We start from the raw sequence: 60,948 nt of genomic DNA, 5'->3' as shown, positions 1-60,948 counted from the left end.
ATGCCTACCCCGTTGATACCTTTTGGTTGCAACATTTATGTCAAAATCATAATTGTCCAAGAAATATTTAAGTAATTCAGTACTGTTTTTTTCAACTACTATTCTTGGGATTTGGCTCACATAATCAATCCAGAGGGCCGATCCACGAGGGTAATATGGCCAGATAATCTTCACAATTTCATCAGTTCCATTCTTAATTGCTTGATAAATATATGAAGTCAAAAACTCATTTTCTTCTTTGGACTCAATCTCGACTTCATTTTTTAACAACAACTTGACCATTCGTTCATTTTGACGAAATATGGCAACACTTAATGCCGTGCATGTAGACTCTGTTTTAGGCACCATATAAAATTTTGCTCCGGAATCAACCAATAGTTCAGCTGTACGAAAATCATCGTTTTCAACAGCGATAGTTAATGGAGTCATTCTGGGAAGGTTGTAACGATTTATTGCTGGCATCCACAAAGCATTTACGTCGGCACCACCATTTATTAATTTTTTAACTATATCGAATTTTTTTTCACGGACTGCTACCATAAGAGCTGTACCCTTAAGAAAATTTATCTGAGCATCGATATCCACTTTGTTCACTAGAAGATAATCGATGAATTCTTCGTCAGACATCAATACCGCCCAATGCAACATCATTATACACATGTCATCACTTTTTAGAGGTATTTGTTCGTTAATGTCAATAATTCCGCGTTTCACTTTATCACGATAATCTTCATAGATCAATTGATCTTCTAAACATTTACTGGATAATTTGTTCTTCTGTAAGTTCTCCATTCTTGACTTCAAAAGGAATTAACGAAATAAAAATTTTTTTGAACTCACTGTAACTTTGTGTAATTTAAATTTTCAACTTTTGAACTGCTAGTGATGGTCTAGCTTCGATCAGGGACTGAAGTCGACTGTGCTAATGATCGGAGCCTTGTAAAATTTTTCGGCATCATACTCCTCCTTTTCATATTCATAAAGTAGATTGCTATCTGTCTGTCATTAGGTACTGTCTACATATTATATTACCTAGACTAACATTCATCTTATGTTCGACGTATAGTTATCGTAAAAATACACAGAAAGAAAGAATTTCTTGGCGCAAAAAAATTTTACTTGCCCTTAGAAACTTTTATTTTTTCAAAGAAATTTTTCGCACTATTGAAATTGAAAATTTTCATAGGGGGAGAAAAAATTTTCTTAAAGCAAAAAATTTTACTTGGCCTAAGAAAATTTTCACTTGTCCAAAAAATTTTTTAAAATTTGTAATGCAAAATGTCTTGCGCGAGAAATTCTTGTTTTCTGAGTTCTGATTAATATTTTTGTTTGTTTGATTTAGGAATCCAAGAAAAAGAAATTATTTAAATCAAAAACCATCTGCAGCACCGCCATTATTATCACCCGGGTGCCATAAGGGCATATAATACGCCCTTATGGCATTTGTAACGCGATATTAAAGTTTGCTGACGTCTAATAATTTTGATATTTTTTCAAAAATAATGAATTTCAAGTCGATAATAGCCGCCACCGACACCTATCACCTATTTTTGTAACTTATCTACAGTTTTATTCATTGACGGTAAGCATCTGATCGAAACAATTCGGACGCAGGATCATAAACCGGACCCATTTCCACCACCAGCTGTTTTGACACTCGTAAGTTTATTTTTTAAATTAAACAAATTATTTAATTTATCCAAAATAAAAACAATTAAAAAAATTATAATAATAAAATATTTGAAATTTATTTTATTTTAAAAAATAATTTTACTCATACATTTCCCCCAAGTATTTGAGCACGAGTGCACGTGGTTTATTGTATATCTATATATATATATATAAATCATTTATAAATAAATTTTCAGTCATTAGATGATGACTCAGTTAACGGCGGAAGAAAAGTTCCAGTTGATAACCCGAAACCTCGCAGAGTGGCTGGGTGAGGACAAACTTAAAAGCATCCTCAAGGAGAGAGACTTGAAAGTGTACTGGGGCACAGCGACAACAGGGAAACCCCATATTGGATATTTTACTCCCCTGTCTAAAATCGCTGACTTCCTTAAAGCCGGAGTCGAAGTCACGATCCTGTTTGCGGACCTTCACGCTTATTTGGACAACATGAAGGCACCATGGGATCAACTCGCCCTGAGGGTTCAATACTACGAGGCGGTCATCAAAGCGACACTCAGATCCATCGGAGTTCCATTGGATAAACTTAAATTTGTCAAAGGAACAGACTATCAACTGTCCAAGTAAATATTTTTTGTCATCACTGTACCCAGCTAATTTACTTTTTTTTTATAAGAAAAAAAAAATTACTTGGCTCCAAATCGGCTGTGAATTGAGACTTTAATCAATTGGACTGTAAAAAATTTATAATGGTTTTCCTCCATTTAATTAGAGACATTTTAAAACAAAGCTACAATTTAACGCCGAATTTAAATTTTTGAAACTCCCGCTTTTTATTTTGAATATTAAATTATGAGCTAATAGATTTTTGATGATTTATCAGGGAGTACACTTTAGATGTATACAAACTGACAGCATCAGTAACCGAACACGATGCCAAGAAAGCTGGTGCTGAAGTAGTGAAGCAGTCAGCAGATCCTTTGCTGTCAGGACTCCTTTACCCCGGGCTGCAAGCTCTAGACGAACACTATCTAGGAGTTGATGCTCAGTTCGGTGGCGTTGATCAGCGGAAGATATTTACATTTGCCGAAAAATATCTGCCTAAACTTGGATATGAGAAGCGGATTCATTTAATGAATCCTATGAGTACGTATTGCGTCTGTTACTTTTTCTTTAAATAAATCCCTATTAATTTGAATTTTGTGTTGTTAGTTCCTGGACTCGCTGGCTCTAAAATGTCATCATCAGAAGAAGATTCAAAAATCGATTTACTCGACAACGCAGCGGCGATAAAGAAAAAACTTAAAAAAGCATTTTGCGAGCCCGGAAATATCATCGACAATGGAATCCTCGCATTTTCTAAACACGTAATATTTCCGATGATGAAAACCGGGGAGAAATTCCTCGTTCCAAGAGCTAAAGACTTCGGTAATTCCTTTCATTCTTAATTATTTATTTAATATAAGGTTTGAATCACAAATTAACTGAATAATTATTTAAATAGGGGGCGAAATTGAATTCGATAAATATGAAGACCTGGAAGCAGCGTTTGCCAAAGAGATAATTCATCCTGGTGATCTGAAAGCTGCTGCCGAAGTTCTTATCAACAAATTATTGGATCCTATTCGCAAAGAGTTTGAATCAGATCCGAATTTAAAGACTTTGTGTAACAAAGCGTATCCGCCACCTGGCAAAGAAAAGAAACAAGGTTTGTTTAAATTAAAAATCTTCGTATCAATTAATCAATTATTTGTTTGATATAAATGATAATTTAATTTCAGATAAAAAAAATCCACCAGCAAATACTGAAGTTGAGCCATCGCGACTTGACATCCGTGTGGGAAAAATCGTCCAGGTCTCAAAACACCCGGACGCAGATTCACTGTACGTTGAAAAAATAGATCTGGGTGAAGATTCCGGTCCCAGGACAATCGTCAGTGGCCTCGTTAATTTTATTCCCATCGAGCAAATGCAAGACCGCATGGTAGTGGTCCTCGCAAACTTGAAACCGGCAAATTTACGTGGTGTCGCTTCACATGGAATGGTCTTGTGCGCTTCTGTGTAAGTGTTTGTTGTTCAAAATAAATAATTGCCAGTGATGATCTAATGAGTTTGATTTTTTATGTGGAATTTAGAGACGGGGAAGAGAGAAAAGTTGAGCCGCTGAGACCACCAGCAGACGCAGCGCCCGGTGACAGGGTAATTGTTGATGGGTATGAGACTGGTGCGCCCGATGATGTTTTGAATCCCAAGAAAAAAGTATGGGAAAAATTAGCCGTTGACCTGGTGGTCAATGCCGAGGGTGAAGCTTCTTGGAGCGGCAAATTGCTGCTGACATCAACCAAAGGAAAACTCACTGCCGACTCTCTTAAAAATGTTCCAATTAAATAGAAAAAAAATAAATAATCAATTCTTAGTAATTTAAATTTAAATAAACTTTTTTTACTTGATAACAGTGATGGGCATACTTAAGTACATTTGTATTTTAAGTACTAATTAAATAATAAATACTTTGATATATAATAATTTTTTTTTTGTAGAGTAAAAATATACAAGTAATTAGTATTTTGAACAAGTACTAAATACGACATACCGAAGTACTTAGTATTTTATTTATTATCTAATTACAAATACTTTTAATTTTTCCTAGTACTAAATACAATAGTATTTAGTATTTTATTTTTAAACTAAATAAGAATACTTTTGTACTCATAGAACGGTTCAAGTACTAAGTACATTTGTACTGAGATTAAAAGTTGCATTTAAATACTAGATCATTGGAATTTCTAACAAAAAATAATTAAAAACTCCCAGAGTATTTTTTAGATTGACTATAGAAGTTGAGCCAATAATAAATTAAAACGATTAAACCTTTTAACTCTACAAGAACTTTTTATTTTAAATTTTATGTCAATAGAAAAAAGTTTTTTTTTTTTTTTAAGAACCCGTAAAGAAATGATGTTATAAAATTTAATATAATAATTTTTGCTCGGGTATATAAAAATGATTGATTAGATTACTGGTTGAAGCTGAAACATAAACTGTACGCGTGCACTTATTTGAACTAAACAGTATAAATTTGACAATAATATATTAATATCATCTAATGAATAAATTTGACTATTAAAATCTTAGGAGTGCAATAGTATATTCAAAAATGATAATTTTAAGTCTCAATCGTCGTATGTAAAGTTCTGGTAGTGAAAGAATAAGTATTAAAAATTTTTTTTTAATAGATACTGTGACTATTATAAGTTCTAATTACAATTGTGCTTAGTACTTATATCAAATTTAAGTAAAAAGTACTACAACAAGTACAATGTATTCAGTATAGATAAATCGTAAAAAATACTAAGTTACAAACTATTTAGTACTTTGTCTGTTTCTGAGGATAAGTATTTTTTAGACACGTACCAATAATTCATTTGGGTTTCAAGTCAAATTTTACTTAAATATTCAATATTTATTAAATGCTATTTTGCCCATCCCTGCTTGATAATTAAATTTTTTTTTTCAAATACAAGTCAAATAACATGAAACTTTTATTCTCTTTTTGCAATTTCTCTCTTACACTTAAATTTTTTATTTCAATTCAATTTATAAAATATTTCTAATGCCGGTATTTTCTTAGTCGAAGAATTTTTTATAATTATCATTCAATTGCATAAATTAATAATAAATTTTTGCAGAAAAATTTGATGGATTATTTTATTTGCTGAAGAATTTGTTTAAATTTTTTACTCCAAAATGAAAGAGAGTTAAATAAAAAATTTTATTAAATTATATACATGAAAAGAAAAAGTATATTTTTAAATTAATTAAATGAAAATTAGTGATCAATAATAATTAATTCATCAATGCCCCAGTCTTCGTAGCTGTTGTCAGGCAGATATCTTCTGATGACGATTGGAATTTTCCTTTGCTTCAATTCCTTCATGGCAATTTGCAAGGGATCAGTTTCTCCTTCCAGCTCCACCATAACCGGAGCGCACATCGCAATTTGCAAAGCTCTTGTGCCTAACACTCGTGCTCTTTCATACCTTTAAAAATTTTAAATGTAAAACAATAAATAATTGTGATACTAAAAGTATCAGGCATTCAAAAATTAAATTGTTTTATAAAAAAGTCACTCGTTGTCTTAAAATTTAAAAAAATACTTTTAGAAATAGGATCCTGAAGTTAGCAGACAATAAACAATTTTTGAATTTTTTTTTTCAACAAATGAATTCAAAAAAAATAAAATAAAAATATGCACATGTAGAAAATTTAAAAAAGCTACAGGTGGAATTTTTTAAATATTTTGTTTTTTTTTTTTTAAATTCAAAAATAATTAGACGTCGGCTGACGAGGATCATTAATAAATTTAAATAAATTACTTGGTCATATAACGTGTCGTAATACGTTTCGACTTTTGCACACTCGCAGAAGCTTCTCCAGAAGGTAAAACTTGGAAATTTTCATTCTCTTCTTCTGGAGCTTCGAGATCTAAGTGGTCGTCCTCTTCTGCTTCTTCAAAGTCATCTGCGTTACTGTTTTAATTACAAATTAATATATTAATTTATTTGAAATATAAATAATTCGCAGTACTAAAAGTACCAGACGGCATTCAATTTTGAAATATTTATAAAAACAATTTTTTATATCTCTGCTACTATGAGTATCACAATAATTTTATGAGTATCAACGTAGCAGATAATCGGGCATTTTTTAAATTTTTAAATAAATAAATAAAATCATGATCCTGAAGTTAACAGACAACAATTTTATAATTATTTCTTTTAGCAAATAAATTACAAAAAACTTAAAAATCCACGTCTAGAAAATTAAAAAAACGGCGGAATTTTTTGAAATATTTTTTGTTTTAAATTCGTCGTTTTTAAAAAAACTAAAAAAATTATTAGACGTCAGGAAACTTCAGTGTCATGATAAAATCAAGTAGAATTAAAATTAAAAAATATGTAATTAGATAATTTAAAAATAAGCGCGCGCATTTCTTAAAATTTAATTGATCAATTTTATTATTAAAAATTAATGATACTGAAGTTAGCCGACGTCTAATAATTTTTGGACTTTTTTTAAACGATAAATTTAAAAAAAAAAAATATTTAAAAAAATTGCACTTATAGTTTTTAAAATTTTCTACATGCGCATATTTTTAGTTTTTGTTTTTTTTGTATTTTATTTGTTGGAAAAAAAATCCGAAAATTACTAATTGTCTGCTAACTTCAGGATCATTAAAAATTATAATAATAAAGTTAGCAGACATCTAATGATTTTTTGATTTTATTTTATGCGGTAAATTTGAAAATTAAAAAAATTTGAAAAAATTGCACCTGTAGTTTTTTAAATTTTCTACATGTGCATATTTTTAGTTTTTTTGTAATTTATTTGTTGAAAAAAAAAATCCGAAAATTTTGAATTGTTTGCTAACTTCAGGATCATAAGTTAGCTTTGAAATAATAAATAAAAATGTTTATAAAATAAAAAAATTCAAATGTAGACAATTCGAAAATCAGCGCATGCATTTTTTAAATTTTATAACTTTAATTACTTAATTACTTGGTAATTAAAAAATTCTCATATGTCCGCTATATTTAATGATCCTGAAGTTAGCAGACAATTAAAAATTTTTGGAGTTTTTTTTTGGCAAATTAATCACAAAAAAAAAAAATCTAAAAATATGCACTTGTAGAAAATTTAAAAAACTGCAAGTGCAATTTTTTCAAATTTTTTTTTTTTCCAAATTTACCGTCTAAAAAAAAATCCAAAAATTATTAGACGTCTGCTAACTTCAGGATCATCTATATTTACACTCATTTAAAAATTTATATACAAATTCCGATATTCACTTATCACATTTTTAAGGTTAACTTACTCGTCTCCATCAAATTCATCGTCAGCCATTTTGATTATTTATTTAAATTCAAATTCAAATAATTCTGTCACACAATAAACTTTAAATTTTTAAATCAATTTAATTTTTCTTTTAATTAATTAATTATTTTTATTAATATTTATTACTATAGTACATGTGCTACTGCGTGTTTGTATCTCAAGTCACTGAACTGATTGAACACTGAGCTACACTACACCGTTTTTTTATTGAAGGTCACCAACACCAACCCTGGCATCCGGTTTCTGATCATAAAGTTAGTGCGCATGAGTTGTGATCTGTCTGCAAGTTTTTAAAAAAGTGGCGGTAAAGTAAAAAAATTTAAAAATATTTAAATTTATGATACCGAAGTTAGCCGACGTCTAATAATTTTTGGATGTTTTTTAGACAATAAATCATTAAAAAAAAAATATTTTAAAAAATTGCACCTCTTGTTTTTTGAATTCTCTACATGTGCATATTTTTATTTTTTATTTTTTTTGTAATTTATTTGTTGAAAAAAAAATCAAAAAATTATTAGACGTCGGCTAACTTCAGATGATTCTAAAGTTAGCCGACGTCTAATAATTTTTTGATTTTTTTTTAGGCGGTAAATTATAAAAAAATGAAAATTTGAAAAAATTGCACTTGTAGTTTTTTAATTTTTTTACATGTGCATATTTCTAGTTTTTTTTTTTTTCGTAATTGATTTATTGGAAAAACAATCCGAAAATTTTTGATTGCTAACTTTGGGATCGTTAACTTCAGTATCATTTAAATTTGAAATAAGTGATAATTAAAAAAAAAAATTCTTTGGTAATTTGTTTTTATTTTAACAAAAATAAAGTATTTTAAAATAGTTTATTTAAATTCAAAAATTTAAATTCTCAATAAACTTTTACATTTTTTTTTATAAAAATTTAATTTATTTAACTATCAATTTATCTATCATTCAATTAATATTTAATCATAAATATTTTAATTAAAATTAATAACCAACTGAATTAATTTATTTAAAAATAATATAAGGAAACATTAATTAGTTTTTTTTTAATTAATAAATATTAAGTATCACAATAAACTTAATAATTATTTAAAGTAGTAATCGAACCCAACGCAACTGATTAAAAAAAAATTAATTTTAATTATTATAATTGTTTATATTAATTAATTAATTAATTAATTAATTAATTAATTAAGTATCTAACATTTCCTCGAGCATTTCCTCTTCGTTGATAAGAAAATCTTCGTGGACTTCTTCCTCGCGAGCTGGTTCCGGTGGCAGGATCGGGTCTGCCTCAGATGAGTGAACCTTCAGGTGATCCTTCAATGCAAAGGCACGTCCGTAAGAAGCTCCGCAGATGTGGCAGGTGAATTTCAAATTATTGTCCTTCTTGTGAGTTTGAATGTGAGCGCGGGCCGCGTAGAGAGACGCAAATGGTCGGGAGCATTCGGTGCAGCGGAAGGGTTTCGTGTGACTGTTTTTGTGCCCGGCAAGTTGGACCCGGGTTTTGAATGTTTTCGGACAGTAGGGACACGTGTACGCGCGCTCCTCGCCGTGGGTCAGCAAGTGATGATTGTAGACCGATGATGCTTTAAATCTTTTATTGCAGTGCTGGCAATGATAAGGACGGACTCCTGTGTGTGTTCGCATGTGCAGAGTTAGGCAGTACGACACGCGGAACTTTTTGCCGCAAACCTGAAAAATTTAATATTTATAAAATTAGGAAATGTTATTTTACCGACACTAATTAATCTCACTAAATTATAAATATCTCGTTATCTATTGACTTTAAGAAAAAATTGTATGAGACATTTTTTGTAGGAAATTTAAAGAGCTAGAAAAAAGTTCTTGTGAGTTTTTACGTAAACCCAATAATTAACGAGTTATTGATAAGTTAATAAATCATTAATATAGATTGGGTTAAAAACCGCGAATCTTTTCTTTTAAATCAAAAATATTTTATTAAATATTGATCTTAGGATGAAAGTCCAAAGGACTTTTTTGTAGGAAATTTAAAGAGCTAAAAAAAAGTCCTTATAAATTTTTAGGTAAACCCAATAATTAACGAGTTATCGATAAGTTAATAAATCATTAATATAGATTGGGTTCAGAACCGCGAATCTTTTCTTTTAAATCAAAAATATCTTATTAAATATTGATCTCAGGATAAAAGTCCAAAGGACTTTTTTGTAGCAAATTTAAAGAGCTAAAAAAAAGTCCTTATAAATTTTTAGGTAAACCCAATAATTAACGAGTTATTGATAAGTTAATAAATCATTAATATAGATTGGGTTATAAACCGCGAATCTTTTCTTTTTAATCAAAAATATCTTATTAAATATTGATCTCAGGACAAAAGTCCAACGAACTTTTTTGTAGGAAATTTAAAGAGCTAAAAAAAAGTCCTTATAAATTTTTAGGTAAACCCAATAATTAACGAGTTATTGATAAGTTAATAAATCATTAATATAGATTGGGTTATAAACCGCGAATCTTTTCTTTTTAATCAAAAATATCTTATTAAATATTGATCTCAGGACAAAAGTCCAACGAACTTTTTTGTAGGAAATTTAAACAGCTACAAAAAAGTCTTTATAAATTTTTACGTAAACCCAATAATTAACGAGTTATTGATAAGTTAATAAATCATTAATATAGATTGGGTTAAAAACCGCGAATCTTTTCTTTTAAATCAAAAATATCTTATTAAATATTGATCTCAGAATAAAAGTCTAAAGGACTTTTTTGTAGGAAATTTAAAGAGCTAAAAAAAAGTCCTTATAAATTTTTACGTAAACCCAATAATTAACGAGTTATTAATAAATTAAGAAATCATCTAATGAGCGGAGTTGAAAATCGCGAATCTTTTCTTTTTAATCAAAAATATCTTATTAAATATTGATCTCAGAATAAAAGTCTAAAGGACTTTTTTGTAGGAAATTTAAAGAGCTAAAAAAAAGTTCTTGTGAGTTTTTACGTAAACTTAATAATTAACGAGTTATTAATAAATTAAGAAATCATCTAATGAGGGGAGTTAAAAATCGCGAATCTTTTCTTTTTAATAAAAAATATCTTATTAAATATTGATCTCAGGATAAAAGTCCAAAGGACTTTTTTGTAGGAAATTTAAAGAGCTAAAAAAAAAGTCTTTATAAATTTTTACGTAAACCCAATAATTAACGAGTTATTGATAATTTAATAAATTATTAATATAGATTGGGTTAAAAACCACGAATCTTTTCTTTTAAATCAAAAATATCTTATTAAATATTGATCTCAGGATAAAAGTCCAAAGGACTTTTTTGTAGGAAATTTAAAGAGCTAAAAAATAAGTCCTTATAAATTTTTACGTAAACCCAATAATTAACGAGTTATTGATAGTATTAGTAATTTTTTAAAAATACTCCGTTATGAAATACCGAGAAAATTTATTTAAAATATATATGAGTAATAAATTGTGACATACTTCACAAACATGTGGTTTTTCACCAGTGTGTATTCGCTCGTGTTTAACTTTTTCATGAGGACGCGTGAATCTTCTACCGCAATGTTGACACTGGTACGGTTTAGATAAGTCGAAGTCATTATCAACCCCAGCGGTTGCTGTCGTCGACGCTGATGTGTTCGAAGTCGGCGATGAAGGCTCAGTTGTTTGCTGGCCACTAGACACCTGGGCAACACCCAGTTCCGGGTGTACGGCAGCGTGCATCGCTAAGCTTTCCGCGGAGTCGAATTTCCTATTGCAGATACCGCAAGTCGCCGTGTCCCCAGCATGGAGTGACATGTGAGCCTCGCGATACGATACTGAGAGTGTTTTACCTGAAAATAAATTTTTACAATCAGTTATTCGGTCTCTCGACACCGCGTTAATTAAATAATCAAAGTTACCGCATTCGAGGCAGGTAAAGCTGGCAGTGGGTTTACCCTCCGGAGCATCGACATGTCTCGTTCTGACGGGCGCGTGCATCCGTGAGTGCAACCTCAGACTCTTGTGCGAGGCGAACTGGGTCCCGCAAATCCTGCAGACGAAACTCTTCTTCGTCGGCGAGGCATCAGGCCCGTGGACTTTCATATGGAGCTGCAAGGCTTTGACTGTCGCGAATGCCTGGTCGCAGTTGTCGCACTGATTCGAGCCATTGCAGCAGGGGTGGTTACGAAACTCCCCTAGCTTCGAAAACTGCTCGAGGCATTGATTACACCGGTACATTCTCTGGGGCACCTCGTTCTTCCTGGTCTTGCTGGTGGACAGAGTGAGAGGTTTCGGTTCATTTTCAGGGTTGGCGAAAAATTTCTCAATCATCTTTGCAGAAGTCATTGACTTGTCTTTTTTGTCCCAGAATCTTTCGATCTGGACGACTTTTCTCGTGTACCTGCGGCCCTCGCTGTCTACGCACTCCTCAGTTCTGAGGGTGTTCATTTTCTGACGCTGACCGCGAGTACCTAGACCCTGTTTTGTATTCTCGGTCGTTTCTTCTGCTGGAAAATCTTCTGTCTGAGTCATGTCTCCGTTTACTTCGACAATAACATCCTGGCCCTCGTGGTATTCTTTTATGTGGTCTATCACTGAGTTGAAACTCACGCCACAGCTGCTGCAATTATAGACAGTCGTCGAGTCGATCTAAAATTATTTACAAAATAATTAAAATTTTTTTTTTTAAACGTCGATTTTTTTAAGGGTCACCCTAGAGTGCGCGTTCCAAAAACGACAGTGTAAAATATTAAAAAAAAAAATTATTTGCGATTTTTATCCATACCCATATAGGTGATTAATCATTTTATTAATTACTCGTTAATTATTAAGTTTACGTAAAAATTTATAGAAACCTTTTTTGTAGCCCATTAAATTTCCTGTAAAAAAGATTTCTTTAACTTTTGTCCTTGGACCCATAGTTAATGAGATATTTTAATTTTAAAAAAGAAATAATAATAAAAATTTTAATTTTTTTTTTTTAGAATGCAGGTAAAAAAAAAATATCATTACAGTTGAATTTGAGATGAAATTCCCTCTTATTTGAGTACCCACATCGATATATTTGAATAAAATTTTTTTTAACGATCAACTCGCGAATGATTCGCGACCGATTCGCGGGTGAGTAACAAATGAAAAACAGAATTTAAATATATGGTTGTTGGTATTCATTTTATCGGTAATTTTGTGCACTTTACGAAAATACAGTTTTTCATATATATATATATATATATATATATATATGAATATATATAAAGAAACAAAAAAATTAAAATTTTTTTTTTTTAGAATGCAGGTAAAAAAAAAATATCATTACAGTTGAATTTGAGATGAAATTCCCTCTTATTTGAGTACCTACATCGATATGTTTGAATAAAATTTTTTTTAACGATCAACTCGCGAATGATTCGCGATCAATTCGCGGGCGCGTAACAAATGAAAAACAGAATTTAAATATATGGTTGTTGGTACTCATTTTATCGGTAATTTTGTGCACTTTACGAAAATACAGTTTTTCATATATATTTCATATATATATATATATATATATATATAAATATATATAAAGAAACAAAAAAATTTTATTTCTCAGCCACTTCGTAGGCTTTTGTTTTTTTAAAAAAAAATGACTTTAATTTTAACAAAATATATAAATATATATACTCGTTTTCAAAGCGCGCATATTAGAGTGACCCTTTAAGCAGAAAGTGGACCAAGGAATTAGAGGACGGGATAGGAGTAAATAAATAATTTAAATCTTAATCCCGTTTACCTCTTCTTCTTCTTTTACCTCGCAGATTTCTTGTTTAACTTTCATCAACTCTTGCTCATTTAATTCACCATCTTGGTGCTGTATCTCCATCAAGTTCTGATCGGTGTCCAAAAACTCTGCTGAGTCTTCTGGTAAAACAGCGAGAACATTTTCATCATTCTCATTATCATTTCGATTGAGTCCTTCAGGGATTCGAATTACTGGTGAGTCTTCTGACTCTGCTGGATCTTTATCCGGATCATCGTGTTCTATGTCTGATGTACTTATGGCTTTTGGCGAGTCGATGTCACGTTTCAGTGGCTTGTCTAGAGACTCTATTATTTTAACATCACCTTCAATTATTTATTTTATTTTTTATTTTTTTATTTTTATTAACTTTAGAAAATTTATTTTATTTTTACCGTTTTCGTCGACTTCCAAAGTCCGGGGGTCGCTTATTACCATTTCTTGATTGTTAACTTGGTTTAAAAAAGTTATTTCTTCAACATTTGGGTCCTGTAAATTTTTGAAATTTTTATATTATCATTTTTTTCCAGATTTTTAATTTTTATAGTTTAAAATTCAAAATTTCGAGTAAACTGTTATAGTTACGATAAAAAGTATGAGGACCATTTTTGTAGGAAATTAAATTTCCTACAAAAAAGGTCCTTATCAACCATCACTTAAATCCAGTACTTTAAGAGCTAAGAATTTTTAAACTCAATATTTAAATTTCCCTCCATAAAAATTAACAATCAAAATTTTTTTTTCAAACTTTAAATTAAAATTCCCGCTTAAATAACAAAAATACATTAAAAATACCCAAGAACTTTTTTGAAGATAATTTAATTCTCTAAAAAAAAGTCCTTACAAATATTTATATAAATTAAATATTTAACACATAATTTAAAAATTTAAACAATTGATCAAATAAAAATTTTACAAAATTAAAACTTTTCTAATTTAAAATTCAAAATTACGAGTAAACTATTACATTTACGATAAAAAGTATAAGGACCATTTTTGTAGAAAATCAAATTTCCTACAAAAAAGGTCCTTATCAACAATCACTTAAATTCAGAACTTTAAGAGTTAAAAATTTTTAAACTCAATATTTAAATTTCGCTCCATAAAAATTATCAATCAAAAATTTTTTTTTAAAACTTTAAATTAAAATTCCCGCTTAAATAACAAAAATATATTAAAAATACCCCAGCACTTTTTTGTAGATAATTAAATTCTCTAAAAAAAAGGTCCTTACAAATATTTACCTAAATTAGATATTTAACACATAATCAAAAATTTTTATAAAATTTCATGAGTATGAATATAGCAGACAAATTAAAATTATAAATAATTATAAGAAAAATTTAAAAAAAAATGCACTTCATTTTAAAATTTTTTAAATGTGCATTTAAAAAAATTTTTTTCTCCAATTATTTACTCCATTTATTTAAAATTTTAAATTTATCCATCTGCTACTGAGTGTGAATGTGACAGACATCAGAAAAATTTAAAATTATAAATGAATAGAGTAAATAAAAAAAAAAAAAATATTAAAAAAAAAAAGCACTTGTAAAGTTTCAAATTTTTTAAATGCGCATTTTTTAAAATTTTATTTTTTAAATTATTTACTCTATTTATTAATAATTTTAAATTTGTCATGTCTGCTGCATTCACACTCATATCTGCTACATTGACACTAATTTAAATATGATACTAAAGTCAGCCGACGTCTAACAATTTTTGGATTTTATTTTAGACAGTAAATTAAAAAAAAAAAATATTTGAAAAAATTATGATACTGAATTTAGCAGACGTCTAATAGTTTTTGAATTTTTTAAAAAATGATAAATTATAAAAATAAAAATATTTCAAAAAATTGCACCTGTAGTTTTTTAAATTTTCTACATGTGCATTTTTTTAGTTTTTCTTTTTTTTTCCTCTGATTGGTTGAAAAAAAATTCAAAACTTTTAAATTGTCTGCTGACTTCAAGATCACGAAAAAATTGCACCTGTAGTTTTTATAATTTTCTATGATCCTGAAGGTAGCAGACATCTAATTATTTTTGGATTTTATTTGAGGCGGTAAATTTGAAAATAAAAAAATTTGAAAAAATTGCACCTGTAGTTTTTTAAATTTTCTACATGTGCATTTTTTTATTTTTTTTTTTCTTCATATTTAATTGATAAAAAAAAAATCCAAAAATTTTGAATTGTCTGCTAACTTCAGGATCATAATTTTCTACATGTGCATTTTTTCAATTTTTACTTTTTTGTAATTAATTTGTTGAAAACAAAATTATAAAATCGACGATTGTCCGCTGACTTCAGGACCATATTTAAATGTATGACAAAAATATGATACTGAAGTTAACCGATGTCTAATAATTTTTGGACTTTTTTTAAACGATAAATTTAAAAAAAAAAAAATATTTAAAAAAATTGCACTTATAGTTTTTAAAATTTTCTACATGCGCATATTTTTAGTTTTTGTTTTTTTTGTATTTTATTTGTTGGAAAAAAAATCCGAAAATTACTAATTGTCTGCTAACTTCAGGATCATGACAAAAATTACAAATAATTTTTTAAAAAATAAAATTCAAATTTAAATATAAATAATTAATAATTACCATTAAAATTTCAGTGTCTTTATAATTATTAGACTCCGTTGGAGATTCAACCTCATCACCATCATCATTATTGTCATTACTCGGTCTATTACTATGATCGTGATCATGGTCATGATCATCATCATCATCATCGTTACCGCATTTATCTAGATGTCTGATAAGATCATCAACAGAATCCGACCTCAAGGAACATCCGGGACAGTACAAATTATCAGTCATACTCAACAAATGATATTTCAATGACCGCAAATTATTGAAACTCTCATTGCAGCACATCGGGCACATGATTACTGATGATCCCATTATTCAAATATATAAATATATATTTTCTTATTTTTTTATCACTAATCTAAAAAACAAAAAAAAACTGAAATTAAAAAAAAAAACAAAACAAAATAAAATAAAACTAAAAGTAAATAAAATATGAGTAAAAAAAACCTGGATAGATAAATATATAAAAAATAATATATTTAATTAATGAGTATATATTTATGATGATCACATCTTGTGTTGTCTGACTTTTTGACAGCGGATATTTTGGTGAATAAAAAGGAGGAAGAAAAATTTAAAATAATCGACCAAAGACGAACTTCAGTTCAAACAAATGCTAGACACAACAATCATGAAGTTAGGGAGAAATAATAAGTGAAAGACGAATACTTGAAGTCGGCCATTACTCCTCACACGACAACCTTCAGTTATTTCAACCGGAAGTACGTCATTTGTTTTTTTTATCAGTCAAACAGATGACTATTTTTATTTTATTTAGTTGCTGAGTTGACTTAAGTTCCGTTTATTGTTTTTATTCAAAATTACTAGACTTTATTTATTTATTTTTTAGATTTTATTCATTCAAATTTTACGCGGGATATTTTCCAACTTTTTTATCAGAAATAATATTTCCTGCTGTTTTAATTTAAAAATATACTCTCTAAACATGAATTAGTGGAAATTTATGATACTGAAGTTACCAGACGTCTAATAATTTTTGAATTTTTTTTTAGGCGATAAACTATAAAAAAAAATATTTGAAAAAATTGCACTTGTAGTTTTCTAAATTTTCTACATGTGCATATTTTTAGTTTTTGTTTTTTTGAAATTGATTTGGTGAAAAAAAAAATCCGAAAATTATTAATTGTTTGCTAACTTCAAGATCATTGGAAATTTCATTAATTATGTTAGTGAAGCAGTACTCACTTCATAATCAGTGTATTTAAATAACAAATTAGTGAATTCTCACTAATAAATTTAGTACTATAATTTTCACTAGCAAATTAGTGATTTTCACTACTGAACTAGCGATATTTTTTTTGAATTAAATTTTCAATTCTTTTTAATTCAGATAAATTCTGTTAATTCGGTACCTAACTTAGAAATGAATTCTGTCTAATTCGGCAGGAAAACCAGAATTTGTCCGAATTTAAATAATTTTATTCGGTTTAATTCTGATTAATTCGAAAATAATTCTCCAATTTCTGGTTCTGAATCCGAATTAAACTGAATTAAAACGAATTTAAAATTTTTAAATCGGTTTTATTCTGTTTAGTTCAAATTCAAATTTTCAATTCAGTTGAATTCTGTTTTGCAGAATTCGACAGAATATAACAGAATTAAAATTTTTAATTCGGTCGAATTCAGTTGTTTAATCAGGGTATTGGATTATATATAGTTTAATGTATAATATGCAATAGGAAATTTTAATTCAGTTTCAAGTCATACGCGATAGAAGACACATTAGATCTTATATTTGAAAATTTTCGTACAAACCCTGATTAAAAAAGTGAATTGAAAAGTATTGAAAATTATTTCAATTCTTTTCAATCCCTCGGCGGTTTTGGAAAGTATTGAATGGAATTGAAATTTCGATCGTTTGAATACTTTCCAATTCCGAAGTGGAATCCGAAAGTATTGAAAAGAATTGAGAATTGATAGGGATTCAGAAAGATTCAAAAATTTCAATTCATTTCAATCTTTTTCAATCCCACACTTGATCCGAAGTGTCGGATTATTTAGGTATTGAGAAGGATTCAGAAAGATTAAAAATATCAATTCATTTGAATCTTTTTCAATTCCTTGGAAGTTCAGAAATTCTTTTATTATTTTGGGATTGAAAAGTATTCATTTTATGTCAAAATGAAAACCTTGGGGTATAGAAAGTATTCGAAAGGATTCATTTCTCATCTTTTTCAATACTTTTCAATTCACTTTTTTAATCAGGGAAGTTTTCCATGTTCAACTTTAATACATTTTTATGCCTTTTTGGTATTAGGGACGCGATTTAAAACGTCTCGGAGTCCGACCGATGAGTCATCTTCAAATTTTAAAAGTGTTCAGACAATTACATTGTTTCTTATAAGTACTTAAGCTTGCAGCCCTTTCTCCAATAATGTCTCTATAGTAAGGCAACTATACCTTGAACATGAGATAAATTTTAGTCTAGGTAATATAATATGTAGACAGTACCTAATGACAGACAGATAGCAATCTACTTTATGAATCTGAAAAGGAGGAGTATGATGCCGAAAAATTTTACAAGGCTCCGATCATTAGCACAGTCGACTTCAGTCCCTGATCGAAGCTAGACCATCACTAGCAGTTCGAAAGTTTAAATTTAAATTACACAAAGTTACAGTGAGTTCAAAAAAATTTTTATTTCGTTAATTCCTTTTGAAGTCAAGAATGGAGAACTTACAGAAGAACAAATTATCCAGTGAATGTTTAGACGATCAATTGATCTATGAAGATTATCGTGATAAAGTGAAACGCGGAATTATTGACATTAACGAACAAATACCTCTAAAAAGTGATGACATGTGTATAATGATGTTGCATTGGGCGGTATTGATGTCTGACGAAGAATTCATCGATTATCTTCTAGTGAACAAAGTGGATATCAACGCTCAGATAAATTTTCTTAAGGGTACAGCTCTTATGGTAGCAGTCCGTGAAAAAAAATTCGATATAGTTAAAAAATTAATAAATGGTGGTGCCGACGTAAATGCTTTGGGGATGCCACCAATAAATCGTTGCAACCTTCCCAGACTGACTCCATTAACTATCGCTGTTGAAAACGATGATTTTCGTACAGCTGAACTATTGATTGATTCCGGAGCAAAATTTTATCAAGTGCCTAAAACAGAGTCTATATGGACGGCATTAAGTGTTGCCATATTTCGTCAAAATGAACGAATGGTTAAGTTGTTGCTAAAAAATGAAGTCGAGATTGAGTCCAAAGAAGAAAAGGGATTTTTGACTTCATATATTTATCAAGCAATTAAGAATGGAACTGATGAAATTGTGAAGATTATCTGGCCATATTACCCTCGTGGATCGGCCCTCTGGATTGATTATGTGACCCTAATCCCAAGAATAGCAGTTGAAAAAAACAGTACTGAATTACTTAAATATTTCTTGGACAATTATGATTTTGACATAAATGTTGCAACCAAAAGGTATCAACGGGGTAGGCATTCAACTAACTATTTTTATAATCACTCTTTGCTCCATACTGCGGCAGTGGAACATAGTAGTGAGACCATCGTGAAATATCTTCTAGATGCAGGTATTGATGTTAATATAGGACCTGGAATACCTGCAGTTGAATTTAAATGGAATTATTTTCATGACACCCCGAATAAAGTTATCCCGATAATAAAAGAACATTTTGTTAAAATGATTGCTTGCAATTATGCCGTTTCCAAAAAAAATTCAAGAAGTATAAGTGGTAGTGAATTTAATAAACTGCGTGAAACGTGTGATGAAGAAATAGAACTTTTGAAAAATTCAAAATTTGCTGATATGAACTTTAATTATTACAGCATCTTGCATAAATCCTCACGCAAGTTAGCAATAAGCATAATGAGGGTTGAAGAAAGTGAAATTTTTAGAGTTAAATTCCATGTCAATTTTCCGTTATACAGAGGAATGGTATTTTATCGCTTGGAAAAAGCATTAAGAATAAAAAAATTAATAATTAATGCTGAAAATATTCTTTTGAATATTTTTAGATATAAATTTAGTTATGATTTTATAAGAGATATCGTTACCTTATATTTAAGTGATAAAGATTTATTGAAATTAAGTGAAAAATAAACTTTATATTATGAAGTTTTTAAAATAAATTATTTTGATTGTAAGTTTTGTAATTTTCGATAAAATAAATTTTAGTTGGAAAAAATATTTTTCCAAAGATTTAGAAAATATTAAATATTTTGTGTTACTTTTATTTAATTTTAAAGATATTCCTTTATAATGACCCGAACCTTTTCTTTTAAATAAGTCCCACTTGGAAATGCATTAGGTCATTAAAAGTAATATCACAAATCCTATTGTATATAATGCATGAAAAAATTTTGAGTAATTATGGAGCGTCTGAGAAAATTTAATTTTTAACGACCACCCTGATGTACAACCCTAGATAATATTGAGCTTATAGAATAATTTATAAGGAATTTTTTCATAAGGAATTCAATTTTCTACAAAATTGCTCCTTATAATTTTTGTCATAACTTCAATAATTTAGAAGTAACTCCAATCTTGAGCTTGACAAAAATACTCTTAATTAATAAGCGATCTAAAAAATTAAATATTTAATTAAATAATTCATAGATCATAAACTACTGGGCTTCAGTGATGGGCATACTTGAGTACATTTGTATTTTAAGTACTAATTAAGTAATAAATACTTTGATATATAATAATTTTTTTTTTATAGAGTAAAAATATGCAAGTAATTAGTATTTTGAACAAGTACTAAATACGACATACCGAAGTACTTAGTATTTTATTTATTATCTAATTACAAATACTTTTAATTTTTCCTAGTACTAAATACAATAGTATTTAGTATTTTATTTTTAAACTAAATAAGAATACTTTTGTACTCATAGAACGGTTCAAGTACTAAGTACATTTGTACTGAGATTAAAAGTTGCATTTAAGTACTGGATCATTGGTATTTCTAACAAAAAATAATTAAAAACTCCCAGAGTATTTTTTAGATTGACTATAGAAGTTAAGCCAATAATAAATTAAAACGATTAAACCTTTTAACTCTACAAGAACTTTTCATTTTAAATTTTATGTCAATAGAAAAAAGTTTTTTTTTTTTTTAAGAACCCGTAAAGAAATGATGTTATAAAATTTAATATAATAATTTTTGCTCGGGTATATAAAAATGATTGATTAGATTACTGGTTGAAGCTGAAACATAAACTGTACGCGTGCACTTATTTGAACTAAACAGTATAAATTTGACAATAATATATTAATATCATCTAATGAATAAATTTAACTATTAAAATCTTAGGAGTGCAATAGTATATTCAAAAATGATAATTTTAAGTCTCAATCGTCGTATGTAAAGTTCTGGTAGTGATAGAATAAGTATTAAAAATTTTTTTTTATTAGATACTGTGACAATTATAAGTTCTAATTACAATTATGCTTAGTACTTATATCAAATTTAAGTAAAAAGTACTACAACAAGTACAATGTATTTAGTATAGATAAATCGTAAAAAATACTAAGTTACAAACTATTTAGTACTTTGTCTGTTTCTGAGGATAAGTATTTTTTAAACACGTACCAATAATTAATTTGGGTTCCAAGTCAACTTTTACTTAAATACTCAGTATTTATTAAATCCTATTTTGCCCATTCCTGCTGGGCTTAGGTAATTATTGGTAAGGAACTTTCGTATATAAAATTTAACTTCCTAGATGTAGATCTAGATCAAGACGTCAAGTATAAAATCTAATTTAAAATTATTTAATTTTATAAACAAATTTTTACACTTAATCGTTAATTATTTAATTTACAGAGAAAAAATAAAATATCACAATTAGTCAGTGTGCTCATGCTGAGCGTTGCTTTCGCGCCACGTGTTTTGAACTAGCTCGACGAATTGCTTCCACCAGCGAGACTGAAGTGTGAAGTAAATTCCACACATGGCAATAAAAACCCATGACAGCACAAGACAATAGTCCGTTTCATTAGACGGCGTGCTCGGTATCGGTCCCCCAAAGTCCGCGGACGTCACGTAAAGCGACCCGTTGGGTTTAAGTCCCGTGTACTCGGTGACGAATCGCGCGAATGACTCCAGTGTGTAAGATGTCTCGTTGAATTTAACCAGTGGCTTCCCATTGTAGACAAACATCAGTGTCGGTACTCCGACGATTCCAAATTGCATGTTGAAGCTGCAATAAATTATTCGATTAATTTATCAACTCACTATTAATAATTGATTAATTAATTAATGAAATCTACTTCTGGTATTTTGATGCGTCGATAGCAACAGCTTTAATATGCGGATAAAATCTTGGCAATGCATTGAAATGTGGAGCTGCCTGACTACTGAATACACACCAGCGCGAATAAAAAAGTACGAGCAAACATGTCCGTGGATTTGATTTGTCTTTTTTGGCTGTTGAGTTGTCGGTGCGATTTAGTGGCGACGGATCGATTATTAATAATTCCATTAATCGGGTCGCATTGACAATCTGTAATTATATTTTTAATTACTAGAGGAAATCTTTAATTATTTCATTTATTCAGTGATCACTAGATTAGAATTAATTAATTTGTGATACTAATTGCGGGAATTTAAGTCTGGTTGTATTTTTGAATTTTTTTTTTAATTAATTTTGAATTTTAAAGTTTTTGTTCGAATTGAAAAAAAAGGAGAGTCAGGCAAAATGAGCCACGGATTAGAAAAAAATTTTTTTTGTAAATTTTAATCTGCAGTATGTAAAAAAATATGGGGTAAGTCGGTGACTTCAAATAGTGCGAAGATTTTAAATTTTGACCAGGAAAACTTTTTTTTTTCCATGGATTGTCAGAATTATTTTATTACAAATTGGCAAAAGCTGACGGGGGTAAAATGAACATGAAAAAAATTTTTTTTTTATACGCGCGTTTTTTATCTTATTTTAGTTTTTTAATTTTAGGAAAGAGGATAAAAATTTTTTTATAAAAATTCTATAACTTTCGCACTACTTGGGATGACCAACTTACCCCATAATTTTTTTATGCAAATAAAAATTTACAAAAAAAAATTTTTGCTAAAAAATGGTCTCAGTTTTATGAGTGTGAATGTAGCAGACGTCAGATGAATTTGAAATTATAAATAAATAGAGTAAGTAATTTTTAAAAAAATCCACTTGTTAATTTTGAAATTTTTAAAATGTGCATTTTTTTAAAATTTTATTTTATCAATTATTTACTCTGTTTATGAGTAATTTTAAATTTGTCTGATGTCTGCTACATTCAAACTCATCTCATTTTTCCCCATTCTTTTATATATATATATTAGGATGCTTCATTTCGGGGCCAGATTTTTTTTTTCAAGTACATGTGGAAAAAACCATAGTTCAACACAAAAAAAAAATTTTCGCGCATGAAAAAAAATTCTATGTCGATTACAGACCTAGCTCATTGAAAAATTCGATTTTCCCATTTAAATAACATGGGAAAAATTTTTTTTTTAGCTTTAAGTATTTTTAACCTCGTTAACGAATCAATAGATCAAATAGACTAATACATATTTTTGTAGGAAATTAAACGCTCTACAAAAAAGGTCTCTTATCATTTTTCGATAAATCCATCTGTTTCAAAGTTATTAGAGCTCGAAGTAAAGTTGGAGATCTTTTTACTTTTCCGGTGAAACTATCAGACTTATCACAAAATTTTATGAGGTCTTTTTTGTTGACAATTTTATTCTCTACAAATTATTATCAGTAAAGTTTTTTCAAATTCCGCATTGTTTTCTAGTTATTTTCATTTCAATGTCGAGCTCTTGAAATCGATCAGAACCACTTTTTTCAGAGCTTGAAATTAAAATGAAAATAACTAGAAAACAATGCGGAATTTGAAAAAACTTTACTGATAATAATTTGTAGAGAATAAAATTGTCAACAAAAAAGACCTCACAAAATTTTGTGATAAGTCTGATAGTTTCGCCGGAAAAGTAAAAAGATCTCCAACTTTACTTCGAGCTCTAGTAACTTTTGAATAGATGGATTAATCGAAAAATGATAAGAGACCTTTTTTGTAGAGCGTTCAATTTCCTACAAAAATATGTATCAGTCTTTTTGATCTATTGATTTGTTAACGAGGTTAAAAATACTTAAAGCTAAAAAAAAAATTTTCCCATGTTATTTAAATGGGAAAATCAAATTTTCATGCGCGAAAATTTTTTTTTGTGTTAACCTATGGTTTTTCTCACATGCACTTGAAAAAAAAATCTGGCTCCGAAATGAAGTACCCTAATATATAAATATATATTTACCTCAACAGTTCCATATATTTTATCAGTAAGACAATTGTTGTAATTTTTATAAACTGGATCAGATCGATTTGGTTCGATAATTGTCGCATTACTGATTTCCGTTTCATTATCACTCTCTTCCTTAATTAATTCACCATCGACTGTTCCATTAATGTCATCTATTAATTCCGATGAATCATTAATATTTATCAATAAATTATCATCAATAGCAACATCAGACTCATTGTAATTAGAGCCAAATTCTGATTCTGTTTTATTTAAATCTCCAGTACTTGGGTCGGATACTTCTAGTTCTCCAGGTACAGGTGAAATTACTGAAATAAATTATTTAATTATTAAAAGATGATAATTACATAATTTTTTAAAATTAATTTATATATTTACCTGCACATATAATAAATATATAAGTAAGTGATTGTAAACACATCATTGTAACCTCAAAAATTAAGTTTTACCAAAAATAATAATGACATAAATTTTAATGCTGGTAATTATAAACTTTTATGTTTATTATATTAATTATCTCTTATTAATACTAATTACACTTTAATTAATATCAATTAAACTTTTATTTACTAATATTACTATTTTTTTTAAAGATTTTTCGCTCATCCTTTACGTATTGTTTGAACAAGTGGCGCCAATGTCATTATTCGAATTGGCGGCAATTTTAAAATTAAATTAAAAATGATACTGAAATTAGCTGACGTCTAATAATTTTTGGATTTGTTTTTCAAAACGATAATTTATAAAAAAAAATATTTTGAAAAATTGCACCTACAGATTTTTTAATTTTCTACATGTGTATTTTTTTCATTTTTTTTTTGTCATTGATTTGTTGAAAAAAAAAATCCGAAAATTTTTAATTGTCTGTTAACTTCAGGTTTAATAATTTTTAGATTTGTTTTTCAAAACGATAATTTATGAAAAAAAATATTTTGAAAAATTGCACCTGTAGTTTTTAAAATTTTCTACATGTGCATTTTTTTCATTTTTTTTTTTTTGTCATTGAATTGTTGAAAAAAAAAATCCGAAAATTTTAAATTGTCTGTTAACTTCAGGATTAATAATTTTTGGATTTGTTTTTCAAAACGATAATTTATGAAAAAAAATATTTTGAAAAATTGCACCTGTAGTTTTTTAAATTTTCTACATGTGTATATTTTTAGTTTTTTTTTCTTTAAATTTAATTGTTCAAAAAAAAAGTTCAAAAAATTTTAGTTGTCTGCTAACTTCAAGATCAAAACTTAAACGTAATTAGATACTTGTTCATATATTTATATATTCATTAATTGAAATATAAATTAATTTAAAAAATAAAATAAATAAATTACAGTCCCAGGTGACCCGCATGAGTAAGCCGGGTTAAATGAACAGCCTTAATGTTTACAATTAATTATTAAGTTCCTTTATTCTTTTATGAGTGCAAATGTAACAGAGACGAGACAATTTATAAATTTTAATTAATATCATATATATAATAAAGTTCCAAAAACTTTTTTTATAAAACTCAAAACCCAAAAAAATTTCAATATTTATATAATTGACAAATTAATTATAAAAAAATATGATCCTGAAGTTAGCAGACAATTTAAATTTTTTGGATTTTCGTATTTCAATAAATCAATTGTAAAAAAATAAAATGAAAATATGCACATGTAGAAAATTTTAAAAACTACAGGTGCAATTTTTTCAAATATTTTTTTTTTATCTTCTATCGTCTAAAAAAAAATCCAAAAATTATTAGACGTCTGCTAACTTCAGTATCATTAAAAAAATACAATTTTCTGACATAATTTTATTTTTATTTAAAATTTCAATTTAATGGAGACGGCATTAATTCAGGAGTTCCTTTTAAAACAGCCAGTATATTATTGGCTGTTATTATTGACATTTTTTCACGTACTTCTGTTGACGCGCTTCCAATATGTGGCAGGAGAACTGAAAAAATAATAATTAATAAAAAACATCTCCGACTATCATCAGAAAACTTAAGTCGCAGGCGCCAAGTTCAAATAATAAATTTTTAAAAATAATTTACCACAATTGTCAAGTTTCAATAGCTCATGGTCCAATGGAATGGGTTCCGGAGTCATGACATCTAGACCAGCGGCCCTAATTTCCCTATTTTTTAACACGTGTACCAAAGCGTCTTGATCGACGATCTCTCCCCTGCTGACGTTTATAAAAATACTCGATTTTTTCATTTTACTGAATGCTTCAGCATTGAACAGCCCTCGAGTTTCCGGAGTTTGGGCGATCGTCACAATAACGAAATCACTTTCCTTCAGCAATTCGTCAAACGGAACTCGCTGGCCATTGAACGCCTCCGCTGACTTCTTTTCACTTCTACTGGAGTATAAAATCCGCGAGACGCGGAATGGGTGAAGGTACTCAGCAACTCGGGCACCAATGCGACCAAGACCGACAATTCCGACCGTCGAACCTGCGAGACCTGGTCCGCACATCCACGTTGGTGACCACGAAGTCCATTCTCCTCTTAAAAATTCGTATTTATTACCAATCAGTGATGGGCATACTTAAGTACATTTGTATTTTAAGTACTAATTAAGTAATAAATACTTTGATATATAATAATTTTTTTTTGTAGAGTAAAAATATGCAAGTAATTAGTATTTTGAACAAGTACTAAATACGACATACCGAAGTACTTAGTATTTTATTTATTATCTAATTACAAATTCTTTTAATTTTTCCTAGTACTAAATACAATAGTATTTAGTATTTTATTTTTAAACTAAATTAGAATACTTTTGTACTCATAGAACGGTTCAAGTACTAAGTACATTTGTACTGAGATTAAAAGTTGCATTTAAGTACTAGATCATTGGTATTTCTAACAAAAAATAATTAAAAACTCCCAGAGTATTTTTTAGATTGACTATAGAAGTTGAGCCAATAATAAATTAAAACGATTAAACCTTTTAACTCTACAAGAACTTTTTATTTTAAATTTTATGTCAATAGAAAAAAGTTTTTTTTTTTTTTTAAAAACCCGTAAAGAAATGATGGTATAAAATTTAATATAATCATTTTTGCTCGGGTATATAAAAATGATTGATTAGATTACTGGTTGAAGCTGAAACATAAACTGTACGCGTGCACTTATTTGAACTAAACAGTATAAATTTGACAATAATATATTAATATCATCTAATGAATAAATTTGACTATTAAAATCTTAGGAGTGCAATAGTATATTCAAAAATGATAATTTTAAGTCTCAATCGTCGTATGTAAAGTTCTGGTAGTGATAGAATAAGTATTCAAAATTTTTTTTTAATAGATACTGTGACAATTATAAGTTGTAATTACAATTATGCTTAGTACTTATATCAAATTTAAGTAAAAAGTACTACAACAAGTACAATGTATTTAGTATAGATAAATCGTAAAAAATACTAAGTTACAAACTATTTAGTACTTTGTCTGTTTCTGAGGATAAGTATTTTTTAGACACGTACCAATAATTCATTTGGGTTTCAAGTCAAATTTTACTTAAATATTCAGTATTTATTAAATCCTATTGTGCCCATCCCTGTTACCAATAAATAAATTAATTAATTAAATGATTAATCTTCGGTTACCTTCGGAGTGCGCGCTCGGCTTCAATTATTCTTCTAGACGTTGCCAGCAACAGGGCGACAGTCAGCTCCGAGGTCGCGTCTGTCAAAACATCTGGAGTGTAACCGACTTTGATGTTTCTCTCTTTTAAAATCTTCAGGTCCAAGTGGTCCAGTCCTACGGACATCGTCGCGATTACTTTCAGTTGTGGACCCGCTGATTCTATTATTTGTTTGTCTATTTTATCTGTCAGCAAACAGAATACGCCGTCGACTCCTGCTATCATTGATTGCAAATCCGCACGTGGTATTGGTGTAGTTTTTTTCCATTCTACTAAATCGCAACTGAAATTAATTAATAATTAATAATTAATCATTAAATTAAATTAATTATTGATAAATTTAATAGTTAATTAGAATTAGGGACAAAATGGACCACAATAAATTTTAAAATATTTTGTTGGTAAAAAATTTGAATTTTTTAAATTTCTTTTTTTTCGCGGGCAAATTTAAATTATTCTATAATTAATATTTTGAATATAATAAATAAATAAATATTACTTTTGTTGCAATAAATTGTAACCGGAAACTGGAATATCTCCACGAGTTATCAACACTTTTGGCCGTGACATCCTTGAATTATTTCTAGAATTTAAAAACAAATAATTATTTTTTTTTATCACTAAATTCAAATTTTTTATTGACCCGCTTAATTTTTCAAAAATCATTTTTTATATTTATATATATATTTTGATATATATATGTTGTATACATATATATTTATAACCTCTTATCTACAAAGTAAACATATGTTACTTTTTTTTATTTAAAAAAAAAATAAAAAATCAATTCTTTGATTTAAAAAAAAAAATTAATTTTACAAAAAATTTAATTCTAATTTTTTTTGTTTTTTTACAAACCATAATTACAATTTATATATTTATTTACTCCAGTACCTAGACCACGTGTCTGATAAATATAAGTCCACTTATAAGATAAAAGGAAAAAAAAAAATTAATATTTTATAAGATTTTTATTACGAAATTTTTGATACAAAAATTATTTATTTGCGAGATAATTTTTCTCAGCTGCCCAGAAGGTATTTTTCATGAGCATGGCGACAGTCATGGGGCCGACGCCTCCAGGAACGGGAGTAATGAACCCAGCTATTTTTTTAACTTCTTCGTAATCGACGTCTCCGACGATTTTAGTCCTTCCGTCAGGAGTGTCGACGCGGGTTATCCCGACGTCGATTACACACGCGCCGGGTTTTATCATCTCTTTAGTGACCAACCCGGGGACTCCAGTTGCTGACACCAGGACGTCGGCGAGTTTTGATAATTTCATCAATTCTTCTCTCGGTGTGTGGATGTGACAGATCGTAGTTGTCATGTCTAATGCTCTGGTATCACCTGTCCAATAAATCATCAATTTTTTAATTAATATCAGTTTTTTTTGACAGCTTCGAATTCAAATTTTGACTCAACTATCCAATTTTCGTGTTAATTTACTCCGTTTTCTTTGGAGACAATTTAATCCTGAACTACTGGGTTTAGAAAAATATTGATGAGGACCTTTTTTGTAGGAAATTTAATTTCCTACAAAATTGTGTGAATGTTTTTTTGTCGTATCTTTGATAGTTAACGCAGAAATTTGATTCAAAGTTTAAAAAAAAATTTTGATAATAATCGTTGGACACTAAAATTTAATTATTAATTTAAATAAGTCGTAACTCGTGAACTACTGGGTTTAGAAAATGAATGATTAGGATCTTTTTTGTAGGAAATTTAATTTCCTACAAAATTGTATGAACGTTTTTTTGTCGTATCTTTGATAGTTAACCCAGAAATTTGATTCAAAGTTCGGAAAAAAAATTTTTGATAATTTTTTAGACACTAAAATTTAATTATTGACTTAAATAAGTTGTAACTCGTAAACTACTGGGTTTAGAAAAATATTGATGAGGATCTTTTTTGTAGGAAATTAAATTTCTTACAAAATTGTATGAATGTTTTTTTGTCGTATCTTTGATAGTTAACCCGAAAATTTGATTCAAAGTTCGGAAAAAAAATTTTTGATAATTTTTTAGACACTAAATTTCAATTATTGACTTAAATAAGTCGTAACTCGTAAACTACTGGGTTTAGAAAAATATTGATGGAGATCTTTTTTGTAGGAAATTGAATTTCCTACAAAATTGTATGAAGGTTTTTTTGTCGTATCTTTGATCGTTAACCCAGAAATTTGATTCAAAGTTTAAAAAAAAAATTTTGATAATAATCGTTGGACACTAAAATTTAATTATTGACTTAAATGAGTCGTAACTCGTAAACTACTGGGTTTAGAAAAATATTGATAAGGGCCTTTTTTGTAGGAAATTTAATTTCCTACAAAATTGTATTGATACATTTTTATCGTATCTTTGAAAGTTGACCCAGAAATTAGATTCAAAGCTCCAACTTATTAAAAACGTATCAATAAATAAATTAAAGCGACTCCATAAATTAATTAACTAAATCACCTTTCCCATTGGCGTGTAACAGCAAAGCTGTTGGTAAACCAACATGCTTGGACCTCCCAATAACCACCGCATTCTTCCCAATGGTTTTGATCCCCGACCTGAGGATCAGTTCCCTCACAGCCAAAGCAGTCGCCGGAACGAAACCTTCACTATCAGTACTGAGTTTTCCCAAATTTTCCGAGTGAAAACCGTCAACATCTTTGTTGGGCAAGACCGTATGACAAGCCTCCTTTTCGTCAAACCCTCCAGGCAACGGCAACTGTACCAACACACCGTCGACCCTCGGATCAGCATTTAAATCCCTTATCTTCCTTATCAAATTCTCCTGGCCGATATCTTCCTTCATTCTGATAGTTTCCGCGTCAATTCCAACCGAACTCGCAGCCTTGACCTTGCGGTTGACATAAACTTCACTCGCCGGGTCATTACCCACAAGAATAGCCACCAATCTCGGTCGTTTTTTCCCACTCGACACCCAACTGTCGACAGATTTCTTCAACTCGTCTTTTATCTCCTTAGCTATCGCCTTCCCGCTGATCACAGCCGCGTCCCGCCTGCAAAAAAAATCAAATTTAAAAATTTCAAACTCCCTTAATATTCCCGCCCTTTTAGAGCGCATGCGCAGTGCAGATTTTTGTAAATAAAAAAATTTTTTTGTTTAATTCTCACCAGCTGGTTGTCGAGTGAAATTCACGGCTGCAATTTACGCGGCTTATTAATTTAATTACTCGCATTATTAATTAATTAATTATTTAATTAATAAGTTAATTAATCAACTGATGGCTTCTATTATTTTTTCTTTTAGGTTATCGAGTTTTTTAAAAATTTAAAATATATGAAAATTAGGTTCCATATGCGAAAAATGTCCGTTTATGGGTCAGGTTCGCAGAACGACTAAATAACTTTCTAGTTTTAATAAAACTTTGATATCTTGTTGATAAATTATCACTTAACTGTTTCTGCATAATATATATACGAGCGCATTGCCACACTTGTTTTTTTTATCGACTATTTCTTAATAATTTTATTGAGGAAAACAACAATAAATATTTTTCCATATTTTTTATTTATCTTTATTATTCAAATTTTATCAACAATAACATTAACAAATAATTAATTAAATATATAGTTTAATAAATAATGATATTTATTGATAATGAAGATATTTATGGTATCTACAATTAATAAAAAAAATTTCGTTCATTGAGTTCTTTGTTCTTTATCTCGCTTGTGGTTCTTCGGCTGCAAATACGGCAACGCAGGTAACGAAAAATTTTTTTTCGGTTTGTCGAATTTATTTAGGTACGAATTTGTAAAGGAAATAGACGCGGGGTATAGAGAATGGGGCTGAGATTTTGGTTTTTGTTTGCGTGATTCTTTATTTAGGGGGTCGGTGTTTTCGAGACAGCCCATTTCTTTGATCAAATGCATTCGCCACCTGAAATATGATTTATTGTTTTATTAATTTGAATTTTTGGGAAATTGAGACTCGGGTTGTGTGAAATAAAAATGCGGGAAAAATATTTTCAAGTTTTAATAAAACTCTATGGGATTTTATGAAATTTTGATTTGAGAAATTTTTTAAATTGATAAAATTTAGTTGATTATGTTGACTTAATTTGAAAATTATTAAGGGAAGAGTGGGGGTAAATATTTATATAGAGTTTTTATATCCCCATAAATGGTTCTTATACACTGTAAATGAATTTTTAATTATTCACACCCCTCGGAGTGAAATTCACTCCGCAGGGGAGTTTTCGCGGAGTAGATAATTTTTTATTAATTTAATCCCTCCGGAGTGAATTTCACTCCGGAGGGAGTTTTGAAAATATTATTAATAAAATATAACTCCACTCAATAAAATCGAAGTAAAAACTTGCGTATTACATTATTGATCAGCTGATACGCACACATATACGCACACACATATTTAGGCACACACGCGCACTCGCACACACACGCACGCACACATTTGCACACACGCACACATTTGCACACACACGCCCACATTTGTACACACGCACACATTTGCACACATGCACAAATATGCACACATGCACAAATTTTCACACACGCACACATTTGCACACACACGCCCACATTTGTACACACGCACACATTTGCACACACGCACACATTTGCACACATGCACAAATATGCACACATGCACACATTTGCACACACGCGGACACACACGCAGCCATTCGCACACATCCGTACACACACAAGCACGCATTCGCGCACACGCACACAAACACCTGCACACACTCACACATTCGCACACACTCACACATTCGCACACACACACGCACTCACACATACACACTGCTTAACAGTTTAATATAAACTAATTTTAATTTTAAAACTCCGGACCGGAGTGAATTGGGAGTGAAATAAAATCCGCGTCACTCCGAGGTCACTCCGCTAAAAAACAACTCCCAATTCACTCCGCATGCGGAGTGATTTTTTTTAAAACTCCGGAACTCCGAGTGGCGGAGTGAATGCGGAGTGAATTCGGATTTAATTTCAATCCGAATTCACTCCGGATTTTTTACAGTGTATAGATCATATATTTTTATATATGATTCATATTTGGAAATATGTGATCTAAATATACGAAGATATGACATATATTCCCATATATGTGATTATATGATATATGGAGCATATATGTACCGTACATTTTTCCATATATGGAAATATATGATCTAAAAATACGAAGATTTGGCATATATATGGAGCATATATGCGACATATACTCTTATATATGGGAATTCTCGACATATGAAGCATATAAATATTGTATAATTTCATATATGGGAATATATGATCTACATAAAGGAAGATATGACGTATATATGCGTCATATATTCCCTATATCATAATATATGGCATATGGAGCATATATGTATCGTATATTTCCGTATATGGAAATATGTGATCTACATATAGGAAGATATGACGTATTTATGGAGCTTATATGTATCGTATACTTTCATATAGGGGAATATATGACATATGGAGGATATATGCGTCATATATTCCCATATGTAGGAATATATCACATATGGAGCTCTTTTATAGAAAAAAAAAAAAAAATAGACAAACCTTCCAGCACTTTCGTAAGAACGCGGAGTCTCCTCATTATTGGTAAACCTGCGTTCAAATCTTTTGTGCAATAAATTTTTAGAATTTTCTCGCGCGATATTTATTTGCAGCTCCATTAAAAATTTTTCTGTAAAATTATCCTGAGTGAAAAGCGTGTGCTGCAGTAATTGCGCACAACTGGGCCTTATTTCGGGGTCCATTCTTAAGGATTGAGATAAGAAATCTATGGAAACTGAACTCCAAGTCGGAAAAATATTTTTCAGGGATCTTATGTCTGATTCCTCCGATAAATTTATTTTACGGTACTGCTTTGACGGTGCACCATTTTTATTTAGTATTAATTGATGCTTGCTACATAATCCACCTATAAATATATAAATATATAAATATATATAATTACTTTCTAAAATACATTTTAATTCAAAATTACAATAAAATTTTTCTTCAGTCCATTAATTATTTTTCTATCATAATTTTACAAAAAAAATTTCAAGATTTTTTTTTAATTATATTTAATCAGGTCAAAATGAGCCGCCATAAAAATCTTTTATTTACAAATTTTAATATTTTTTTATCAAAAAAATTAGTGTCAGTTTTTTTTTTAGCAAAATTTCCCATTGAAAAATTTTTTACTGTCCCCGTTTACCCCGTGTCCATTCGACCCTCACCACAATTTCGGTAGTGGAGCAAAAATTTTTCGACGAAAATTTTTCAAAAAAACATACCGAGTACTTTAGTAATTCGGTAAAGCTGATCGACGTCACTGTTCCCAGGAAAAAGTGGATCTCCCGTGACCATTTCAGCATAAAGACACCCGACAGCCCAAACATCAACAGCTTTTCCGTATTTCGAATCCCCAATTAATAATTCCGGTGCCCGGTACCATCTTGTCGCAACATAATCAGTGCAACTCTCATTTGGCGCGGATATAAATCTCGCGAAACCAAAATCGCACAACTTGATGACGCCATTTGGTGAAACCAAAACATTTTCAGGTTTCACATCTCGATGCATTATCTGCAATAAATGAAATATTCTTTAAAAATACATGTGGACTGACATAAATTGAGATGTTCTCGAGTTACTAATTGCCAAGATGTCTTTTATCAGAACTCAGCACACTCGAGCAGCTTTTAACAAACGGTCTATTCATAAAATAACTCAATAAAAAGAGGGTAAAAAATACTGACGTGATTTCCGTGGCAAAAATTCAATCCACGGAGTACTTGGAATATGTAACGTTTTGATACTTGTGGACCTAATCCGTTTGTTGATGCCTCTAGTTCATCCAAGACAGTGTGATCCAAATATTCAAATACTAGATAAAACCTTTTTCGGCGACGAAATACTTCAATCATATTTACTAAGTTGTCATGCCGCAATTTCTGAAATTTAAATTATCAACTTTACCAGAGTGACTTTCAAACCTCATTTGCGCCTCAACTATTGACTTTACAGAAAAAATCAAAGACACCTTTTTTACAGGAAATTAAATTTCCTTTAAAATCATTCTCATACATTTTTATCATATTTTTAATAGTTTAGCCACAATTTTAATTTAAACAATAAATGCTCGGTAGGCAGATTTTCTAATTTTTAAACCCAAGTTTTTTTATTTGAAATTCTGGCTAAACTATCAAAGATATGAAAAAAATATATCAGACAATTTTTGTAGGAAATTAAATTTTCTAAAAAAAAGTCCTTATCATTGTGAGCATAAACTCAATAGTTTAATAAAAAAAATGATTTGAAGTTTCCGTAGGCAGTTTTCTTAATTTTCAAACCCAAGTTTTTTGATTTGAAATTCTGGCTAAACTATTAAAAATATGAAAAAAATATATCAGACAATTTTTGTAGGAAATTAAATTTTCTAAAAAAAAGTCCTTATCACTGTGAGCATAAACTCAATAGTTTAATAAAAAAAAATGATTTGAAGTTTCCGGAGGCGGTTTTCTTAATTTTCAAACTCAAGTTTTTTGATTTGAAATTCTGGCTAAACTATCAAAGATATGAAAAAAATATATCAGACAATATTGGTAGGAAATTAAATTTCCGACAGAAAAAGTCCTTATCACTGTGAGCATAAACTCAATAGTTTAATAAAAAAAATGATTTGAAGTTTCCGTAGGCGGTTTTCTCAATTTTCAAACCCAAGTTTTTTGATTTAAAATTCTGGCTAAACTATTAAAAATATGAAAAAAATATATCAGACAATATTTGTAGGAAATTGAATTTCCTACAAAAAAGGTCCTCATCACTGTGAGCATAAACTCAATAGTTTAATAAAAAAAATGATTTGAAGTTTCCGTAGGCGGTTTTCTCAATTTTCAAACCCAAGTTTTTTGATTTAAAATTCTGGCTAAACTATTAAAAATATGAAAAAAATATATCAGACAATATTTGTAGGAAATTGAATTTCCTACAAAAAAGGTCCTCATCACTGTGAGCATAAACTCAATAGTTTAATAAGAAAAATGATTTGAATTTTCCGTAGGCGGTTTTCTCAATTTTCAAACCCAAGTTTTTTAATTTAAAATTCTGGCTAAACTATCAAAGATATGAAAAAAATATATCAGACAATATTTGTAGGAAATTAAATTTCCTATAAGAAAGGTCCTCATCACTGTGAGCATAAACTCAATAGTTTAATGAAAAAAATGATTTGAAGTTTCCGTGGGCATTTCTTAATTTTCAAACCCAAGTTTTTTTATTTGAAATTCTGGCTAAACTATTAAAGATATGAAAAAAATATATCAGACAATAATTGTAGGAAATTTAAAGCTCTAAAAAAAAGTTCCTTATCACTTTGAGCATATAGTCAATAGTTCAATAAGAAAAATTACTTTTAGCATCCGAATTTCACGAAAGGCCATTTTTCTAACATGAATATCCTCCTCCGTTTCAAGAAATTTTTTAATAGCGACTATTTGTCCTGTTTCACGATGACGACACTTGATAACAATTCCATAACTGCCTTCACCTACCACTTCAATGTTTTCATATTTGTCCATTATTTTCAATTAATCAAAATAACAAATAATAATTTTATCATTTTTTTTTTGTTTTTCTAAATCGCCGATAAAATTAACTCACGTGAAGTTCGTCTTTAAATAAATAATATTTTTTCACAACCCGGAGATCGTCGCGATGTCTTCGGAAGCTCAAAATAAACTGAATGGGACAAACGAGTAAGAAAATCGATAAAAATCGATCCGAGAATAAGGATAAAGATAATTATTGTTTTCCTTTTTGTTAAATATTTATTTTAATATTAAGTGGGCGTGTTGACTGGGATACGAATTAATGTTGGCTTGGTAACTTGTATTGCTTGGATTACCGATCCTGATACTGATAGTCACGGACTTAAACTTTGAAGCCCTAAATATAAAATACTTTTAGACAACAACTCAAAACTTAATCTTTTTTACGTCTAAATTTATATTTAATTACAAGAAATTTTTTTCAAAGCCGAGTAATTAATAGACGAATTGTTTGAATGAAGGACAGGCGGGTTTTCAAGTTCAACTTGGACTTGACCTTAGATATTTATTTTTACTTAAACACGCGAATGCTAAATATCACCAAGTTATTAACTAGTTAGAGCAGTAATTGTTATTATTGATGGGTAAAATGGATACTTTTGTCTTTGTCTTTAGAAAGTAAGTTTGTGTGCAAGCTTTAGTTCGGGTAACCCTTGGAGGGTTTGACTTTCGCGAATCTAATTTATTTTTGGTAGTTTAGTTACCCCAGTTAATCAATATCCTTCGATGGAGTTATTTATAGATTGAGGTCGTTGGCTTTTATTTATGTATGTATTTTAAGTTGATTTTTTTTACTTTTTATTTTATACTTGGTACGTATTTTTGATCATTATACAAATTTGTATACTTTGTGTTTGAGTTCAAATGTCTGTAACTTTTTTAGTATTGAGTTTAGGCGAATTTATCGAGAGACCAAAATTGTAGAGCGTTAAATTTTCTATAAGAATGATCCTCTGTAATTTTTATGTAAGTATAATAGTTTTGGAGATATTTGAAATATGGCATCCATATAATTTTTGGTAAATTCAAATTTTCTTCAATTTGACATTTGAATTTATGCTTGTAACTTTTGAAGTATTGAGTTTAGGCAAATTTATCAAGAAAGCAAAGTTGTAGAGCGTTAAATTTCCTATAAGAATGGTCCTATGTAATTTTTATGTAAGTATGATAGTTTTGGAGATATTTGAAATATGGTATCCATATAATTTTTGGTAAATTCAAATTTTCTTTAATTTGACATTTGAATTTATGCCTGTAACTTTTAAAATATTGAGTTTAGGTAAATTTATCAAGAGACCAAAGTTGTAGAGCGTTAAATTTTTTATAAGAATGATCCTCTGTAATTTTTATGTAAGTATGATAGTTTTGGAGATATTTGAAATATGGTATCCATATAATTTTTGGTAAATTCAAATTTTCTTTAATTTGACATTTGAATTTATGCCTGTAACTTTTGAAGTATTGAGTTTAGGCAAATTTATCAGGAGACCAAAATTGTAGAACATTAAATTTTCTATAAAAGTGATCCTCTGTAGTTTTTATGTAAGTAAGATAGTTTTGGAGATATTTGAAATATGGTATCCATATAATTTTTGGTAAATTCAAATTTTCTTTAATTTGACATTTGCTCAGTGAGGCTGGATTGGGGCTTACTTAGATTCGATGAGGCTAAATTGAGGCTGGATATGTAGACCCAGAAAAAGGTAAATTTTAGTACAAATTAAAAATAAACTGTCTAGTTAGTGGCATAAATTGTTAGAGAATAAAAGCAATGAAACTAAACTTTTTATTGACATTTTTTATTATGAAAAAAGAACTGTTAACTATAAAAATAAAAAAAAACACAATGAATTTGGTTATAAATATTCTATTAATTGATGCGCAACTTGAGTAAATCCAATTTAATACCCAGAGAAATAATTTCTTTGTCACCCATTGATGTCAAGTCTGGATAGTAATGGACAACAGCTTCCCAACAAATGTCTGTGAGTTTGGGAATCCTGAGCCAAGTTGAATGTGGAGTAAAAATGCTAGTCGTCTAAATAAATAATTGTAATTAATTAGTTAAACATCAATAGCATTGGCAATTAACAGTTGTATATAAATTTAATGATAAATACTTCGCTTACGTTATTCAAAATACCTCCACCACATGTGAATAATTTTCCAGCAGGAGAAACGGTCATTAGATGACCATCAACGCGACAAGGTAAGACAGTACCAAATCTCTCAAGACAAGTCCATTTCAAACTTGTGAGATTCAATCTCCAGACATCATCGAAGTATTTCCTACACAGAAAAAAAGGTTGACTTGGCCCAAGATAATTTTTGCCTTCATTTTTTTATTCTTGGGCTGAGTAATTGGGTTTTTTTAATCCGAGAACATTTTCTTCGACTAATATTATAAAAATATTGTGTCAAGAATAATTAAATTTTAATTCAAGTTAAATAATCTTGATTCAAGAATAATTATTTTAAATCAAATTTATTTTGTTTCCAACCAAGTAAAAAAAACTATCAAAACAAGATACTTTTCTGTCTTGGTTGGTGAGTATAGTAAATTGTCACAATATATATCAACATCTCAAACCAAGAACTTTTTTTGCGTGGCAGAAGAACATTTACTCTCAGTTTGAGAAAACTACATTATCGACTCAAGACAACGGTCTATTGGAATGAGAAAATTTTAATTTTGATTTAAATAAATTATAATCTTAACTTAATAAAATAATTTTTCTTGAATCATGCAAATATTTATTTCACGGAAGACATAAAATTCTCCCATTGATGATTTTTTTTCTTGACTTAAAAAAAATGTAGTCTCGATTCAAGAAAATAAATGACTCTACTTGAAAAAATATATCGTCCTATATTTTTGAGTGAATTTAACCTAGTATAAATATTAAATGTTGTGAAGCAGGAAATTATATGTGTATATTCTGAATGTCACGATGCGGCAGTAGAGGGGATAAGAAATAAACATCCTCGATTAATGGTTTATGAACAACTTAAGAAAAAATAAATGGTTTGCTCATGGTAGGAATCGAACCCAGACCGATTCGGCATCACGCGAGAGCTTTACCAGTTATGCTATCCGATCATTCCCTGAACGTTCGTTTACTTTACCTATATCCAGTAAGCACACTGTATAATGTAGAGTCTACACTACCGCCACTTTAGTATAGTACAGTTAGCTTTCCCAAGAGAATTTTTGCGTTGGGCCGTGAACGCAGTTGCTGTTGGTTCAAACGTCTACGCTCACTCGCCGCAACACAACAAAATACTTGAACCAAGATATTTCTTACCATTGAGTCGAGTACTTTTAATTCTTGACTCGAGTCACAAATTATCTCGTTTCAAAATAAATTATTCTTAAACAAAGAATATTTTACTTTTCGGACAATTGATTATATATTGGGGCAAAATATTTATTTTTCTCACTTTAAGAAAATATTTCTTACTTCAAGAAACATATATTATATTGGGTGAATAAAAAAAAAATCTTATGCCAAGATGACTAAATTTAAGAAAATTTTGTTCTTGAACCAAGAAAATTTTCGTTTTCATTCAAAATTGCAAAAAATATTCTTGCGGCAAGAAAAAATTTCTTGCGCCAAGATATCCTTTTTTTCTGTGTAGACCAAGCTGCTCCTCCAGATATTATTACATTTGTTTCACCCGAATCTGGGTCAGTGTAACTCGTTACCGCGAAATTTTCTCTTTTAGTTGGATAATGCGGTATGTGATTTTCATCACCATGAGTTTTTACTGTTTTCCAGCAGCAGTTTTCTAAATCAAACGCCGGTATTTTCTAAAATAAAAGATTTTACATGAATATTTATTTTTCTAAAAAAATTTATCAGTGTAATAAAAGTTCTTACGTCAAAAGAAAATCCATCGAGCCTCCAATCATCTAAATTATCTGAAAACGCCGAAAATATATAAATCATGTTGTTATCGTAAACTAAATTATGTCCTGTTTTACCAACTGGGTCATTGGCATCAAGTCCTCGACCGCTATAAACAACTTCCCATAAACCATTTTCAATATCCAATTTATATACATCGGAAAAGGTTTCTTCATTGCTTTTGCCGACACTATACAGATATTTTCCATGACGAATGAAATTATGTGAAATTAAATAATATGGAATTTGCCCACTTGTCTCTTGGGCAAGTGCACTTCCGGTATTCAGATCATAAATTTGTAATCGACATTTTCTTTCATTTGCAACTGGCAGCAGTTCGAAACCATTTGACATTTGAAACAAGCATTTAATTAATTTTTTTGGTTCGTAAATATTCATATAAGCGGAATTAGGATATTTTGGTAAATTATTATCATTTCTCATTAATCTCCATTGTTTTCCAGCCAAATTGTACACCCAGACATCACTAGGTTTGGAATCAGGCTCTCCCGTGCATGGACTAATATATAAATTTTTTCCATCACAGTGCATGCTTTCGGCCATGCTTGCGTTAGCTTTCACAATACCCTTTGACGAGAGTTTCGTAAAAGCGTACGGCTTGAATATGTACATTTTCAAAAAAATTATAAAGCTTTTTTTTAACTTTTTAAACAACAAATAAAACTGAAATTTTCGTGCACTTTTTATTAATGAATTAAATGTTATTTGAAGTAACTTATTATATTTTTTGATGTATCACTGCATAGGTTAACTTGTTTTATTCACATGAAAACGTACATGACAATTTCGAGGTACCTCTACCCTCTATACAACGAAAGTTTGGGATTTTGACTTACTACAATTATCCGGCAGGTATACGACTCAGCCATAAGCGACCCTACCAAAAATAAAACCTAGAAATTTTCCGGCTCCAATAAAATATCTACCATCTCAAAATTTCTATCATTGAAAAAATTTGCCATGAAATAATCCCTACCAGAAAAAAATACTACCAAGTTGCATTTATGAATAAACTCTACCGTTTGAAATCCCTACCATTAACTTTAGAATGTATATTTTACAGACAATAAATTTATTTTTAATTAATTGGGAATAATTTGGGAAGATTGAGGAATATAATTTTATTATTCAGCACTAATTAATTAATGGGTTATTATTTGATATTGTTTGAGCGTTTATGGGTTGAAGTCGCTGACTTTTATTTATGTATGTATTCTAAGTTGATTTTCATTTTATATTTGATACGGAAATTTTTGATCATTATACAAATTTATATACTTTTTGTTTGTGTTCAAATGGGTGTAACTTTTAAACTATTGAGTTTAGACAAATTTATGTAGAGACCAAAATTCTAGAGCGTTAAATTTTCTACAAGAATGGTCCTTTTTAATTTTTATGTAAGTATGATAGTTTTGTAGATATTTGAAATATGGTATTCATATAATTTTTGGTAAATTCAAATTTTCTTTAATTTGACATTTGAATTTATGCCTGTAACTTTTGAAGTATTGAGTTTAGGCAAATTTATCAAGAGACCAAAGTTGTAGAACGTTAAATTTTCTATAAGAATGGTCCTATGTAATTTTTATGAAAGTATGATAGTTTTGGAGATATTTGAAATATGGTATTCATATAATTTTTGATAAATTCAAATTTTCTTCAATTTGACATTCGAAACTATGCCTGCAACTTTTGAGTTTAGACAAATTTATTAAGAGACCAAAATTGCAGAGCATTAAATTCTCTATACAAATGATCCTTTATGATTTGTATGTAAGTTTGATAGTTTCGGAGATAATCAATACAAAACATTCATATAATTTTTACCAAGTTTTTAGTTTTCATTAAATTCTCAAAAAAATTATCGTTCACAAATAAAATATTTGAATTTCCGATCACCGAAATTAAACTGAATATTAGATAAAGTAACTCCAATAACTATTATTTATAATCATCAAATTAATAAATAAATATAAACAGATCGAAGTGATAAAATAAAAATTTTGAACGTAAAAATTTATTTTTCATGTTTAAAAAATTTATATTAATAACTTTAGTTGGGCTTAAAAATATATGTATTTATAATTCTCTTTTTCTCTTGACTTCATCACACTATAATACGTAAGTATACATCCGAGAATACACACAGTGCTTACATTAGGCCATCAGTGGAGGGCAGAATCGGATGTGATGGCAGTAACACCAGCACGTGTGTACCAGAGACTGTTCTTACTTTAAATTAGTTTATCTCTAAAAGTATATTCATTAAATTAAAATACTTTTTTACCAAACTAATAATACTTATTATAACCACCCACCCAAAATTATTCAATTTTGAAGAAACTGGACAGAAATTTTAAACCGACCGAAAATTTGAACCGAATCCGCCATTTCGGATCCGGTAACAAAAATATAAATAAATAAATATATTTAACTTATACTGAGAAATGTATGCAACATATATTTTTGTAAATAAGTGAAATAAGTAATTTGTGTGTTAGTGCAATAATTAATTGAGTAATAAGTGTGTGAATGTGTGTGTCTGTTTTAAATTGATGTAATGGCAGCCTGTCATCCGCGTCCACTTCAGCATCTTCAAATACACGATGGTACTATTAGTAATGTCCAAACAGTTGGAAATATCAATCATCATCAAACCCATAATCAAAATCATCAAAATATACCGGCACATTATTCTCCACATCTTTTAAATTGGGTTTATCTCGCTATCGCCGATCAAAACCATCATTCTGATCAGGTACCGGTTGTATTTTAAATATCTCGAAAACTATCGATTTTTCAGTAAATTTTGCTTTTACCTTTTTTGTAGAGAATTTCATTCCCTACAATTTTGATCTTCTAGTAAATTTACTTTAAGCCAATAGTTTAGGAGTTACAGTCATTTTAAGAAAAACAGAAAGTATAAATTTTGATTTTTCAAAAATCCCATGGAATATATTTATATTATAATGTTATATTTAAAATATCTATTGGACTTATGTTAAAGTAAAAAAGCTATTTCCAAAGGAAATTTAACGCTCTACAATTTTGGTATCTTAAGAAATTTACGTAAACTCAATATTTTAGGAGTTACAGCCATTTTTAATCAAATAAAAAGTATATAAGCTTGTATAATGATCAAAATTATATAGAACTCAAAACGGCTGTAACTTCTAAACTACTGGGGCTACAAAAATTTTAATAGACATCTTTTTTACAGGGAATTGAATTTACTTTGAGGTAGCATGGGTCGTTTTAAAATTTTATCGATAGTTTTAAGTATAACTACCGTTTAAAATAAATAAAAATTTTATAACCCGATTTTTAGAGCAAAATATTGCCGACGATATGGGGAAATTTTCCGACAGCATCTCAGCACCACAGTTACATGCAAAAAAGTTCATTAAGCCCCGGATCAATTCCTCTTGGAAGCAGCATAGTCGACAGTATCGGAGATCTCGCTGAACATTTTAACGAACTAGGATTACTAGATAAAAAACCAACAAAGAGGCCTCCCTCGACTTATTTATGTCACTTGTGCTTCAGAAAAGGGCATTACATCAAAGACTGCCCTCAAGTACGTCTACTACCTCATATTATTATAATTAATATAAAATTTTTTGTGCAACTAAGCCTCTAAAAAATTGACTTCCCCTTCCCGGGCAGAAAATAAAATTTTTTATTAATAAAATCCCTGAGTATGCCCGTGAATATCGTTATTTTCAGAGTCGTCTAGGTACTTTAAATAGTTTTGGTAGACGATGAACAAGATTTTCTTCATTTCCGCCAATTTATATATTTAGTTATTTTACATTAACACTAAATTCATAAAATTATTTTCAAACGAATTGTAATTATTTATTTTTTTTCTCAATATTATTTATAGTTAACAAATTTTGGACACTTGAAATAATTTAAAAAAAATATATTTCGCGGTATTTTATATTTAAAAAAAATATAAATTACAAAAATAATTTATTTATTTTAAATATTTAACAAGAGAAAAATTACAGTACGAATGACGTAGACTCATAAAAACCTATATATATATTTATGTATGCATACATATATAGTGGTGTATATATACATATATACCAGTAGAAGCATGTGTGTTAAATTTAAAGAGGAATAAGAGCGTGAGGAGGTGAAGTGGGAGGTAAAAAATATATGAGACGTACACTTGAGTTTTAGTCTTTCATATATAAGTATATGTGTATATATATATATACTTACTATTATGTTGGTTAAGAAAAAAAATAAATGAAATGCGTTAAATAGGAATGTAAACGTTCATCTAATTGTCATCAACATAAATTGTTAACCCGCAGCTCAATTGAACCTCTTAATTAATTGAACCAAACTATTTATATTAATAAATAACTTTTTTTATTATCATCATTTGGAGATTTTATTAAATATATAAAATGGTATTCAATAAAAAAAAAGCTAAGAAAGTGAAAGCAGAGGTATTTTTTATAAATATATTATACATATAAAAGTATACAAAATGTCAATTTTTTATAATTAACCCGATCATTGGTTTTTAAGATTTTTTTCAAAATTTTAATTTGTATTTTTTTTATCTCAAATTTTTTTTTGCAAAAAGATTTTCCGGCGTAAGGAAAATTTACATTTTGAATTGAAAATGGAAATTTTCTTGGGACGAAAAAATTTCTCGACTCAAGAAAATTTTTTTTTTGCCGTAAGAAAAATTCTGTTTTCGATTCACAATTCAAAATTTTTCGCGCCAATAAATTTTTTCGCACCGAAGAAAATTTCCGTTTTCTATTCATAATTCAAAATTTTTCGTGGAATGAATTTTTTCGCACCCAAAGAAAATTTCTGTTTTCAATTCATAATTCAAAATTTTTCGCGCCAATAAATTTTTTCGCACCGAAAAAAATTTTCGTTTTCTATTTATAATTCAAAATTTTTCGTGGAATGAATTTTTTTGCACCCAAAGAAAATTTCTGTTTTCAATTTATAATTCAAAATTTTCCGCGCCAATAAATTTTTTCGCACCGAAGAAAATTTCCGTTTTCTATTTATAATTCAAAATTTTTCGTGGAATGAATTTTTTCGCACCCAAAGAAAATTTCTGTTTTCAATTCATAATTCAAAATTTTTCGCGCCAATAAATTTTTTCGCACCCAAAGAAAATTTCGGTTTTCAATTTATAATTCAAAATTTTTCGCGCCAATAAATTTTTTCGCACCCAAAGAAAATTTCCGTTTTCTGTTTATAATTCCAAATTTTTCGTGGAATGAATTTTTTTGCACTCAAAAAAAAATTTCTGTTTTCAATTCATAATTCAAAATTTTTCGCGCCAATAAATTTTTTCGCACCGAAGAAAATTTCCGTTTTCTATTTATAATTCCAAATTTTTCGTGGAATGAATTTTTTTGCACCCAAAAAAAATTTCTGTTTTCAATTCATAATTCAAAATTTTTCGCGCCAATAAATTTTGTCGCACCGAAGAAAATTTCTGTTTTCAATTCATAATTCAAAATTTTTCGCGCCAATAAATTTTTTCGCACCGAAGAAAATTTCCGTTTTCTATTTATAATTCAAAATTTTTCGCGCCAATAAATTTTTTCGCACCCAAAGAAAATTTCTGTTTCCAATTTATAATTCAAAATTTTTCGCGCCAATAAATTTTTTTCAGTCTTAAAAAAATTTTCGCTTTAATTTCTAAATGAAAAATTTATTTTGCGCTTAGAAATTTTTTTTTTGTGTGAAAATATTTAAAAAAAATAATAAATTTATAGGCGAGACCAAAAGGTGAAGGGCTAACGCCATATCAAGGAAAGAAACGTTGCTTCGGTGAATACAAATGTTCAAAATGTAAACGTAAATGGATGTCGGGGAATAGTTGGGCTAACATGGGCCAAGAATGTATCAAGTGCCACATTAACGTCTACCCCCATAAGCAGGTGAGTCTGGGGTCAACATCGATGTTGTTATCGACTACATCCCCGTCTCACGCGTTCAACTCCTTACTTCGTTACGTAAGTCACCATTTCAGCCGTTTTTTTTTGTTATTTTTTTTTATTTTATACTCATCTCATTCATTACGTGCATGCATCTCTAGTTAATTATTTCAATGTTGTGATAATTATCTGCTATTTGTAGTCTAGTAAAAAAAAAAAAGAAATTGTAATTTTGATTCTAGAGACCTCTGGAAAAACCCGACGGTTTGGACGTTTCTGACCAATCGAAGGTTCACCCGCAACATCTCTGTGAGAAGTGTAAGACACTCGGCTATTATTGTCGACGAGATCAATAAGAAAGTTTAAAAAATACTTCACCCGCCCCCTTTTTTTACTCACTACAAATTTATTATTACAGTAATTATATATGAGTATATATTCTCCGATTCTTTATAGTTTTGTTCCGATTACTATTTAAAGCTCCCGCGGTTTTCCCTTCGAACCATCAGCTCCCGATTCCTTACACAAAAAAAATATATATATAAACATCCACTGAATACATAAACAAGGAAAGTAAAGTTTCATGTGAGCCCATGATTCCTCAGTATGTTGAATTAAAAGTTTCCTATACCCGATTGATTTAAATAGGAAGAGCGATAATTTTATTTAGACTGAAAGCGAAAAAAATTTTTTAATAAAACAATCACGGGTTTGTTATTAATATGTATAAACTTTGGTCACCCGTTGATTTATGTATAAATTTCGCTGGAGATATTTTATTAATTATTATAATCGTTAATTATTAATTATTAATCATTAAGAGTATGCAGAAAAAAAATAATTATACAGATTTAATTATTTATAAATTTGAATATAATTAAACAATATATGTATATCTGATACCATCCATGATTATATCTGATATCATGTATGATCATATCTGATTTTATGCATGATCATATATGACACCATGCACGATCATATATGATTGTTCAGATCCGATACCATGCATGATCATATAAGATATGTTATGCATGATCATATATGATAGATGTATTATCATATATGATACCATGATCTATTATATGTGATAATGTAATTGATCATATCTGATACTATGCATGGGCATATATGATTGTTCATATCCGATACCATGCATGATCATATATGATGTTATGCATGATCATATATGATACGATGTATTATCATATATGATACCATGATCTATTATATGTGATATTGTAATTGATCATATCTGATACCATGCATGATCATATATGATTGATCATATCTGGCACCATGCATGATCATATATGATCCTATAATTTTTCAAATATGATACACCGATTCGTCATATATGATACCATGCATGACCATATATGATACCATGATCCACGATACTATGATTGATGATATCTGATACTATGCATGATCATGTATGATATCCTGTATGATACCATGATACTATGATTGATGATATATGTTACCATGCATGATTATGTATTATGCTATGATCCACGATACTATGCATAATCATGTATGATACCATGCAGGATCATGTATGATACTATGATCTATGATACTATGATTGATGATATCTGATACTATGCATGATCATGTATGATACCATGATCCATGATATCTGATACCATGCATGATCATGTATCATACCATGATCCATGATACTATGATTGATGATATCTGATACCATGCATGATCATGTATGATACCATGATCCATGATACTATGATTGATGATATTTGATACCATGCATGATTATGTATTATACTATGATCCATGTTACTATGCATGATCATGTATGATACCATGCAGGATCATGTATGATACTATGATCCATGATATCTGATACCATGCATGATCATGTATGATACTATGATCCATGATACTATGATTGATGATATCTGATACCATGCATGATCATGTATGATATCCTGTATGATACCATGATACTATGATTGATGATATATGTTACCATGCAGGATCATGTATGATACTATGATCCATGATACTATGATTGATGATATCTGATACCATGCATGATCATGTATGATACCATGATCCATGATACTATGATTGATGATATATGTTACCATGCATGATTATGTATTATACTATGATCCATGTTACTATGCATGATCATGTATGATACCATGCAGGATCATGTATGATACTATGATCCATGATACTATGATTGGTGATATCTGATACCATGCTTGATCATATATGGTAACAATCAAGAATTTTTTCCTGGATGCATAAGATTAGAAGGTTGGTTAAGGATAAGAATAATAATTTATAACAATTATTGTAATATTTATAATATAATAATAATAACATATATTTATGTATACGCTGAATATACAAGCCAAAAAATTGTTAAATCTAATTTAATTATTTATTACAATTTTTTTAAAAACACACCTTTGATTTATTTATAAGAATTCAATATGAAGGTAACGGGCGTGTAGGAAATATTCAATAATAATAAATAGTAATAATAAAAACAACGATAATAAAACAATTTAATATAATACAATATTATTACTATCATTATCTTAATATAAATATGGGAAATGTACAGTCGTCAAGGATTAGTGACGACAAACAACCGATCTGCGGCAGGATCTTCACTGAAGTATGCTGCGGAGTTGAACATCGTTGTTGTTACCAACGGTGACGATTTGTGGCCCTGAGATAAATATTAAGTTAAAATTAATTTTTAATTTAAATTCAAATTTAATTCAAAAATAAAATTCAAAAATTTTTGATTTTTTTTTATAGATTTTCTTATAATTTATTAATTCATCAATCACTCGTTAATTATTGAGTTTACGAAAAAATACATGAGGACCATTCTGATAGCCCTTTAAATTTCCTACAAAAAAGGTCTGATTGAATTTCTCTCTAAAACCAATACCTGATGATATATTTGTACTTTAGTTATGACAATATTTGGTACTTAGATAAATATCCGAGTTGCGAAAAAAATTAATTATTTACTAGACTCATCATGAATGGAACTTACCGTAAGTTGATGTGTTGGACTGAAAGAACCTTCAAGACCTGCCACATCCTGCTGTTCGACCCTCCCTTCTTCCGCTTGTTCTTCCAACCCCTTGGTCTCTGCTTTATCGTCAATTACCCTCGGCTGGTAAAAGTCGAAGGACTGGGACGTAGGTTGGATCGCGACTGGACTTGCGACACTCGGCGGGGGTTGATTCAGCAAATTGATAACCTGCTGCTGTTCCTTAGCCTCTACTCCCAGAGTTGGAAGGCCGAAATCTTGGCCAGCGACTCGATAGTAATCGGTTGCCAACAGTACAGAGGTTCTGTTCGGTGACTGGCATACGTTATCCGTTTCCGCTAGTGTGGGTACCACCAGAGGTATTCCTACAGGAATGTTATTGGCCGGTTGGGAAAGACTTTCTGGTTGATTGTCTGGTTGCACGGCAATTGATCCCTCAATTGGAAAACTTGGTTGCTCTTGTTCTACGAGACTGATAACTTCTGTGCTAGATAGTTCTTCTGCGGGAGCAGGAATTGGAGGGTCTGGGAATAGTTCGCTCTTCAAATTCGGCAGGAATCCATTTATGGTTCTCCAAGTAGGCTCCCAGAGGTTGGAAGTCGGTGTCAGGACTCCCGTTGACGACATAACTAGCAGCATATTCTTCAAAGACTCTGGAATAGCTTCGAAAAGCAGCTCACTGTGATCAACGTGCATGTAGGATCTAAGCAGGTCCAGGACCGTCAGCCAGAGCGGTAAGAACCCAGGTAGAGTTAACAAAGGCGTTAAATGATGTAGGAAGACTTTAGACAGTAACATGGCGGCTCTAACCCGCGTCTCTTCAATCCCGGATGGGTCGTGAGCAGCAATCGGGTTCAACAATTGCGCCAACAACGGAAACAGGACTTGTTCCAAGCACTGGGACCACTCGACGGCTGTTAATTGGTTCAAATCCGCTGCCAACAGCGTACTTTGCAGATAAGTGATTGCCGCAGCTCGAACCCCTCTTCGAGAGTCGCAGCAAAGTCGGGCGATTCCTTGCAGTAATGGGCGCCATGCTGCTGGCCATAAACTGACTGCTTCAGTGGTTCCACTTTCTTCTGCCCACCATCGGAACACTTGGGCAGTTCGCGCATGCAACGTGTGCATCAACTCTAGCAGTTGAATTGGCGCAGCATGATACGCTTCGTTCTCCAAAGCTGCTGGGTTCAGTTTAACGCGTTTTGTTGGAACCTGTAAAACGGCCTCTACAAAAGTCCGGATGCACTGGATGCAAAGTTCGAAATTGAAGGGGGTAACGTGAGCGACGTCACGGACTAAGAATGTCAGGCTCTCGCAACATTTTATCAGAGCCACTGGATCATGCGGCAAGAAATCGCGATCAAGAACTATTGAGTCTGCGGCAACGGGTAGCGGAGCTTCTGTACCAGTTGGTGATACCAGTACCCATTCAGGGACAGGGCTGACTGGTCGTTGATCCAGAACAGAACGTTGCAGTAGAGATTCTTCATTCGTTGTAGGCTTTGGCGACAGAGCACCAGCACCAGAGCACTCTAGCAAACTAAATACAACTTTCCAATCTTCACTGGTGTGAATATTAGCCGCACCGGTTTTGAGCAATTCGAAGAGCCCGTAAGCTATTTGCCGGGCGAGAGGAGCCGTCGTGGCTGATGCCAAGTGAGTCAATGGCATCAGAGGTGGTAAGACCGTATACGCGAATTCTTCACCTCGCAATAGGCGTATTGCCAAGCGAAGCATCCCTACTGCTACCCGTTCTAAAAGATACGGGTGGTTTTCGCGAGCTGCCGTAGTCAGAAGACCGTCCATGTGTGCCAACACAATCGGCCAAATACACATGACCCTATCACGATTCTGTATCGTTACTTCCAGTAATAGTTCTAACAAAAACACGGCAATGTCTTCGTCATGCGAATTCACTGAAACTAGAGCTCCTACTAGAGGTCTAAGCGAACTTTCTTGCAAGAACTTGGACTCTTCAAGTATTTGTTTGAGGTAGCAGTTGGCTATACAATCCGATGCTCGTTTTTTAGCGGTAGCTTCAGCTGGATGAGGTACCCGAGTGTCTAGCGCAATGTAAGAGTACAAACTGGACAAAATTCCTTGGCCAGCTGGCTGCGGTTTCGGGGTGGCAGGTTCTCGAAGCAATGAAACTTTGCCCGTGGGATCTAAGAAGTCTTCTCCGTCTGTCATGCTCTTTGGCAACAGCCTGGCCTTGTACAAAGTCTGCATACAATCAATTATGTTCTTCCACGAAGCGCGGAGACCATCGCCATGTAAGTGAGTTATTTTGAACAGAGTTCTAGCGGCTAGTTGACATCTTCCACTGCCACCAAAGTGCAGAATAACTTGTTCAGGTTCACCACCTGTTGCTAAGCCAGTGAACTTACACAAAGAAACGATCAATGTATCCAAATCACTGGTCATACCATAGTGCGCGCTGATTGCTGCGCACCACAAAAATGTCTGCGCGACTCGACGCTGTAACGCACGATCCGGTGCTTTATCGTACGCACGACAGAGCGCGCTGATTATTGGCGCCCACGCTCTCTCAGCCAGTTCTTTGTCAATAAATACGCCTCCATTCCCTACTTTCATATAAAAGCTCTCAGGACTCTCGCCCCTTCTTAGCAAAACTTTCCACAGATAGTTTTCCTTAACCAATCCCGTTTGTTCCGCTGGCATAACAATCTCCTGACCCTTTATCGAATTGTATATCTCATCCAGCATATCCTGATCAAAGTCCGCGCCACCATTGCAATTTTTGACGTTTTTCTTGAATTGCTCAGCAGTCATTGGATTATTTTGACGCGTCGCCACGCGATTGTGCTGATCGACATTCAACATAATCACAGCATAAGCCAACGTGAATGCAGCGTCAGCTGATGCAAATGGTCGACCATTGCTGTCATGCCAGTGTTCCGCAAATTTCTCCAACAAATGGCTGATTAGTGGCGCCTCTCCAGGTAATCTGAATGACTCCAAGTAAAATCTTAGCGCCTGATCAACTCGCATGTTGCCCAAATCTAAGCTCTTGACAAATGCATTAAGAATATTTGTATTCTCTTTACGACTTATGTACTCAGCAATCGCTAGTTTATCCAGCATAGGATTCTCACGCAGCAACTTGGCGATCCGTTCGGGATCTGGGTCACCGGGTCCCAGAAGGCCATGCTCCGCAAGTTTAGCAATTCCTGTTCGCGGATGTTCGTTAAACTTCTCTGTGCCGTGTGCCAGCCAGCGCTTGTTTGTCTTGGCCACTTTCAGATCATCGATTGTCGGTAAAGAAGGGGAAGGATCGTGTCTCGCAGGCTTATAAAGATCTTTGTAACCTTTGCAACGAGCTTCAATACCAGCAACTAACATTATTATGGCATCTAGCGCAACAAACTGGATACTGTGCATGCTGCCCATCAACGCGGACGCGTTTTTAGACAAGAGTTTCATCAACTCTTCATACAAATTTGACGAATAAAGACCGCAGTCATAATTGATGTACATTTCAGCAGGCAAACCAGGAATTCTCCACAATCGTGTGATGGCTTCTAAAGCCAACTCTCGCTGCTCGTACGTAATCCTACTAGATTCCGAATCGATTATTTCCATGAGCTTCAGCAAGTAATGTTCCAACTGAAACTTCAAATGCTCTCTCTGTGATTCGAAGAGCAGAAAAGCGACCTGGAGATCAGCCGCTAGTATTGACAAGCGTTCAGTGCTCAGCAGAACAATCAAATTGCGGGACAATTCGTCTTTCACTACCGCCAATAGCGAGGGAAAATTAGCCAACGCGTCTGCCGATATCTCTAACGCGACTTGCAGAAGACTCAGACCCACGTGGGTCATCATCTCGGTGTTCTGTTTGTCTGAGGGATTGCACAGTGTTACAAGAAAACGGAATAGCTCGCGAATGCATAGGGCGCCATAGGGTGTCAACTGTTGCAGTGGGGTGAAACGGACTCCCTGTTGGTTAACGTACTCCTGCATATGCTCATCGATTACTATTTTCGGCAACTTATCATCAACTGACAGGTCTTCGACGCTACCCAATGGCGATTGGATCAAGTCTGGGCTTTCTGCAATAGTGTCCTTTGATAATGAAACACTAATTTTATCCTCAGCTGGTTCTTTATCTTTAATAGTTTCTTTCTCAGAACTTTCTTTAAGATTATCTTCATTTATTTCAACAGATTCTTTGTCCTTCTTAACACTTTCATCACTTGCATCAAGTTCCCCATCAGCTTTAGCAGCTTCCCCATCAGTTTTGGCTGCTTCCCCATCAGGACTACCAATTTCCTCATCGGATTTATTAACTTCTCCATCAGATTTAACATTTTCTTCAACTTTATCACCATTTTCCTCACCATTCTTAACATCTGAGTTCTTTTCGACCATTTTATTATCAGGATTAAGTTCTTTAGCTTTATCATCATCGATTTTATCAGGAGTTCCGTGATCAAGAGAGCCCTGCATATCGACAATATTACCCGCGGGAGTGATTGGAGTCGTTGCTAAATGATTCCCACGTACCCGTTCAACCGGACTCAGCAAATCCTTGGCATCATCTTCCAAATCATCATTGGCGGGCTTAGCTTTCTGCTTAAGATTCTTACTGACTTTACGTTTGGGTCGCGTGTTCTCGATGCCGTTTGCGCGCATTTTTTTCATATTAGGCAAGACCCGAGTGTCGTCCGCGAACTGGGGCAAGCGAACAAAAAGATGGTGGACCATGTCACGTAAACAGTGTTCTGCTGTACGACGCAATAGTTCACTGAGCCGGGTTTCGAAACAAATACGGAAGCAGCTCAGCATTATTTCGCAAATACTCTCGTCAGAGAGATGGTCGCCGATGGGGGAGAGGACTAAAGCGCGGAGGACTTGGAGGATTCGCATCAAAACGACGCCATCTCCAGAGGCATCGGTGCCTACAAATCGCGCGTGAGTTACTGCGTCAGATACTGCTTCGACACATGAACTTATTGCTGGATGTTCATGATCTATAAACAAAATACGGTTATTGAGTTGACAGCTTATGATCAAGGGCTTGGGAGTTTAGGTTTCGGAAGGGTAATTACCTATCAATCCGTAGGAAATCATTTTATTAATGGCAGCTAATGCTAGACTAGTTACTGGACCAGTAGTTTCCTCGGAACGTATTATTTCGAGGAACGGAGTTAGGAACACTCCGGGTTCTAGTTGGGAAAGATTTTTTGAGTCGCTTAATGCTTCTTTCAAGGTTGATAATCCTTTCATCAGGATATCTTGGTCTTCATCCTGGAAAATTATGTCCCATAGCTATTTTAATTATTGTACTGTATTATTGTTACTGTACGATTAAAATAAAAATTACTGCCACGCTAGTACACGGAAAAATTACTGTTTCAAGATCAGTTAAGTCCTTCTACTTCGAAATTGTAAAAATTACATTACTGAGTCGTAGCATTGTTACGGTTTCATATAAGACTTTTTTCGGTCCTTAACCGCGTTTTATTCATAATAAAGTTTCAGTCGACCAAAAATACATTAGCAACTGGAATATTTGGTATCTATAATTCTAATTGTTTTATTACAAGCAGTAGTCTTGATTATTGCAGTACAAACCAGGGATGGGCAAAATAGGATTTAATAAATACTGAATATTTAAGTAAAATTTGATTTGAAACCCAAATGAATTATTGGTACGTGTCTAAAAAATACTTATCCTCAGAAACAGACAAAGTACTAAATAGTTTGTAACTTAGTATTTTTTACGATTTATCTATACTAAATACATTGTACTTGTTGTAGTACTTTTTACTTAAATTTGATATAAGTACTAAGCATAATTGTAATTACAACTTATAATTGTCACAGTATCTATTAAAAAAAATTTTTAATACTTATTCTATCACTACCAGAACTTTCCATACGACGATTGAGACTTAAAATTATCATTTTTGAATATACTTTTGCACTCCTAAGATTTTAATAGTCAAATTTATTTATTAGATGATATTAATATATTATTGTCAAATTTATACTGTTTAGTTCAAATAAGTGCACGCGTACAGTTTATGTTTCAGCTTCAACCAGTAATCTAATCAATCATTTTTATATACCCGAGCAAAAATGATTATATCAAATTTTATAACATCATTTCTTTACGGGTTCTTAAAAAAAAAAAAAAACTTTTTTCTATTGACATAAAATTTTAAATAAAAAGTTATTTTAGAGTTAAAAAGTTGAATCGTTTTAATTTATTATTGGCTTAACTTCTATAGTCAATCTAAAAAATACTCTGGGAGATTTTAATTATTTTTTTGTTAGAAATACCAATGATCTAGTACTTAAATGCAACTTTTAGTCTCAGTTCAAATGTACTTAGTACTTGAACCGCTCTATGAGTACAAAAGTATTCTTATTTAGTTTAAAAATAAAATACTAAATACTATTGTATTTAGTACTAGGAAAAATTAAAAGTATTTGTAATTAGATAATAAATAAAATACTAAGTACTTCGGTATGTCGTATTTAGTACTTGTTAAAAATACTAATTACTTGCATATTTTTTCTCTACAAAAAAAAATTATTATATATCAAAGTATTTATTACTTAATTAGTACTTAAAATACAAATGTACTTAAGTATGCCCATCACTGGTACAAACTATAATACCCCTATAAAAAACATCCATATGGGAATCCAGACGAGATTCCTATGCGGATTCACACATGACGTTTTCGGATGGATTTTCATATGTTTTTTTATAAGAATATTAGGGTGAGCCAAAAAAACCAACCTATCGAATTTACGTCTTAAAAAGGACCTATATATCGAGAAAAAAATTCTCCCATTGGGCAAAATTTTTAGCTCAATTTTAAAAAGTGTCGGTAGCCATTTGAAATTTCCCATTTAAATAACATGCAAAAAAATTTTTTTTATTAAAAATATTATAACTTTTGAACCGTGTGAGATAAAAATTCGGAAAATAAAAAAAATTCAAAAATTTTTAATTGTCTGCTAACTTTAAGATCGTAAATAAAATTAGTTACCAAAAAATTAATCAATATTTATATTTTTAATTAATAATAAAAAAATAAATTCAATGAATTTTCATTTTTGAATTTAAAAAAAAATTTATGAGTAAAATAAAAATTGTCAATAATTAAAAACAATGAATGAAAATAAAAAAAAATTCAAAAATTTTTAATTGTCTGCTAACTTCCGGATCGTAAATAAAATTAATTACTAAAAAATTAATCAACATTTAAATTTATAATTAATAATAAAAAAATAAATTCAGTGAATTTTCACTTTTGAATTTAAAAAAAAAATCTGTTATTTTAAAAGTAAAAAAAAATTTATGAGTAAAATAAAAATTGTCAATAATTAAAAATAATGAATAAAAATAATAAAAATTCAAAAATTTTTAACTGTCTGCTCACTTCAGGATCGTAAATAAAATTAATTACCAAAAAATTAATCAATATTTTAATTTATAATTAATAATAAAAAAATAAATTTAATGAATTTTCATTTTTGAATTTAAAAAAAAATTTCTGAGTAAAATAAAAATTGTCAATAATTAAAAACAATGAATGAAAATAAAAAAATTTCAAAATATTGACAATCTGCTGATGGGGCTGGGAACCTAACCTACGATATTATGAATCGATAAGGGCAGTAATTAAATAAATATGATAAATATGTAAATAATGAATAAACCTGATGTGAATGGGATGACCATCTGACACCACGTCGCATCGCGGTCATCAGGAGAGAGACCTCGCCCTCGACCACGTAGAGGCCACCTCCTGGACAACTTGACTTGGACATGATGTTGATGTTCTCTCTCTCTTGTCTGGATCCAACCCAACCACACACTAGTTATCTATCACCTAAATACAAATAATAGAAATAAATTTATTTGATTATTTATCCAGGAGTTATTTGACACATGATCAACTTAATTAGATACTTGAGCTGATAAATTGATAAATACCCATTCAACTGATACATTTATCACTGGATATTAAAAGGTAAACGTGTTAAGTAGTACAAAATAATGAATTAAAAAAATGTTCAACGTCAAACGTCAGACACGTCTTTCCAATCCAACATATATATCTATATATAAATACATACACACGGTTGACAGTATCTATGAATGGTAAACATATAAATATATAGAGGAATTTTCTTACCGACTCCCGGCTATTTGAATTTCAGCGCATTCTCGGACAGTACCCGCCACTTTTTAAAAATATTCAACGACACTGGACTGTCATAAAAGTATTCAAATTTCGTAAATTAATTTACTAAAGTTAAAGCATTGATTAGAAAAAATGGATATAGAATTTTTGAAAAATTACTCGGAGTTGTTATCAATAACGATTTTGAATTAGCAGGCAATTAAAAATTTTTGGACTTTTTTTTGAACAATTAAATTTGAAGAGAAAAAAAACTAAAAATATGCACATGGAGAAAATTTAGACGACTACGAGTGCAGTTTTTCTAAACATTTTTGAACTTCCCGCTAAGAAAATTGAAACGTTTCGAAGATTTTTTTTTTATTTAAAATTTATAAATTGTCTGATGTGTAAACAACAAAATGGCGGGTAAAATTTGAAAATTTGTATTCGTGGAAATTAAATTTTGTTAATTATTTATTTTTTTGGAAAAAAGTTTTTATTCCATCCGAACGCGCGGCAGGTATACGACTCAGACATAAGTGAAAAAAATACACAAAAAGAAAGAATTTCTTTGCGCAAAAAAATTTTACTTGTCCTCAGAAACTTTTATTTTTCCAAATAAATTTTTCGCACTAAGATTTAAATAAAAAATTTTCATAGGGCGAGAAAAAATTTTCTTAGAGCAAAAAATTTTACTTGGCCTAAGACAATTTTCACTTGTCCAAATAATTTTTTGCATGAATAGAAAAAAAAAAAATTTTCATAGTGAGCAAAAGTTCCCCGCGAGCAAGAAAAATTTTTATGGGGCTAAGAAATTTTTTCTAATCCCAAAAAAATTTTGTTTTCGATTTATAATGCAAAATGTCTCTTGCGCAAGAAATTCTTGTTTTCTGAGTACTAATTAGTATTTTTTTGTTTAATTCAGGAATCCAAGAAAAAAAAATTATTTGAACGTTTAATGCAGTAATTATTTAAAACATATATTTATTTTTTATTAATGAATATTTGAATTTAATTTAAACATTTTGCAATTTGAATTTCAGAGCTTGATTCTTCTGATACGCTAGCATTTTTTTTATAATTAATTTATATTTTAAAAAATTTCGTGGCAAACATGTTGTTATTCATTAAACCCAAAGATATGTTCGATCGGAAATACCTCCATCGGGTACTTGTGGAACTTGACCGATGTAAAAAGTTACTTCCAACCAAATTGTTAATGTATCATTGGGAAATTCCAATTCCATATGAGGTTCGTGTCTGGGTAACAATGAACGAAGGTAAAGGAACCCTTTGAGCCTCATCGTAAAATGCATGTTTCTTTTTCCAATAAAAATGCGCCCCTTGTTGCGATCTTCCACATACATTTTTACCGTAGTCCAAATATCCGAATGTTCTGAGCTCATACAAGCGAGTTTCAGATCTAACCAGGTAACATTATTAAAATGATAGATCTCTATTCTGAAGCACCAAGTATCATTGATTCCGGGTGCTGATGAAAACACGAAATCCTTATTGTCATCTTCATAATCTTCGGAGTCGACTACCCACAAATTGGAACTGAAGTTTTCAAGAGAAAACTTGTGGGCATATGTATACGTCTCACGTCTTTGCGTCATTTCAACACTTGCACTTATATTTATTTTAATAGTTACTATTCACTGACTGCAACGTAAGTAAACTAATGATTTTTTCACAAGACGGATACTTAAATATCCAAACTATGATGGAGATTTTAAGGGCTAATGAATCTCAGTAGCCCCTACAACTTTTACTCAACCAATTGAGAATCAAGTTCTGTTCATTTCTTACTTCTGAAATTATCAATCCATCCGATCTCAATGGTCAATGCTCTTTAAAATCGAGACTCATTACAATATCTGTGTCTCATTACAAACTCATTACCGTGGGTTAGAAACAGAATTATTGAACATCGACTTAGATTTTAGTAAAACGGATCCATAACGTATCGACAGAAATTTACAGAAATATTTTTAGAAAATTGTTGATTTGAGGATTAGTTGATAGACTAGATGTATTCCTATGAAGCAAAAGAAAATTGGAGTCCCATTATAACTTTTTGAAATAAACTCACGTCGAGCTTTGAATAACTTATGATTAGTTATTACTGTATTATATATATACAAAAATATGATAAATATAATTCCTATAGGAATCGTGCCCTATACTGAATGAAGTTTCTTTTGTAAATTCAGTTGTAAATTTAGCATTATAACATTTTGTTTAATTACTCAAAATTTGTACATGCATTATATACAATAGGATTTGTGATATTATTTTTAATGGCTTAATGCATTTCTAAGTGGGACTTATTTAAAAGAAAAGGTTCGGGTCATTATAAAGGAATATCTTTAAAATTAAATAAAAGTAACACTAAATATTTAATATTTTCTAAATCTTTGGAAAAATATTTTTTCCAACTAAAATTTATTTTTTCGAAAATTACAAAACTTACAATCAAAATAATTTATTTTAAAAACTTAATCATATAAAGTTTATTTTTCACTTAATTTCAATAAATCTTTATCACTTAAATATAAGGTAACCATATCTCTTATAAAATCATAACTAAATTTATATCTGAAAATATTCAAAAGAATATTTTCAGCATTAATTATTAATTTTTTTATTCTTAATGCTTTTTCCAAGCGATAAAATACCATTCCTCCGTATAACGGAAAATTGACATGGAATTTAACTCTAGAAATTTCACTATCTTCAATTCTCATTGTTTTTATTGCCAACTTGCGTGTAGATGTATGCAAGATGCTGTAATAATTAAAGTTTGTATCAGCAAATTTTGAATTTTTCAAAAGTTCTATTTCTTCATCACACGTTTCACGCAGTTTATTAAATTCACTACCACTTATATTTCTTGAATTTATTTCGGAAACGGCATAATTGCAAGCAATCATTTTAACAAGGTGTTCTTTTATTATCGGGATAACTCTATTCGGGGTGTCACGAAAATAACTCCAATTAAATTCAACTGCAGGTGTTCCAGGTCCTATATTGACATCAATACCAGCATCTAGAAGATATTTCACGATGGTCTCACTACTATTTTCCACTGCCGCAGTATGGAGCATAGAGTGATTATAAAAATTGTTAGTTGAATTCCTACCCCGTCGATACCTTTTGGTTGCAACATTTATGTCAAAATCGTAATTGTCCAAGAAATATTTAAGTAATTCAGTACTGTCTTTTTCAACTACTATTCTTGGGATTTGGCTCACATAATCAATCCAGAGAGCCGATCCACGAGGGTAATATGGCCAGATAATCTTCACAATTTCATCAGTTCCATTCTTAATTGCTTGATAAATATATGAAGTCAGAAATTCATTTTCTTCTTTGGACTCAATCTCGACTTCATTTTTTAGCAACAACTTAACCATTCGTTCATTTTGACGAAATATGGCAACATTTAATGCCGTCCATGTAGACTCTGTTTC

The 60,948-nt window shown here is 30.5% G+C and overlaps 9 protein-coding genes across 18 annotated transcripts; 2 read left to right on the top strand and 7 right to left on the bottom strand.

Annotated features, from left to right (window-relative positions):
* The first annotated feature begins 1,503 nt into the window (after window positions 1–1,503).
* On the top strand, window positions 1,504–5,150 carry LOC130665211 (tyrosine--tRNA ligase, cytoplasmic). The gene is made up of 7 exons (XM_057465516.1): window positions 1,504–1,659; window positions 1,869–2,255; window positions 2,516–2,778; window positions 2,845–3,060; window positions 3,137–3,340; window positions 3,414–3,693; window positions 3,768–5,150. The coding sequence occupies exons 2-7, from the start codon at window positions 1,876–1,878 to the stop codon at window positions 4,021–4,023; spliced, it is 1,599 nt and encodes a 532-aa protein (XP_057321499.1). The 5' UTR covers window positions 1,504–1,659; window positions 1,869–1,875; the 3' UTR covers window positions 4,024–5,150.
* Window positions 5,151–5,380: 230 nt separating this feature from the next.
* On the bottom strand, window positions 5,381–7,747 carry LOC130665212 (DNA-directed RNA polymerases I, II, and III subunit RPABC2). Its single transcript, XM_057465517.1, has 3 exons — window positions 7,508–7,747; window positions 6,009–6,161; window positions 5,381–5,672 (listed from the first exon to the last, which is right to left on the bottom strand). Exons 1-3 carry the CDS (start codon window positions 7,534–7,536, stop codon window positions 5,462–5,464), a joined length of 393 nt encoding a protein of 130 aa, XP_057321500.1. The 5' UTR covers window positions 7,537–7,747; the 3' UTR covers window positions 5,381–5,461.
* Window positions 7,748–8,445: 698 nt separating this feature from the next.
* LOC130665336 (zinc finger protein 23-like) lies at window positions 8,446–16,558 on the bottom strand. 4 transcript variants are annotated; one of them, XM_057465670.1, is made up of 7 exons: window positions 16,300–16,558; window positions 15,862–16,210; window positions 13,651–13,744; window positions 13,268–13,581; window positions 11,397–12,126; window positions 10,975–11,327; window positions 8,446–9,203 (listed from the first exon to the last, which is right to left on the bottom strand). In XM_057465670.1, exons 2-7 carry the CDS (start codon window positions 16,162–16,164, stop codon window positions 8,700–8,702), a joined length of 2,298 nt encoding a protein of 765 aa, XP_057321653.1. In that variant the 5' UTR covers window positions 16,165–16,210; window positions 16,300–16,558; the 3' UTR covers window positions 8,446–8,699. The 4 variants fall into 4 exon arrangements, with proteins under 4 accessions (XP_057321653.1, XP_057321651.1, XP_057321654.1 ...); XM_057465668.1 differs by having other exon boundaries at window positions 8,449–9,203; window positions 13,250–13,581; XM_057465671.1 differs by having other exon boundaries at window positions 8,449–9,203; window positions 13,250–13,554.
* A 5,056-nt stretch (window positions 16,559–21,614) lies between these two features.
* LOC130665536 (thioredoxin domain-containing protein 15) lies at window positions 21,615–24,804 on the bottom strand. The gene is made up of 4 exons (XM_057465979.1): window positions 24,533–24,804; window positions 24,149–24,462; window positions 22,129–22,361; window positions 21,615–22,058 (listed from the first exon to the last, which is right to left on the bottom strand). Exons 1-4 carry the CDS (start codon window positions 24,576–24,578, stop codon window positions 21,704–21,706), a joined length of 948 nt encoding a protein of 315 aa, XP_057321962.1. The 5' UTR covers window positions 24,579–24,804; the 3' UTR covers window positions 21,615–21,703.
* Window positions 24,805–25,814: 1,010 nt separating this feature from the next.
* LOC130666042 (glyoxylate reductase/hydroxypyruvate reductase-like) lies at window positions 25,815–28,745 on the bottom strand. 3 transcript variants are annotated; one of them, XM_057466695.1, is made up of 5 exons: window positions 28,689–28,745; window positions 28,294–28,377; window positions 27,757–28,077; window positions 26,190–26,647; window positions 25,815–26,089 (listed from the first exon to the last, which is right to left on the bottom strand). In XM_057466695.1, exons 2-5 carry the CDS (start codon window positions 28,362–28,364, stop codon window positions 25,965–25,967), a joined length of 975 nt encoding a protein of 324 aa, XP_057322678.1. In that variant the 5' UTR covers window positions 28,365–28,377; window positions 28,689–28,745; the 3' UTR covers window positions 25,815–25,964. The 3 variants fall into 3 exon arrangements, with proteins under 3 accessions (XP_057322678.1, XP_057322676.1, XP_057322677.1); XM_057466693.1 differs by having other exon boundaries at window positions 28,662–28,736; XM_057466694.1 differs by having other exon boundaries at window positions 28,653–28,713.
* A 1-nt stretch (window position 28,746) lies between these two features.
* On the bottom strand, window positions 28,747–31,330 carry LOC130666044 (bifunctional methylenetetrahydrofolate dehydrogenase/cyclohydrolase 2, mitochondrial). The gene is made up of 3 exons (XM_057466696.1): window positions 30,923–31,330; window positions 30,254–30,807; window positions 28,747–29,144 (listed from the first exon to the last, which is right to left on the bottom strand). The coding sequence occupies exons 1-3, from the start codon at window positions 30,985–30,987 to the stop codon at window positions 28,792–28,794; spliced, it is 972 nt and encodes a 323-aa protein (XP_057322679.1). The 5' UTR covers window positions 30,988–31,330; the 3' UTR covers window positions 28,747–28,791.
* Window positions 31,331–31,405: 75 nt separating this feature from the next.
* On the bottom strand, window positions 31,406–37,005 carry LOC130666041 (cyclin-dependent kinase-like 4). 2 transcript variants are annotated; one of them, XM_057466691.1, is made up of 5 exons: window positions 36,205–37,005; window positions 34,552–34,746; window positions 34,087–34,378; window positions 33,362–33,725; window positions 31,406–31,691 (listed from the first exon to the last, which is right to left on the bottom strand). In XM_057466691.1, the coding sequence occupies exons 1-5, from the start codon at window positions 36,370–36,372 to the stop codon at window positions 31,454–31,456; spliced, it is 1,257 nt and encodes a 418-aa protein (XP_057322674.1). In that variant the 5' UTR covers window positions 36,373–37,005; the 3' UTR covers window positions 31,406–31,453. The 2 variants fall into 2 exon arrangements, with proteins under 2 accessions (XP_057322674.1, XP_057322675.1); XM_057466692.1 differs by having other exon boundaries at window positions 36,346–37,005.
* A 5,471-nt stretch (window positions 37,006–42,476) lies between these two features.
* LOC130666045 (zinc finger CCHC domain-containing protein 24-like) lies at window positions 42,477–48,773 on the top strand. 2 transcript variants are annotated; one of them, XM_057466697.1, is made up of 4 exons: window positions 42,477–43,089; window positions 43,660–43,908; window positions 46,100–46,339; window positions 46,504–48,773. In XM_057466697.1, exons 1-4 carry the CDS (start codon window positions 42,892–42,894, stop codon window positions 46,615–46,617), a joined length of 801 nt encoding a protein of 266 aa, XP_057322680.1. In that variant the 5' UTR covers window positions 42,477–42,891; the 3' UTR covers window positions 46,618–48,773. The 2 variants fall into 2 exon arrangements, with proteins under 2 accessions (XP_057322680.1, XP_057322681.1); XM_057466698.1 differs by having other exon boundaries at window positions 42,478–43,089; window positions 46,100–46,264.
* On the bottom strand, window positions 48,585–57,399 carry LOC130666040 (Golgi-specific brefeldin A-resistance guanine nucleotide exchange factor 1 homolog). 3 transcript variants are annotated; one of them, XM_057466688.1, is made up of 5 exons: window positions 57,283–57,399; window positions 57,006–57,178; window positions 54,377–54,596; window positions 49,308–54,298; window positions 48,585–48,971 (listed from the first exon to the last, which is right to left on the bottom strand). In XM_057466688.1, the coding sequence occupies exons 2-5, from the start codon at window positions 57,114–57,116 to the stop codon at window positions 48,867–48,869; spliced, it is 5,427 nt and encodes a 1,808-aa protein (XP_057322671.1). In that variant the 5' UTR covers window positions 57,117–57,178; window positions 57,283–57,399; the 3' UTR covers window positions 48,585–48,866. The 3 variants fall into 3 exon arrangements, with proteins under 3 accessions (XP_057322671.1, XP_057322673.1, XP_057322672.1); XM_057466690.1 differs by having other exon boundaries at window positions 54,377–54,575; XM_057466689.1 differs by having other exon boundaries at window positions 57,259–57,368.
* Window positions 57,400–60,948: the final 3,549 nt, after the last annotated feature.

The sequence above is a fragment of the Microplitis mediator genome, chromosome 3 (assembly GCF_029852145.1).
Source record: "Microplitis mediator isolate UGA2020A chromosome 3, iyMicMedi2.1, whole genome shotgun sequence".
NCBI classification, from domain to species: domain Eukaryota; kingdom Metazoa; phylum Arthropoda; class Insecta; order Hymenoptera; family Braconidae; genus Microplitis; species Microplitis mediator.
The sequence above is the reverse complement of the archived record's forward strand: the minus strand, read 5'-3'. Positions and strand labels throughout refer to the sequence as shown.

Excerpts from the sequence above, each read along its gene's own strand:
- LOC130665211 (XM_057465516.1), top strand. The coding sequence starts at position 1,876 with ATGATGACTCAGTTAACGGCGGAAGAAAAGTTCCAGTTGATAACCCGA. Across the intron at positions 3,061-3,136 it reads TCCAAGAGCTAAAGACTTCG|GGGGCGAAATTGAATTCGAT; the intron begins GTAATTCCTTTC and ends TTATTTAAATAG. Across the intron at positions 3,694-3,767 it reads ATGGTCTTGTGCGCTTCTGT|AGACGGGGAAGAGAGAAAAG; the intron begins GTAAGTGTTTGT and ends TGTGGAATTTAG.
- LOC130665212 (XM_057465517.1), bottom strand. The coding sequence starts at position 7,536 with ATGGCTGACGATGAATTTGATGGAGACGA. Across the intron at positions 6,162-7,507 it reads GATGAATTTGATGGAGACGA|TAACGCAGATGACTTTGAAG; the intron begins GTAAGTTAACCT and ends TAATTAAAACAG. Across the intron at positions 5,673-6,008 it reads ACGACACGTTATATGACCAA|GTATGAAAGAGCACGAGTGT; the intron begins GTAATTTATTTA and ends AAATTTTTAAAG.
- LOC130665336 (XM_057465668.1), bottom strand. The coding sequence starts at position 16,164 with ATGGGATCATCAGTAATCATGTGCCCGATGTGCTGCAATGAGAGTTTC. Across the intron at positions 12,127-13,249 it reads AGGTAAAAGAAGAAGAAGAG|ATCGACTCGACGACTGTCTA; the intron begins GTAAACGGGATT and ends AAATAATTTTAG. Across the intron at positions 11,328-11,396 it reads CTTTACCTGCCTCGAATGCG|GTAAAACACTCTCAGTATCG; the intron begins GTAACTTTGATT and ends ATTTATTTTCAG.
- LOC130665536 (XM_057465979.1), bottom strand. The coding sequence starts at position 24,578 with ATGATGTGTTTACAATCACTTACTTATATATTTATTATATGTGCAG. Across the intron at positions 24,463-24,532 it reads TATATTTATTATATGTGCAG|TAATTTCACCTGTACCTGGA; the intron begins GTAAATATATAA and ends AATTTATTTCAG. Across the intron at positions 22,059-22,128 it reads GACGCATCAAAATACCAGAA|CTTCAACATGCAATTTGGAA; the intron begins GTAGATTTCATT and ends AATTTATTGCAG.
- LOC130666042 (XM_057466695.1), bottom strand. The coding sequence starts at position 28,364 with ATGTCACGGCCAAAAGTGTTGATAACTCGTGGAGATATTCCAGTTTCC. Across the intron at positions 26,648-27,756 it reads GCCGAGCGCGCACTCCGAAG|AGGAGAATGGACTTCGTGGT; the intron begins GTAACCGAAGAT and ends CGAATTTTTAAG. Across the intron at positions 26,090-26,189 it reads ATTGAAACTTGACAATTGTG|TTCTCCTGCCACATATTGGA; the intron begins GTAAATTATTTT and ends TTATTTTTTCAG.
- LOC130666044 (XM_057466696.1), bottom strand. The coding sequence starts at position 30,987 with ATGCGAGTAATTAAATTAATAAGCCGCGTAAATTGCAGCCGTGAATTT. Across the intron at positions 30,808-30,922 it reads TTTCACTCGACAACCAGCTG|GCGGGACGCGGCTGTGATCA; the intron begins GTGAGAATTAAA and ends TTTTTTTTGCAG. Across the intron at positions 29,145-30,253 it reads GTTACACGCCAATGGGAAAG|GTGATACCAGAGCATTAGAC; the intron begins GTGATTTAGTTA and ends TTTATTGGACAG.
- LOC130666041 (XM_057466691.1), bottom strand. The coding sequence starts at position 36,372 with ATGGACAAATATGAAAACATTGAAGTGGTAGGTGAAGGCAGTTATGGA. Across the intron at positions 34,747-36,204 it reads GTGAAATTCGGATGCTAAAA|AAATTGCGGCATGACAACTT; the intron begins GTAATTTTTCTT and ends TTTAAATTTCAG. Across the intron at positions 33,726-34,086 it reads CCGAATTACTAAAGTACTCG|GTGGATTATGTAGCAAGCAT; the intron begins GTATGTTTTTTT and ends ATATATTTATAG.
- LOC130666045 (XM_057466697.1), top strand. The coding sequence starts at position 42,892 with ATGGCAGCCTGTCATCCGCGTCCACTTCAGCATCTTCAAATACACGAT. Across the intron at positions 43,090-43,659 it reads AAAACCATCATTCTGATCAG|AGCAAAATATTGCCGACGAT; the intron begins GTACCGGTTGTA and ends CCCGATTTTTAG. Across the intron at positions 46,340-46,503 it reads TCAACTCCTTACTTCGTTAC|AGACCTCTGGAAAAACCCGA; the intron begins GTAAGTCACCAT and ends TTTTGATTCTAG.
- LOC130666040 (XM_057466688.1), bottom strand. The coding sequence starts at position 57,116 with ATGTCCAAGTCAAGTTGTCCAGGAGGTGGCCTCTACGTGGTCGAGGGC. Across the intron at positions 54,597-57,005 it reads GGTCATCCCATTCACATCAG|CTATGGGACATAATTTTCCA; the intron begins GTTTATTCATTA and ends TAATTAAAATAG. Across the intron at positions 54,299-54,376 it reads GATTTCCTACGGATTGATAG|ATCATGAACATCCAGCAATA; the intron begins GTAATTACCCTT and ends TTTTGTTTATAG.